This window comes from Notolepis coatsorum (genome assembly GCF_963971535.1).
Source record: "Notolepis coatsorum genome assembly, contig: SCAFFOLD_818, whole genome shotgun sequence".
In the NCBI taxonomy this organism is placed as follows: domain Eukaryota; kingdom Metazoa; phylum Chordata; class Actinopteri; order Aulopiformes; family Paralepididae; genus Notolepis; species Notolepis coatsorum.
In genome coordinates, this window is record NW_028171518.1 from 29,297 (window position 1) to 93,000 (window position 63,704).

The 63,704-nt window shown below is 45.6% G+C and overlaps 1 pseudogene across 1 annotated transcript; it reads left to right on the forward strand.

Moving 5' to 3' along the window:
* The first annotated feature begins 24,824 nt into the window (after nt 1-24,824).
* On the forward strand, nt 24,825-60,116 carry LOC311248246 (dynein regulatory complex protein 11-like; annotated as a pseudogene). The gene is made up of 14 exons: nt 24,825-24,977; nt 27,423-27,634; nt 28,229-28,426; nt 33,896-34,223; nt 36,921-37,043; nt 37,577-37,765; nt 38,019-38,090; nt 45,330-45,520; nt 53,318-53,402; nt 53,593-53,712; nt 54,404-54,479; nt 56,331-56,437; nt 59,873-59,931; nt 60,107-60,116. The product of its transcript is annotated as a dynein regulatory complex protein 11-like (transcript).
* The last annotated feature ends 3,588 nt before the right edge of the window (nt 60,117-63,704 follow it).

Below are 63,704 nucleotides of genomic sequence, written 5' to 3' on the forward strand. Positions count from 1 at the left end.
AGCGTGAGCCTCCCACGCGTTACTCCTCGCCACTGAGAGATCGAGCTGCGCAGGTGAAAAGATGCGACTGCTGTTACCTCAAGTACCGGATGGGACTTGTGCTATGTATGACTTAGTCCACATTGCAGCCGGCTTGTGGGAGGCAAGAAACAGCGTTCGTGACAGGGGAGGGTTGAATTGGGATGGGAGAAAATATAGAAAAATGGGAGAAAAAGTGGATAAAAAAATATATATATATATCACAAGTATTAAAAAAAAGATTTTTTTTTCTTCTTTTACTCAAAAATTTCTGGGAGCCATATGCTGTCACCAGAAGAGCCATATATGGCTCGCGAGCCATAGGTTCCCAACCCCTGCACTAGATGTTAAAGGTGCTATATATAACATTCAGCCACTAGATGTTAAAGCTGCTATATATAACATTCAGCCACTAGATGTTAAAGCTGCTATATATAACATTCAGCCACTAGATGTTAAAGCTGCTATATATAACATTCAGCCACTAGATGTTAAAGCTGCTATAGATAACATTCAGCCACTAGATGTTAAAGCTGCTATATATAACATTCAGCCACTAGATGTTAAAGGTGCTATAGATAACATTCAGCCACTAGATATTAAAGGTGCTGTAGATAACATTCAGCCACTAGATGTTAAAGGTGCTGTAGATAACATTCAGCCACTAGATGTTAAAGGTGCTATAGATAACATTCAGACACTAGATGTTAAAGGTGCTATAGATAACATTCAGCCACTAGATGTTAAAGGTGCTATAGATAACATTCAGCCACTAGATGTTAAAGGTGCTATAGATAACATTCAGACACTAGATGTTAAAGGTGCTATAGATAACATTCAGCCACTAGATGTTAAAGGTGCTATAGATAACATTCAGCCACTAGATGTTAAAGGTGCTATAGATAACATTCAGCCACTAGATATTAAAGGTGCTATAGATAACATTCAGCCACTAGATATTAAAGGTGCTATATATAACATTCAGCCACTAGATGTTAAAGGTGCTATATATAACATTCAGCCACTAGATGTTAAAGGTGCTATAGATAACATTCAGCCACTAGATGTTAAAGGTGCTATAGATAACATTCAGCCACTAGATGTTAAAGGTGCTATATATAACATTCAGCCACTAGATGTTAAAGCTGCTATATATAACATTCAGCCACTAGATGTTAAAGGTGCTATAGATAACATTCATCCACTAGATGTTAAAGGTGCTATATATAACATTCAGCCACTAGATGTTAAAGCTGCTATATATAACATTCAGCCACTAGATATTAAAGGTGCTATAGATAACATTCAGCCACTAGATATTAAAGGTGCTATATATAACATTCAGCCACTAGATGTTAAAGGTGCTATAGATAACATTCAGCCACTAGATGTTAAAGGTGCTGTAGATAACATTCAGCCACTAGATGTTAAAGGTGCTATAGATAACATTCAGCCACTAGATGTTAAAGGTGCTATATAGATAACATTCAGCCACTAGATGTTAAATGTGCTATAGATAACATTCAGCCACTAGATGTTAAAGGTGCTATAGATAACATTCAGCCACTAGATGTTAAAGGTGCTATATAGATAACATTCAGCCACTAGATGTTAAAGGTGCTATAGATAACATTCAGCCACTAGATGGTGCTATAGATAACATTCAGCCACTAGATATTAAAGGTGCTATAGATAACATTCAGCCACTAGATGTTAAAGGTGCTATAGATAACATTCAGCCACTAGATGTTAAAGGTGCTATAGATAACATTCAGCCACTAGATGTTAAAGGTGCTATAGATAACATTCAGCCACTAGATGTTAAAGGTGCTATAGATAACATTCAGCCACTAGATGTTAAAGGTGCTATATATAACATTCAGCCACTAGATGTTAAAGCTGCTATATATAACATTCAGCCACTAGATATTAAAGGTGCTATAGATAACATTCAGCCACTAGATATTAAAGGTGCTATATAGAACATTCAGCCACTAGATGTTAAAGGTGCTATAGATAACATTCAGCCACTAGATGTTAAAGGTGCTGTAGATAACATTCAGCCACTAGATGTTAAAGGTGCTATAGATAACATTCAGCCACTAGATGTTAAAGGTGCTATATAGATAACATTCAGCCACTAGATGTTAAAGGTGCTATAGATAACATTCAGCCACTAGATGTTAAAGGTGCTATAGATAACATTCAGCCACTAGATGTTAAAGGTGCTATATAGATAACATTCAGCCACTAGATGTTAAAGGTGCTATAGTTAACATTCAGCCACTAGATGGTGCTATAGATAACATTCAGCCACTAGATATTAAAGGTGCTATAGATAACATTCAGCCACTAGATGTTAAAGGTGCTATAGATAACATTCAGCCACTAGATGTTAAAGGTGCTATAGATAACATTCAGCCACTATATGTTAAAGGTGCTATAGATAACATTCAGCCACTAGATGTTAAAGGTGCTATAGATAACATTCAGCCACTAGATGTTAAAGGTGCTATAGATAACATTCAGCCACTAGATGTTAAAGGTGCTATAGATAACATTCAGCCACTAGATATTAAAGGTGCTGTAGATAACATTCAGCCACTAGATGTTAAAGGTGCTGTAGATAACATTCAGCCACTAGATGTTAAAGGTGCTATAGATAACATTCAGCCACTAGATATTAAAGGTGCTATATAGATAACATTCAGACACTAGATGTTAAAGGTGCTATATATAACATTCAGCCACTAGATGTTAAAGGTGCTATAGATAACATTCAGCCACTAGATGTTAAAGCTGCTATATATAACATTCAGCCACTAGATGTTAAAGGTGCTATAGATAACATTCAGCCACTAGATGTTAAAGGTGCTATAGATAACATTCAGCCACTAGATGTTAAAGGTGCTATATAGATAACATTCAGCCACTAGATGTTAAAGGTGCTATAGATAACATTCAGCCACTAGATGTTAAAGGTGCTATAGATAACATTCAGCCACTAGATGTTAAAGGTGCTATAGATAACATTCAGACACTAGATGTTAAAGGTGCTATAGATAACATTCAGCCACTAGATGTTAAAGGTGCTATAGATAACATTCAGCCACTAGATATTAAAGGTGCTGTAGATAACATTCAGCCACTAGATGTTAAAGGTGCTATAGATAACATTCAGCCACTAGATGTTAAAGGTGCTATAGATAACATTCAGACACTAGATGTTAAAGGTGCTATAGATAACATTCAGCCACTAGATGTTAAAGGTGCTATAGATAACATTCAGCCACTAGATATTAAAGGTGCTGTAGATAACATTCAGCCACTAGATGTTAAAGGTGCTGTAGATAACATTCAGCCACTAGATGTTAAAGGTGCTATAGATAACATTCAGCCACTAGATGTTAAAGGTGCTATAGATAACATTCAGCCACTAGATGTTAAAGGTGCTATATAGATAACATTCAGCCACTAGATGTTAAAGGTGCTATAGATAACATTCAGCCACTAGATGTTAAAGCTGCTATATATAACATTCAGCCACTAGATGTTAAAGGTGCTATAGATAACATTCAGCCACTAGATGTTAAAGGTGCTATAGATAACATTCAGCCACTAGATGTTAAAGGTGCTATATAGATAACATTCAGCCACTAGATGTTAAAGGTGCTATAGATAACATTCAGCCACTAGATGTTAAAGGTGCTATAGATAACATTCAGCCACTAGATGTTAAAGGTGCTATAGATAACATTCAGACACTAGATGTTAAAGGTGCTATAGATAACATTCAGCCACTAGATGTTAAAGGTGCTATAGATAACAGTCAGCCACTAGATATTAAAGGTGCTATAGATAACAGTCAGCCACTAGATATTAAAGGTGCTATATATAACATTCAGCCACTAGATGTTAAAGGTGCTATAGACAACATTCAGCCACTAGATGTTAAAGGTGCTATAGATAACATTCAGCCACTAGATGTTAAAGGTGCTATAGATAACATTCAGGCACTAGATGTTAAAGGTGCTATATATAACATTCAGCCACTAGATGTTAAAGGTGCTATAGATAACATTCAGCCACTAGATGGTGCTATAGATAACATTCAGCCACTAGATATTAAAGGTGCTATAGATAACATTCAGCCACTAGATGTTAAAGGTGCTATATATAACATTCAGCCACTAGATGTTAAAGGTGCTATATATAACATTCAGCCACTAGATGTTAAAGGTGCTATAGATAACATTCAGCCACTAGATGTTAAAGGTGCTATAGATAACATTCAGCCACTAGATGTTAAAGGTGCTATAGATAACATTCAGCCACTAGATGTTAAAGGTGCTATATATAACATTCAGCCACTAGATGTTAAAGGTGCTATAGACAACATTCAGCCACTAGATGTTAAAGGTGCTATAGATAACATTCAGCCACTAGATGTTAAAGGTGCTGTAGATAACATTCAGCCACTAGATGTTAAAGGTGCTATAGATAACATTCAGCCACTAGATGTTAAAGGTGCTATATATAACATTCAGCCACTAGATATTAAAGGTGCTATATATAACATTCAGCCACTAGATGTTAAAGGTGCTATAGATAACATTCATCCACTAGATGTTAAAGGTGCTATATATAACATTCAGCCACTAGATGTTAAAGCTGCTATATATAACATTCAGCCACTAGATATTAAAGGTGCTATAGATAACATTCAGCCACTAGATATTAAAGGTGTTATATATAACATTCAGCCACTAGATGTTAAAGGTGCTATAGATAACATTCAGCCACTAGATGTTAAAGGTGCTGTAGATAACATCCAGCCACTAGATGTTAAAGGTGCTATAGATAACATTCAGCCACTAGATGTTAAAGGTGCTATATAGATAACATTCAGCCACTAGATGTTAAAGGTGCTATAGATAACATTCAGCCACTAGATGTTAAAGGTGCTATAGATAACATTCAGCCACTAGATGTTAAAGGTGCTATATAGATAACATTCAGCCACTAGATGTTAAAGGTGCTATAGATAACATTCAGCCACTAGATGGTGCTATAGATAACATTCAGCCACTAGATATTAAAGGTGCTATAGATAACATTCAGCCACTAGATGTTAAAGGTGCTATAGATAACATTCAGCCACTAGATGTTAAAGGTGCTATAGATAACATTCAGCCACTAGATGTTAAAGCTGCTATATATAACATTCAGCCACTAGATATTAAAGGTGCTATAGATAACATTCAGCCACTAGATATTAAAGGTGCTATATATAACATTCAGCCACTAGATGTTAAAGGTGCTATAGATAACATTCAGCCACTAGATGTTAAAGGTGCTGTAGATAACATTCAGCCACTAGATGTTAAAGGTGCTATAGATAACATTCAGCCACTAGATGTTAAAGGTGCTATATAGATAACATTCAGCCACTAGATGTTAAAGGTGCTATAGATAACATTCAGCCACTAGATGTTAAAGGTGCTATAGATAACATTCAGCCACTAGATGTTAAAGGTGCTATATAGATAACATTCAGCCACTAGATGTTAAAGGTGCTATAGATAACATTCAGCCACTAGATGGTGCTATAGATAACATTCAGCCACTAGATATTAAAGGTGCTATAGATAACATTCAGCCACTAGATGTTAAAGGTGCTATAGATAACATTCAGCCACTAGATGTTAAAGGTGCTATAGATAACATTCAGCCACTAGATGTTAAAGCTGCTATATATAACATTCAGCCACTAGATGTTAAAGGTGCTATAGATAACATTCAGCCACTAGATGTTAAAGGTGCTATAGATAACATTCAGCCACTAGATGTTAAAGGTGCTATATAGATAACATTCAGCCACTAGATGTTAAAGGTGCTATAGATAACATTCATCCACTAGATGTTAAAGGTGCTATAGATAACATTCAGCCACTAGATGTTAAAGGTGCTATAGATAACATTCAGACACTAGATGTTAAAGGTGCTATAGATAACATTCAGCCACTAGATGTTAAAGGTGCTATAGATAACATTCAGCCACTAGATATTAAAGGTGCTATAGATAACATTCAGCCACTAGATATTAAAGTTGCTATATATAACATTAAGCCACTAGATGTTAAAGGTGCTATAGACAACATTCAGCCACTAGATGTTAAAGGTGCTATAGATAACATTCAGCCACTAGATGTTAAAGGTGCTATAGATAACATTCAGGCACTAGATGTTAAAGGTGCTATATATAACATTCAGCCACTAGATGTTAAAGGTGCTATAGATAACATTCAGCCACTAGATGGTGCTATAGATAACATTCAGCCACTAGATATTAAAGGTGCTATAGATAACATTCAGCCACTAGATGTTAAAGGTGCTATATATAACATTCAGCCACTAGATGTTAAAGGTGCTATAGATAACATTCAGCCACTAGATGTTAAAGGTGCTATAGATAACATTCAGCCACTAGATGTTAAAGGTGCTATAGATAACATTCAGCCACTAGATGTTAAAGGTGCTATAGATAACATTCAGCCACTAGATGTTAAAGGTGCTATATAGATAACATTCAGCCACTAGATGTTAAAGGTGCTATATATAACATTCAGCCACTAGATGTTAAAGGTGCTATAGACAACATTCAGCCACTAGATGTTAAAGGTGCTATAGATAACATTCAGCCACTAGATGTTAAAGGTGCTGTAGATAACATTCAGCCACTAGATGTTAAAGGTGCTATAGATAACATTCAGCCACTAGATGTTAAAGGTGCTGTAGATAACATTCAGCCACTAGATATTAAAGGTGCTATATAGATAACATTCAGCCACTAGATGGTAAAGGTGCTATAGATAACATTCAGCCACTAGATATTAAAGGTGCTATATATAACATTCAGCCACTAGATGTTAAAGGTGCTATAGATAACATTCAGCCACTAGATGTTAAAGGTGCTATAGATAACATTCAGCCACTAGATGTTAAAGGTGCTACTGTATATAGATAACATTCAGCCACTAGATGTTAAAGGTGCTATAGATAACATTCAGCCACTAGATGTTAAAGGTGCTATATAGATAACATTCAGCCACTAGATGTTAAAGGTGCTATATATAACATTCAGCCACTAGATATTAAAGGTGCTATATATAACATTCAGCCACTAGATGTTAAAGGTGCTATATAGATAACATTCAGCCACTAGATGTTAAAGGTGCTATATATAACATTCAGCCACTAGATGTTAAAGGTGCTATATATAACATTCAGCCACTAGATATTAAATGTGCTATATATAACATTCAGCCACTAGATATTAAAGGTGCTATATAGATAACATTCAGCCACTAGATGTTAAAGGTGCTATAGATAACATTCAGCCACTAGATCAGGGGTCCCCAAACTTTGTCCTGTGAGGGCCACATAACTGTTCCCTTCTCTGGTGGGGGCCGGGGTCAGTTTGTAACAGAAAAGGTGTGACGATCGCAGGGGTGCCTAAACGTAAACATTTATTGTTTTCCAGAAAGCCACACATAACCAAATATTAATAACCCTTTCCGGGATCTTCACATAAAAAAAAAGTCAGGAAATAAATAATAACACTACACATTAACTGCCACGGATTTTCAGCATCTTATACCATTCTCTGCCAGCACTGTAAGTCTATGGAGATGTTCACCTTCTTTGCAGGGCTATAACTTTTTAAATTGTATTGCTAAATTGACATTACTATGGCCCATTCAACATCGATTATCTATCGTTTAGGATGTAGGAACGTTTTACTTTTTCATTCACACATTCATACAAAAATACCGTCTAGAATATAAACATGTTTTTATCGTTTTCTGCAGTAATTCCTAGAACGTGAGATATAGGCATAAATGCATATATACATTATCAAATGCCGTTTGTTGCCGATCGACGCTATATTAAAAATTTCAACTGTACATGGTCCTAAACGTTATGACTGATCATGCACGGGTGAACGGAGGGGGGGGGGGTCGTTTATAATTCCGTGATCGTCGTTAAATGATTTATGTAGTATGGGTGATATATAGATCGGAGCAGTTTGCATCGATAATAATAAACAAAAACGCTGAAAGTCACGGCAGCCTCCTCTTACCATTGGGCGATGATACTGGAGCAAACAGATCCCAGTTATTCGATGGGGATCGAGGCGATCCATTTCCGGTTTGTATAATACTAATACACGCCCAAATCATGTCGATTATTGAGTTATGGCAGCGATCCATATCCACGGTGTGTGGCTAGAGTCCTGCGATGATATGCGAGTGGCCGGACGGATTTGGGAGACGCACCGATATCCAACCGGCATTTCCGGTTTGGCAACTCGCCGATCATACACCAGGTGGCAGTATTGAAGCGTTGCAGAGTTGTGCCGAGTCCCACAGCATCAGACAAGGCTCCGTGAGTGAAATATGAATACCATGGCGAAAATATGAAATATGATCAAAATAACGTTGTACGCCGTGGATTGGCAAAATTCGCATGAACTTGAAATACGTTGTACAACGTGAATGGCGCACAAAGTGTTAATGAAATAAATAACACTATTTATGAAATAAATATACAGTACCTACAGGCCACATAGCTCTAGCTCTGTACTATTTAAAAGCACAGTGATTGATTGATTGATTGAATTGATTGATTGAAAACTTTATTAACAGATTGCAGAATGGGTACAATACAGTACAGCTCAATACACACAATTGTTAAGGGGATGCAGACCAGAGAAAGACTTTCGTTTTGTTTACATCAGGGTCCCCCATTTTCAATTCATCAGGACATATATGACACACACGACATACAGATAGACAGTACTGCTACATCTATACATTTATGACATACCAGATTTACAAATACAGTACTGTTTGTGATACAAAAAGAGTCTAAAAAGAGAGTATATACATTTGATATAGAAACTGTACATTGGAGGAGGTTGGGTAGGTGGGGTGGGGGGGGGACTGTACATTGGAGGTGGTTGGGTAGGTGGGGTGGGGTTGGGTAGACAGGGTGGGGGAAACTGTACAACTGTACAGGACACACTCAAAGGTTATCGCACCTCAGAGATGGCAGTGGACATGTATGACAGGACAAAGGCCCTATGTAAGGGCCTTGGGATTGAGGAACATACTACGAGCCAAAGGAGGAAGCAGAAAAGGATGGACTAGTATGTAGTTGAGTCATCTTGTGGCACAAGCTCAGACCTCAGCTCAGGAGATCAGCTGAGACAGAGACTGTTCTATCCAGTCCTCGACAGCATGCTGCAAGAGCTTGAGAGCAGGTTCTCATGAGTTGGAGAACAACTTATGAGAGGCATACAGGCATGTTATCCAGCCTCAGACCAGTTTCTCTCAGTGGAATTGCTGCAACCCCTCGCCACCCATTACAATATCCAACTACTGCCAGAGAAGATCACAGTTGCAAAGTGTTTCATGGCCAGGACAGGCAGAGATGCAATTCCTAGAACGTGAGATATAGGCATAAATGCATATATACATTATCAAATGCCGTTTGTTGCCGATCGACGCTATATAAAAAATTTCAACTGTACATGGTCCTAAACGTTATGACTGATCATGCACGGGTGAACGGAGGGGGGGGGGGGGGGGGGTCGTTTATAATTCCGTGATCGTCGTTAAATGATTTATGTAGTATGGGTGATATATAGATCGGAGCAGTTTGCATCGATAATAATAGACAAAAACGCTGAAAGTCACGGCAGCCTCCTCTTACCGTTGGGCGATGATACTGGAGCAAACAGATCCCAGTTATTCGATGGGGATCGAGGCGATCCATTTCCGGTTTGTATAAGTCCACTACTATCCAAAGTGTATTTTCCTTCCTGGATGATAACAATAATAATAATAATAATAATGCATTTGATTTATAATGCGCCTTTCAGGACACTAAAAAAAAATCCACAAATCGGTGAATGAAGAAATTATAGGATCAAATGAAAACTACTACTTACTAAAAATGGATGTTTAAAAGTACTAAAAACCAACAAAAAATATCAAACACTAACAAACATTCAGCACAGACAATGGGGATGCTGCCATCTAAATTGGGCCGGGCCAAATAAATAATACTTTTATTCTGCACATTTATAAAAGCTCTGTGGATGTATTATTAAAGAAATTATAATAAAAGAAGATAACTTTACATTTATCTATAGCACCTTTAAATTATAAATTCATTAATCAATAATTATTTGGGGGGAAAAGCAATACTTTTATTCTGCACCTTTCAAAAAGCCCAGGTTCAGTTATTTTTTACTCTACATAAAGATGTTATCTATAGCACCTTTAATTTCTTCCATATCACCCGTTCCTTTAGCACACGCGTTATACTCCCTTCTGAGACACAGACTTTGCTTTGGATACAATGAGTCACTGGATTACTATTATCCTCAACTCTCATCCAGAGCGGTTCCCTCCTGCTCTGGATTAGGACAGATTACAGGACCCTCCAGATTGGGATTACCGTAGTTGTTGTGAAGGATCAGATTAAACCGAATATATATATTTATTTATGGATATATATTGAATAGTATTTGTATATCGTTTGATATCCCTTGTATATTCCTTGTACATATACACGGAATATCCCTTTAGTCTACTATAGCCCATAATAGTTCATTCTCTTATTGGACAAGGAACTGGCGCCAGGAGACAAGCCCCTTGGAGCCAAGTTCAATGGTACCGACGAAACATGTCTCTACTAGCCCCGGCTCTGCGCAGGAATACGGCTACCGAAAAGAGAGTGGCACTATTTGTTCACCGTGCATATAAATATGGCGCAAGTAAATGTAGAAGTCCTCTTACCCCTTAGTCCTTTACCCTTCTACCCAACTAAGTAACAGAACGTGAAGCCTCACCCCACGATACCGCGTGCGGTGTAGTATGGCCTGTTTGGCCTTAGAATAGCATTGAGACCTCGTGCGAATTAATAGCTGAATTGTCAGAGTTTGGCACCGTATTTCTATTAAGTAATAATAGTCTATCGTGTATGGTGCATCGTGCGGTTAGAGTTCTAAAGTGAGCAGCATCCCCGTCGCTTCCTCGTGTTATCTAGAGTCTTAACCAGGTTGGGCAGACCACACGTGGTGCTTTCATCCGAGGAGTTCTAGGCGAGGACCGAGTGGACCTGTACATTGGATTACCTACCCGACGACTGCTGAGCCCTATGCGGCATGGAATATATATTTGCTTTGGTACTTTGATTTGTGGAGCGGATAATCGCCAACACCGGTGAGTGTTGGATTTACCCCGAGAGGAGTCAAGGTGAGACGGCGCTCAGACCAGACTGAGGTCGCCTCGCTTCTTCTTCACTGTGGAGCTACAGCTACAGCTACAGCCTACAAGAGAGCCAAGGTGTATTCATCTGTGGATCAAGATTCTACTGCACTGTCTTCTGTACCTGAAGTCTCCAGACGGGATACTGCCGACGGCTCTCCTACCCCCCCTACCGGCTTACAACCGGGAGGACCCCTACAGTATATCCAGCTATAATCATTAAGTGTGCCATCGTTATAATTCCCTAAGAGCCAGGTTGTATACTTGCTTCCTGCGTAACCAGAGATTGGACATTCAGTGTTGATTTGCCTACGAGTACTCATTTGCCTTACAAGTGCATTCAAATCATAAACGTAATAGTGAATGTTATATGTACCCTTTGCTATATATTAAATATTTGATTATTACCTTTGTGTGGACCCGATTTCATTGTGGGAAAGTGTTCATCATATTTAGATATCGTGTACTGTATGGCCAGTAGTTAAAGTACATAAAGCGGTAGTGGTTTAATGATACCATACTTATCAATACAGTCAGGGAATTGTACCCCTCAGTTACAGTAGTAATACATCTAGGCTCTTCCTCTTTATGGGGGGGGGGGGGGGGGGGGTGACATACTAAAGAAGCTACTCACCAAGGTAAAACAACCTGACATCACATTACTCCCCAGTGTGATCTCTCACAGTGTGCTTTTCTTTTATATTGTGATATTGATATATAATCCTATTCTATAATCCTATAGGACTCTCTGAGTCCTGCATTATTATATTGCACCTGATTGGATAAATAACACGCTGGTGCTCTAGTGCGACATCTAGTGGCTGAACGTTATCTATAGCACCTTTAACATCTAGTGGCTGAATGTTATTTATAGCACCTTTAACATCTAGTGGATGAATGTTATCTATAGCACATTTAACATCTAGTGGCTGAATGTTATCTATAGCACATTTAACATCTAGTGGCTGAATGTTATCTATAGCACCATCTAGTGGCTGAATGTTATCTATAGCACCTTTAACATCTAGTGGCTGAATGTTACCTATAGCACCTTTAACATCTAGTGGTTGAATGTTATCTATAGCACCTTTAACATCTAGTGGCTGAATGTTATCTATAGCACCTTTAACATCTAGTGGCTGAATGTTATCTATAGCACATTTAACATCTAGTGGCTGAATGTTATCTATAGCACCATCTAGTGGCTGAATGTTATCTATAGCACCTTTAACAGCTAGTGGCTGAATGTTATCTATAGCACCTTTAACATCTAGTGGCTGAATGTTATCTATAGCACCTTTAACATCTAGTGGCTGAATGTTATCTATAGCACCATCTAGTGGCTGAATGTTATCTATAGCACCTTTAACAGCTAGTGGCTGAATGTTATCTATAGCACCTTTAACATCTAGTGGATGAATGTTATCTATAGCACCTTTAACATCTAGTGGCTGAATGTTATCTATAGCACCTTTAACATCTAGTGGCTGAATGTTATCTATAGCACCTTTAACATCTAGTGGCTGTATGTTATCTATAGCACCTTTAACATCTAGTGGCTGAATGTTATCTATATAGCACCTTTAACATCTAGTGGCTGAATGTTATCTATATAGCACCTTTAACATCTAGTGGCTGAATGTTGTCTATAGCACCTTTAACATCTAGTGGCTGAATGTTATCTATATAGCACCTTTAACATCTAGTGGCTGAATGTTATCTATAGCACCTTTAACATCTAGTGGCTGAATGTTATCTATAGCACCTTTAACATCTAGTGGCTGAATGTTATCTATAGCACCTTTAACATCTAGTGGCTGAATGTTATCTATAGCACCTTTAACATCTAGTGCTTTGCTATCGCTTTGCTGTCGCAGCCCCTGAACTGTGGAACAGCATCCCCACCTCCATTAGGCTCCTCGCCCCTCGATAGATGCCTTCAAATCGAGGCTCAAAACCCACTTCTACCTACTAGCCTTTCCCGTTCACTGACTCATGCCCTGTTTTCCTATGTGTTTGCCTGTGTGCCCTCCCATACAACGGAGTGTGATTGTTGTCTATATGTATCTTGTGTATCTACCCTCTGTACAGCACTTTGGTTGACACGCGTCATGTGAAATGTGCTATATAATGGCTATATTATATAGTGGCTGAATGTTATCTAGATTTTTTTCATGGCCCCCATTTCAACACCTTTCTCATAGCACTGACATAACACAGAGTGGGGGGGAGAGAGTGGGGGGATGCTGGAGGTCAGGGGAGAGTGGGGGGTGGGGGCAGGGGAAAGAGGGGGGAGACAGGGGGGGCTACTTCAAGACAGACCTTTCACACAGCTGGGCTTGTTGACGCTGGATTTGGACCCCAGACCCAACTGGCCCCAGTTATTGCTCCCGAACATGAAGAGCTTCCCGTTTTCTGTGGGAAAGAAAATACAGCTTAATGTTCCTATTGACTTCCAGTGTGGAAGCAGCACCTTAATGTTCCTATTGACTTCCAGTGTGGAAGCAGCACCTTAATGTTCCTATTGACTTCCAGTGTGGAAGCAGCACCTTAATGTTCCTATCGACTTCCAGTGTGGAAGCAGCACCTTAATGTTCCTATCGACTTCCAGTGTGGAAGCAGCACCTTAATGTTCCTATTGACTTCCAGTGTGGAAGCAGCACCTTAATGTTCCTATTGACTTCCAGTGTGGAAGCAGCACCTTAATTTTCCTATTGACTTCCAGTGTGGAAGCAGCACCTTAATGTTCCTATTGACTTCCAGTGTGGAAGCAGCACCTTAATGTTCCTATTGACTTCCAGTGTGGAAGCAGCACCTTAATGTTCCTATTGACTTCCAGTGTGGAAGCAGCACCTTAATGTTCCTATTGACTTCCAGTGTGGAAGCAGCACCTTAATGTTCCTATTGACTTCCAGTGTGGAAGCAGCACCTTAATGTTCCTATTGACTTCCAGTGTGGAAGCAGCACCTTAATGTTCCTATTGACTTCCACTGTGGAAGCAGCACCTTAATGTTCCTATTGACTTCCAGTGTGGAAGCAGCACCTTAATGTTCCTATTGACTTCCAGTGTGGAAGCAGCACCTTAATGTTCCTATTGACTTCCAGTGTGGAAGCAGCACCTTAATGTTCCTATTGACTTCCAGTGTGGAAGCAGCACCTTAATGTTCCTATTGACTTCCACTGTGGAAGCCCTGGATGTAGGCCACAGTAACGTTTTAGGCCCAATCATCATCATCATCATCATCATCATCATCACCATCATCATCATCATCATCACCATCATCATCATCATCATCACCATCATCATCATCATCATCATCATCATCATCATCACCATCATCATCATCATCATCACCATCATCATCATCACCATCATCATCATCACCATCATCATCATCATCATCATCACCATCATCATCAGCACCATCATCATCATCAACCTTTATTTATTCTCCAGATTACAATCGAGGTCAGAGGTCACCCTCATTTTCAATGTCGTCGAGACTTTACAGACATTTCAATGCACACATTTCTACAATATAACAATAATAAATATTAATAATCTATATAGTTCAAGTCAAGTGTCCCTTTGTTGATCCCCTTGGGGAAATTCAAGTGTCATAGCAGCGTGGGGGAGGGGGAGGTAAAAGGGAGGGGAGGTGATTGATTGATTGATTGAAAACTTTATTAACAGATTGCAGAATGTGTACAGTACAGTACAGCTCAATACATACAATTGTTAAGGGGATGCAGACCAGAGAAAGACTTTCGTCTTGTTTACATCAGGGTCCCCCATTTTCAATTCATCATAACATTTATGACACACATGACATACAGATAGACAGTACTGCTACATCTATACATTTTATGACATACCAGATTTACAAATACAGTACTGTTTGTGATACGAAAAGAGTCCAGAAAAGAGAGTATATACATTTGACGTAGAAACTGTACATTGGAGGAGGTTGGGTAGGTGGGGGGGGGGGGGGGGGGGGGGGGGGGACGTGTTTAGTCCCTTGTTTGAGCCGAATCTGGGTTTAACATGATTTGTGGAGCTCCCTCTGGTGTTGTGATCGTGGTATTCACTGACCTTTGGGAAGTATTTTGACATGTACATGGGTACCTTGGTCGCGTAGTGTATCTTGTAGACCAGGCCCATTGCAAGTTGCTGTACTCTGTCGTCTACTCTAAGCCATCCTAGGTTGTCAAAGTGGGCAGGGGTGAGGTGGGTTCTAGGAGTAAGGTCAAGCAGTAGTCTGACCAGTTTGTTTTGAGATGTTTGTAATTTTGTTTTTAGCGCCTTTGAGGTGCTTTGGAACCATGAGGTGCAAGCATAGTCGTAGTACCCTTGAATGAGTGCTCCTGCCAGAGTCTTCAGGGTATTCTTGTTTACCAGGGAGGAGATCCGGTACAAGAATCAAGTTCGTTGGTTGACTTTTTTTATTACATTGGATGCCATTTTGTCACAGGAAAGATTTGCCTCTAGGATGGAACCCAGGTAGGTAATTTCATCTTTCCTTGTGACAATATTGTCTCCCACTGTAACTGAGAAGCCGTCGGTCTTGCTGAGTTTGTTATTTGATCCAAAGAGAATGGACTCTGTTTTGCCCAGGTGTAATGATAGTTTGTTATCAGCGAGCCATATGCAGATTTTGCCTAGTTCTGAGCTGAGGGTTTTTTCAACCTGTAACTTGTTCTTGTCAGAGACCAGCAGGGCTGAGTCGTCCGCAAACAGGAACAAGTTGCAGTCACAAGCTGACGACATGTATTTGCATAAATTAGGAACAGTAGCGGTCCTAGTATGCTTCCTTGTGGAACACCACAGCTCACTGTGAGGGGGGGGGGGATAGGGTACCGTTTACCTCCACCATCTGTTCTCTCCCCTCCAGCTAGGATTGCATCCAGCTCACTGATGAACTATCAAAACCAATTGCTTTTAGCTTGTCAATCAGAATGGAGTGAGGGTGTCATAGCAGCATGGGGGGGGGGTACAGTGATCCAAATGTAAACAAATAAGAAATAATAATGAAGACATGTTTTCATTCTCCATTTGATTGACTGAGCTCTTGATACAAGGAACAACATATGAGTTTTTAAGTGTATTTGTTGCATTTCGTGGCTGTAAAAAGTTTTGTTTACGTTGGTAATGTTTGTAAACACTAGAGTGAAAACTAGTATATTTTAATTTACAAAGAGTGAAGAAAGTATTCTCCATCTACACATAGAATGTAATCATGCAAGGCGGTTAGGTGGCCGAGCGGAGATTGCGTTCGTCACCAACCCCGGAGCTGTGAGCTGAATTCGCCTGTTCGAATCCAGCTCACAGCTCCGGGGTTGTCACCAGCTTGGCTGGCCGTCTGCACTAATACAATTGGCTGTATTAGAGGGTGGGAGAAGCTGGCGGGGTGGGTCCGGGTCGTTGTAAACAGCGACTCCTACAGTTCGGTCGGGGCGCCTGCTAAGCGCGGATAGGACTTGAGGGGGATAGTGTGGTCCTCCCACACGCTACGCCCTCTCAATGAGAATCTGCGCTGCCAGGTGAAAAGAAGCGGTGATTGGCTGGACGTGTGTCGGAGGAAGCACGTGGTAGCCTCCACTCTCCCAGATGATCTGACTGTGGGGGGTAAGTGCGCAGCGACCAGGAAGGGACTGGGAATTGGCATACGACTAACATTGGGATGGGAGAAAATCGGCGGAAAATGGAGGGGGAAAAAGACAAAAAAAATATAAAAAATAATGTAATCATGCGCCACAATGAAATAGTCAAAGACCACAGATTGGGGCTAATAATTACTAGAAGTAGGTTTTAGTGCCTCAAGTTTCAAGTTCACGTTTTGGTTTATTTGTCACATATAAGGTGCATTACAGTGAAATGCTTGGTTCTGTATGAGCCCCTGCGATTGTGCTACATACAGTAAAACGTTTAAAGAATAAAGACCAAACACTATACACACATATACAATATACAAAACTAAAGTACAAACTAAAGTACAAAATGTCTCAAGACGTGTCTCTTACCTGTAATTAATGCTGTGTGTTCGTCCCCGCAGGCAATTTGCAGGGGGACGTCATTTTTAAGCCAAAATTTACTAGGGATGTTATCAGCAAATTTGCTCTTTCCAAACGTGAACACCGCTCCCAATTCTGTGAGATAAGAGATCAAAAAAAATAACATATTCTGTGTTTCGGTTGCATTCGTTAGTTAATTGTGTTTTAGAATGAAAGTCAGGGTAACATTCTATCCAGTTTAAAACCATTTAAACACTATTTATTATTATTTGTATAACTTTTAATCACAAACAAACTTTAGCAACCGACACAAATCTGTCAAGTAGACCAAGTATGTTTAAAGGTGACATGCATTATAAATGCATTTTTCAGTCTCTAGCAGTCTAGATACTATATCTATATCTGTATATCTCTTACCTACTCTTACTACTTACACTGCTGACCAGTATGACTTACTACCATAGTGTCTTTATACCTGTATCACTGTACATATTAATACTATATCTATATCTGTACATATCTCTTACCTACTCTTACTAGTTACACTGCTGACCAGTATGACTTACTACCATAGTGTCTTTATACCTGTATCACTGTACATATTAATACTATATCTATATCTGTACATATCTCTTACCTACTCTTACTAGTTACACTGCTGACCAGTATGACTTACTACCATAGTGTCTTTATACCTGTATCACTGTACATATTAATACTATATCTATATCTGTACATATCTCTTACCTACTCTTACTAGTTACACTGCTGACCAGTATGACTTACTACCATAGTGTCTTTATACCTGTATCACTGTACATATTAATACTATATCTATATCTGTACATATCTCTTACCTACTCTTACTAGTTACACTGCTGACCAGTATGACTTACTACCATAGTGTCTTTATACCTGTATCACTGTACATATTAATACTATATCTATATCTGTACATATCTCTTACCTACTCTTACTAGTTATACTGCTGACCAGTATGACTTACTACCATAGTGTCTTTATACCTGTATCACTGTACATATTAATACTATATCTATATCTGTACATATCTCTTACCTACTCTTACTAGTTATACTGCTGACCAGTATGACTTACTACCATAGTGTCTTTATACCTGTATCACTGTACATATTAATACTATATCTATATATGTCAATATCTCTTACCTACTCTTACTAGTTAATTACACTGCTGGCCAGTATGACTTACTACCATAGTGTCTACAAGATACACTACACCACTAAGGTACCCATGTACATGTCAAAATACTTCCCAAAGGTCAGTGAATACCACAATCACAACACCAGAGGGAGCTCCACAAATCATGTTAAACCCAGATTCGGCTCAAACAAGGGACTAAACACGTTTAGCAATTATGCCAGATCAATGTGGAACGCCCTACCCAAAGCTGTAAAGGAATGTGAATCACTACCCACTTTCAAAACCACTCTCAAAGAGCACCTACGGGAGACTGCAATTCTAAACTGGCCCCTGTAAATGTCCTAACTCAACCCCCTCCAATGTACAGTAAATGACCTAACCCAAGAATACACGAGGCCCCCTTCTTGGAACAAAGTATGTTTTCGTCAATATTCCACTGTACAGTCTTGCTTGTTGTACAGTTGTACAGTTTCCCCCACGACCCCCCCCCCCACCCACCCCGCCTACCGCCCCCCCCCCCCGACCCCACCCTCCCAACCTCCTCCAATGTACAGTTTCTAAGTCAAATGCATATACTCTCTTTTTTACTCTTTTTGTATCACAAACAGTACTGTATTTGTAAATCTGGTATGTCATAAATGTATAGATGTAGCAGTACTGTCTATCTGTATGTCATGTATGTCATAAATGTTATGATGAATTGAAAATGGGGGACCCTGATGTAAACAAGACGAAAGTCTTTCTCTGGTCTGCATCCCCTTAACAATTGTATGTATTGAGCTGTACTGTACTGTACACATTCTGCAATCTGTTAATAAAGTGTTCAATCAATCGATCAATCAGTCTTTATCTGCATCACTGTACATATTAATACTATATATCTATAGACTTACTACCAGAGTGTCTTTATACCTGTATCACTGTACATATTAATACTAACGTTACAACTGTACATACCTCTGATTAGCACTAGTATTACTCCGTGGTACTAATGTATATAATGTTACACCCAGTTGAATCACCTGTACATTGCACATTGCTGTTGCACTTTACTGTTAATACATTTGCACTCTTATTTTGAATAAGTTGAATGCCAACTTATTTTCGTTGTACTGTACTTGTACTAATAATGCATGTGAATGAATGAATGAATGAAAACTTTATTTAACAGATTGCAGAATGGGTACAATACAGTACGGCTCAATACATACAATTGTTAAGGGGATGCAGACCTGAGAAAGACGTTTGTCTTGTTTCCATCAGGGTCCCCCGTGATGGATGAATGTGATCGAATGTGATTTGAATCGAATGATCACAGCGACACACTGCTGCAGCGCGCACGCTGTTTGTTTACACACAACACAACACGTTTTCAATCGGTGTCGTCAGGAGAGAGATTCTCTACATTATGATGATTAATATTGTCTTATTATTATTACCGGGTATCTTCTCGTCCTCGGTCTCCGCGTCCATCTCTCTCTGTGTGTGTGTGTAAGCGGCTTTGTAGTGTCGTGTAGTGTTGTGTAGTCGGTGTGTAGTGTAGTGTGTAGTGTAGTGTGTAGTCAAGCAGCTTGTTTTGGTCTGAGACACAACCCGGAAGTAAACAACATTATTCTCCAAGGCTACAGAGCTACTCACCACGTGATCATTAACCCCTTCACTGCCGCGCGGCACAAGGTTTGATTGATTGATTGATTGATTGATTGATTGATTGATTGATTGAACATTTTATTAACAGATTGCAGAATGGGTACAGTACAGTACAGCTCAATACACACAATTGTTAAGGGGATGCAGACCAGATAAAGACTTTCGTCTTGTTTACATCAGGGTCCCCCATTTTCAATTAATCATAACATACACGACATGAATGAATGAATGAATGAAAACTTTATTTAACAGATTGCAGAATGGGTACTGTGACGGGTGGCATTAATGAGAAAGGAGGAGGGGCCTCAATGAGCCAGGTTCCGTTATAGGGGGCTACCTGCGGGAGGAACGTTAGTTGGACGTTTTTTTTTGAATGTGCAAGAATGCGGAAGCGGATGAAGGGGAGTGAGCGGTGGTGGAAGGCGAGCGAGGCAGCGTATGGAGAGCAGGGAGAGTGGAGTCCTCGTGAATGGCCCCGGCCGGTGGAAGACTGTCCAGGGTTTTGGGTGAATCGAGATGGGAGCGAGTGGAATGAGGGCTTGCGTCAGGAGGGACGCGAGTCACCGGGTGCGAGCCCAGTGTCCCCTCGGGGTGTGACGTGTGGAGAGGGAGGTGAGGTGACGGAGGCTTCAGCCAAGGAAAGGGAGACGGATAGTGACAGTATGGAGTGTAGTGAGGGAGAGGGGAGCGGGGGAGAAGGGTGGACGAAGGTGGGGAAGAAGAGTAGGGTAAGTGAGGGGAAGGGGAGTAAGAGGAAGAAGGGGAGGGGAGATAGCTTGAGTGGGTCAGAGGATGAGGGCAGAGGGAAGGATTTTGTAGAAGGGTTGAATGTAGTGGTGCGGTTTGAGGGAGGAGGCGGGGTTAGGGAAATGGAGCCGAGACAGCTGTCAGGAATCATTAAGGCGCAGGTAGGAGAGGTAAGGTATGCAAGGACGTTAGGGGATGGGAACTTGTTTATAGGATGTGTAAGTGTAGTGCAGGTAGAGAAGGCTAGGGAAATGAAGAGCGTTGGAAAAGTGAAGGTCTGTGGAGTGGGGATAGTAGGGGAGAAGAGGGATGGTGGTTGCAAGGGGGTGATTAGTGGAATTCCAATTAGGGTTAGTGAAGGGCAGCTGTTAGGAGAGTTGAGGAGTGACGAACGTAATGGGAAAGTTAAGAGTATAGAGAGGATGAAGAGAGGGGCAGAGAAGGTGGTGACAGGGACGGTAGTCGTGCAGTTTGAGGGTGAGGTTAGGCCGAGAGTGGTATTTGTAGGGTTTATGGCGTATAGGGTTAGGGAGTTTGTGCCGAATCCGTTGAGGTGTTACAGGTGTCAGGAGTTTGGTCATATAGCTAAGTTGTGTAGGAAGGGGCAGAGATGTGGTAGATGTAGTGGGGAGCATGAGTATGGGGAGTGTGACCAGGGAGTGGAGCCGAGGTGTTGTAGTTGTGGTGGGAAGCATAGTGTAGCGTATTGGGGTTGTGAGGCGATGAAGCGAGAGGTAGTGGTCCAGCGGGTGAGAAGGGAAGGTAGAATTTCATATGCGGAGGCAGCTAGGAAGGTAGGACAGGGACAGCAGGGCAAGGGAGAGGGGTTTAGAGAAGGGCAGTTGGCAGTGAGGATAGTGCAGGAGGGTCAGGGACAGCAAGAGAGGGCACAGGGTTTTAGGAAAGGGCAGCTGACAGTAGAGGAGGTACAGGAGGAGGAGAGGAGGGTGTGGAGGGGGAAGTTGGATTTAGTGGCCTTTGTGGCAGGGGTAGTGAATACGACGGCGACGGTTAGCAGTAGGACAGAGAGGACTAGGTTGATAGTTTTAGCAGCAGTGGGGCACTTGGGTATGGAGGGGTTGACGGTGGAGGATGTTATAAGGGAGTTGAAGAGGGTGGCTGATCTGGTGGAGTTAGAGAAGGGGGGTGTGAGTGAGCGGGTGGTTCGGAGCCAGGCTACGGGGGGTGATGAAGCATGTATCGTGGAGGGGGACTCAGTCAGGGGGAAGCAGCGTTCGCTGCAATTCAGGGTGGTGGGCGCAGGAGGGGCAGTATGGGAGGTGAAGGGGGCCAGGAGATGGCGGTGTTGTGCAGTTGCGATCGTGTCAAACTAAAGGAAGTGGCGGTAATGCACTCTGTAGGTGCCAACTGCCAATAAATCAGACAAAGAAGAAGAAGAAGAAGAAGGAACGTTAGTTGGAATTGTTTGTTGCGGCCGGTGCAGTGAGGTAGGTGCACACCTCACTCCGGAATGCAGGAACAAGCATTACACGCTAAGATCACTTGCCTGGTTCCCAGCGGGATTGAAAGTAGTCGGTAGGATTATAGGACTTGATTGATTGATTGAAAAGTTTATTAACAGATTGCAGAATGGGTACAGTACAGTACAGCTCAATACATACAATTGTTAAGGGGATGCAGACCAGAGAAAGACTTTCGTCTTGTTTACATCAGGGTCCCCCATTTTCAATTCATCATAACATATATGACATACATGACATACAGATAGACAGTACTGCTACATCTATACATTTATGACATATCAGATTTGCAAATACAGTACTGTTTGTGATACAAAAGTGTCCAGAAAAGGAGTGTATATACATTTGGCATAGAAACTGTACATTGGAGGAGGTTGGTTGGGTGGGGTGGGGTTGGGTGGGTTGGGTGAGGGCTGTACATTGGAGGTGGGGGGGGGGGGGGGGTTGGGAAGGGGACACACACATTTTACACTGTACATTGGAATATTGACAAAGCCTTACTTGGTCATTTACTGTACAACTAGGTTAGGACATTTGTAGGGGCCAGTTTCGAATTGCAGTCTCACGTAGGTGTTTTTTGAGAGTGTTTTTGAAGGTGGGTAGTGATTCACATTCCTTTACAGCTTTAGGCAGGGCGTTCTACATTGATGTGGCATAATTGCGAAACGTGTTTAGTCCCTTGTTTGAGCCGAATCTGGGTTTTACATGATTTGTGGAGCTCCCTCTGGTGTTGTGATCGTGGTATTCACTGACCTTTGGGAAGTATTTTGACATGTACATGGGTACCTTGGTCGCGTAGTGTATCTTGTAGACCAGGCCCATTGCAAGTTGCTGTACTCTGTCGTCTACTCTAAGCCATCCTAGGTTGTCAAAGTGGGCAGGGGTGAGGTGGGTTCTAGGAGTCAGGTCAAGTAGTAGTCTGACTAGCTTGTTTTGAGATGTTTGTAATTTGTTTTTTAGTGCCTTTGAGGTGCTTTGGTACCATGAGGTGCAAGCATAGTCGTAGTACCCTTGAATGAGTGCTCCTGCTAGAGTCTTCAGGGTATTCTTGTTTACCAGAGAGGAGATCCGGTACAAGAATCGCGTTCGTTGGTTGACTTTTTTTATTACATTGGATGCCATTTTGTCACAGGAAAGATTAGCCTCTAGGATGGAACCCAGGTAGGTAATTTCATCTTTCCTTGTGATAATATTGTCACCCACTGTAACCGAGAAGCCGTCGGTCTTGCTGAGTTTGTTATTTGAACCGAAGAGAATGGACTCTGTTTTGCCCATGTGTAATGATAGTTTGTTGTCGGCGAGCCATATGCAGATTTTGCCTAGTTCCGAGCTGAGGGCTTTTTCAACCTGTAACTTGTTCTTGTCAGAGACCAGCAGGGCTGAGTCGTCCGCGAACAGGAACAAGTTGCAGTCACAAGCTGACGACATGTCATTTGCATAAATTAGGAATAGTAGCGGTCTTAGTATGCTTCCTTGTGGACCACCGACGAACCAGAGCACCAGTGGTCCAGCTGCTCTTGCCGTGAAACACTTTTAGTATATATTGTTTGGTAGTTTAATATAATGTCTAATCCGCCCGGGCCAATGGGCCGGTAGATGGGCAAAAAGAATTGGGTCTTGCCCTTGGGCCGGATTAGTTTTCTTTACATGTATGTTTGTTTGTTTATTTGTGTGTCCGTTTCCCCCCCACCATAACACCAACCCATGTACAAGGTACCTCTCTCAGACGTGAACACGGGCAGGCTTAGTGTGCCATTATCATATGGATGCCGTGATTATGCACAGTTTGCACAAGTTGAATCACAGAGTGGTAGGATATCTGTTTACTTCATTGTGAGAAGTTTGACATCCCTTTTTATACAGTTCTTGACGTGGTATTTATTGATGTGTGATAAAGTTTCCTTCATTGTGTGAAGTGCTATTTATTAACAATCGATATCGTATGAAGTGCTATTTATTGACAATTGATCGTATGACATGCTATTTATTGACAATTGATATTACTCTCCTTCATTGTGTGAAGTGTCACCAGGTTGCTGTGAATAAAACCCTGCCCGGTCAAGACTGATTGGGGTTCCTGAGCATGAGGTTGAAGTGGGCTTATAATAATGTTGTCCACTCCTTTTTATGTAATAAATATTATGGTTAAATGAACCTACACTCTTGTGTCTTTCTTAAAGCTAGGAACTTAGCGGGTGTAACATTTGGCGTAGTCAGTAGTCCTAGCTAAGTAAGCATTTATCTTTTCATGGGGGAAGCGGATTACATGTTTTTTTCCTTATTTTTGAGCACGTGAAACGGCAAGAGCAGCGGTGGGCCAGGGCCACGCAGCAGAGAGGATCCAGGGCCATTGTGGTCTTCTCATCAGTTCTCATAGGCCATGGAGCCAGACGCGATGGCGCAGCGCATACAGGAGTTGGAGCAGGAGTTGCAGAGACTGCAGCCAGACGTTCAACCAGGAGCTTCGAGCAGCACTGGGGACAATGTGGAGCCAGCTGCAGAGGCTCAAGGGGGAACACGGTTGGTGTACATCCAGCAGAGTGAAAAGGTACCCAAATTCTCGGGCAATCTGGATAACGCAGACTCGCCTACCCTGGAAGAATGGATTGAACTGATTGAGAACCATATCCAGTTAAAATCGTCTGAAAAAGAAAAAGCTAATTGTGTGTATAACCATTTAGAAGGGGCGGCCCGGGTAGAGGTTAAATATCTTCCCAAACAAGAGAGAGAGACTGTTGGTGGAATAATTCAGATATTGAGAGAAGTGTATGGATGTTCACACTCTCTAATCTCTCTTCAGCGCAGGTTTTTTAACCGCAAACAACGTGAGGGGGAGTCATTGTTGGACTATTCCCATGCCCTTATGTCCCAAATGGATCAGATTGTTCAAACAGACGCACAGGCTAAGCCTAAGTCCCAAAGAGACCTGCGTGACCAATTTTGTGAGGGGGTCAAGGACCATGGTTTGAGTATAAGATTACGAGACAAAATTTGTGTGAACCCTAATTGGAAAATTAGGGATGTACGGAGGGAGGCTGTTGAGTGGACAGCGCAGTGTGAAAAACGGTCATTTAAAAAGGATAATCACTCCCCTCCATTTTCGAATGAAGTCCAGGCACAAGTGTCCTGCGAGCCAATTGAAAATAAATCAAGTTATTCTGAACTGAAAGCCCTCATTGAGGCTCAACAGAGACAATTGGATGTGCTAATGAAAGCATTGCAGCCCTTCAAACAGGAAGGTGGGGCTCAACCTCCATCTAGATTTAGAAGAGCTCCTGCTCCTGATGGAAAGCCTATCTGTTTTCGGTGTGATCAAAGGGGCCATATAGCACGTTACTGCACTGCAGCTCTCCCAAAAACATCCCAGCCCAAAAAGGGACCAGGCCAAGCAGAGGGACGAGAGCCCACTACTACCGAGCAAAGTCATATAAACCCTGAGACTAAGCTTGATTCAGGACGAAATCCATCTGTTATGTCGACACTTGTGAGTGAATGTCCAGTAGTGGAGGTTAAGATGGGGGAAATTGTGGTTCCATCATTATTGGATACTGGGTCCATGGTCACAACGATGACTGAGAGTTTTTTTTAAGAACATTTTGGTCACCTCACCGATGCTCAGTTACGTGAGTGTGCATGGTTAGATCTTCGGGCAGGAAATGGTCTAGAGCTGCCATACCTGGGTTATTTGGAGTTGGACATCACGATTTTGGGAAAATGTATCACGGGCAGGGGTGTCCTGGTAGTCAGAGATACAGATGACCCTCAAATGCAGCATAAAAAAAGGTTAACCCCGGGAGTACTGGGTATGAATGTAATCAAAGGGTTTTATCAGGAGTTGTTTGTACAGTCTGGCTCTAGTCTTTTTGAGGATCCTAGAGTGACAGAGGCCCCGGAATGGAGACGAGCCCTTAGACACTGCCAAGTGGAGGAGACCATGGCCAATTCCCCTGAGCCCTTCAGAGTCAGAGTGAGAGGTAAGCGGCCATTTTGTGTAGCTGCCGGTACATTAATAATGGTCCCTGTAACATGTCCTAAGGTCCATTCACAGCAGCACATGGAATTATTGGTGGAGCCATTACGGCCAGGTGAGGGGGTACTTCCAGAAGGGCTGTTGGTTTCACCTGCCCTAGTGACAGCTGAAGCAGGGATAACATATGTACCAATCACTAATGTGGGCTACTCTGATGTTTGGCTAACCCCACGCAGGGTCATCGCTACGGTGAGCATGGTAACTATAGTATCAGAACCAGCTCCTCAGGTTGAGTTTCGCAGGGATGTGATTAACAATGAGTGCACAGCATCTGTGTCCCTTCCAGGAACTGAAGCTGGGGGGGGGGCTGACTGGGTTTTGCCTAATTCTTTTGAGGGATTAGATGCATCTGAGCAACAACAAGCGGCAGCTTTGATTAATAAATATAACAGTCTGTTTGCAAAAAGTGAAGCTGATTTGGGCTGTACCAATCTGATTCAGCATGAGATCCCCCTGCTAGATGATGCTCCTGTACGGCAGCCGTACCGTCGCATCATCCCGTCTCAATATGATATGGTGAGGGCCCACATAAAACAACTGCTGGACAGCCAGATCATCAGAGAGAGTTGTAGCCCTTATGCATCACCCATTGTCATGGTACAGAAGAAAGACGGCGGAAACCGAATGTGTGTAGACTATCGTCGCCTCAATGCTAAGACTAGGAAAGATGCGTTCCCTTTGCCACGGATTGAGGAGTCATTAGATGGACTGGTGGGAGCTAAATGGTTTTCAACTCTGGACTTAGCCAGTGGCTACAACCAAGTGGAGGTTGTGGAAAAGGATAGGGCAAAGACGGCATTCTGTACTCCATTCGGTCTATTCGAATTTAATAGGATGTCATTTGGATTGTGCAATGCTCCTAGCACTTTTCAACGCCTTATGGAGCGCATGTTCGGAGATTGCCGTTATCAGTCTGTTTTACTGTACCTTGATGATGTGATTGTGTTCTCTTCCTCTGTTCAGCAGCACATAGAGAGGCTGGAGGAAGTTTTCTCTCGGCTACAGAAGCAGGGGCTCAAGGTAAAGGGTTCTAAATGCCATTTCTTTCAGAGGCAAGTGAAATATCTGGGCCATGTAGTTTCGGCTGAGGGAGTGGCAACAGACCCGGACAAGGTAGCAATTGTGAAGGAGTGGCGGACCCCCACTAATCTGGCCGAGCTCAAATCTTTCCTGGGGTTTGCTAGTTACTATCGGCGCTTTATAGCTGGGTTTGCAAAGATGGCTGCTCCTTTAAATCATGCAGCAGCACAATTGTCCCCAGGCATAAAAAAGGGTAAGACTCCCAGGAAGCCACTGGCCCCGGTCTGGACACCAGAGTGTGAAGAGAATTTTGGCCAGATAAAGACGGCGCTGATCTCTGCACCAGTGTTGGCCTATGCAGATTTTCATAGGCCATTTGTGTTACAGATTGATGCTAGTCATGCGGGGTTGGGGGCAGTACTTTGCCAGGAACATGGAGGGAAGCTCAGGCCTGTCGCTTATGCTAGTAGGGCACTTAAACCTACAGAAAAGAACATGCAGAACTATAGCTCTATGAAACTAGAGTTTCTTGCTCTTAAGTGGGCAGTGTCGGAGAAATTCAGAGGGTATCTGTTAGGGGGTTCCTGCACTGTATATACAGATAACAACCCACTTACCCACCTAGACACAGCTAAACTTGGTGCAGTAGAGCAACGATGGGCAGGCGAGCTGGCTCCATTTAACCTTACTTTAAAATATCGTCCTGGGACTAGGAATGGTAATGCGGATGCCTTGTCTCGCCGGTACAGGGAGCCCAGTACGACTGAGGCCTCGGAGGAGGAAGATGTCTGGGAGGAAGGGCTCTTTGGCATCCAGTCTGACATTTCTGTGCTTCCAGGTTGTTCCAAGGAGAGCCTAGCCGTGTTGCAAGAACAAGATCCAGTTATTGGACCACTGTTGGCCTGTTGGAGAAAAGCCAGGCCACCCGATGCAAAGGAGAGGGAGAGGTTTGGCCAGGGTACCAAGGAGCTTGCACGCCAATGGGGGCGCCTGAGAGAGGAAGGGACAGTGCTGTATCGACAGTGTAAATCTCCTGATGGTGGTAAGGAGATCTATCAGCTTGTACTACCACAGTGTTTACATAAAGATGTGCTCACTCAGCTGCATGATAATCATGGGCATCAGGGGGTGGAGCGGACGTTGCAGCTTGCGCGTTCGCGGTGTTACTGGCCAAATATGTACAGGGATGTCGAGAAATGGTGTCTGCAGTGTGGGAGATGTGTGTTGGCTAAAGCTGTACAGCCAAAAATTAAACCAGTTATGGGCAGTCTACAGGCCTCTAGGCCAGTGGTTCCCAACCTTTTTTGAGTACTGTACCACCAAAGCATTTCAAGCCAACCAAAAGTACCACCTACTACGCAATCAATCGTGGTGATGCCCAGGATGTATAATTAATAAATTAATAGTCTATATATTGTGGCAGACCGGCTGTGTGTGTGTGTGTGTGTGTGTGTGTGTGCGTGTGTGTGTGTGTGTAGCTAAGGTGAAACCTGGGAGTGGAAGAAGGAGAGAAGTGATGAGGAGAGATAGAGAAGAGGAGATTTTTGTCTTTGTGACCCAATGCGACAATTAATGTGACACTTTTTTTTTTTTGATCCACTTTTTCTCCCATTTTTCTATATTTTCTCCCATCCCAATTTCGTATCATCCAATTCAACCCTCCCCTGTCACGAACGCTGTTTCTTGCCTCCCACAAGCCGGCTGCAGTGAGGACTAAGTCATACATAGCACAAGTCCCCTCCGGTACTTGAGGTAACAGCAGTCGCATCTTTTCACCTGCGCAGCTCGATCTCTCAGTGTTCGAGGAGTAACGCGTGGGAGGCTCACGCTGCCCCCGACACTTCCTGATTCTACTGCGCAGGCGCACCAACCGACTTGTAGGAGTCGCTTGTTCACAACGTTCGATCCCCACCCTTCAGTTTTTCCCTCCCCGTAATACGGCCAATGTGTATTACTGCGGACGACCAGCCAAACTGAAAAACAGTGTGGAGAGCTGGATTCGAACACGCGAATCCTAGCGTCTCCACACTGGTGGCGAGTGCCTTAGACCACTACACCACCTAGCCGCCCTAATTAATGTGACACTTAAATCATATATTCAATCATAACTAATCATATAAATTATAATAGCCATTGTTTAAAGACTAAAAAAAAGTTAGTAACTCACCAATTAATGTGACACTTGAGCCTGTCATACAAGCTAAGAACAGTTGTGTCTTTACCTTGAAGAGAGAGATTCAGCTGGTTGAGTTTGCTGAAAATGTCAGAGAGGTTTCCCAGCCGAGCTACCCAGTCTGTGTCGTCGAACATCGCCACAAGGGGGTGTGTGTGCTCAGACAGAAATGCCCTCACTTCATTGCGCAGCTCGAACAGCTGCTCGCTGTAACGTCTTCCCTCGGGATAACCGTCGGTGTGAAGCAGGAGCTGTTTATGTTCTGAGTCTGACCCACCGTCTTCACAAAGTGACTGAAACAGTCTATGATTCAAAGGCCTGGACTGTATGAAGTTGATCACTTTTACGGCATCATTCAAAACATAATTTAACTCTGGACGCCGTCTGTGCACACATGAGCAGTATTTCCAATCCAGCTTGTGTTGAGAGAAAAAATTGTCAATAACGTTAAAAACGTCCAGTCCAGTAGTTCTCCCCGTGAGTTTCTTGCAAAACAGAATGTGCTCGTTCATCTCCAAAGTGTCTTTGTAACGCACAAACGCAATCAGTTGTGCTTCCCCACTGACATCCGTCTATTCATCCAACTGCAAAGCGAACATAATTTATATGCTTTACATTGTTTCTGGATGAACCATCTCGACTCAGCCATTGATCCATAATGATTTTTATCTCAATAAACACCAGCGCTTCAATGAATACCTGACAGCTGACAGACAGTCCGGCGCCGGCGGGCGGGAAGCTGAACTCAGCGCCAATAATAATATAATTATAGCCAGCAAATGATTACTTAATTTGAATGCCCCCAATTTTGGTTACATTATTACAGATTATGCATTATTCATTATGTGGGTACAGTTTTCCTGTACAATTTCTAATAATTTTTTTATTTTTTTTTTACTTTTCAAAATCTTTTCACGTACCACCTGGGGACCACCCACGTACCACTAGTGGTACGCGTACCACCGGTTGGGAAACACTGCTCTAGGCCACATGAAATCCTGGCTATAGATTTCACCATGTTGGAACTAGCTTCAAATGGAAGAGAAAATGTGCTGGTCTTAACAGATGTGTTTTCCAAATACACCCAGGCCATTCCCACTAAAGATCAGCGGGCCAGTACCGTAGCTGATGTTCTGGTTAAACAGTGGTTTAATTTGTTTGGTCCTCCTGAACGTATCCATTCAGATCAAGGAAGAAACTTTGAGAGTGGGTTGGTCAGGCAGTTATGCAAGGTCTACAAGATTCGCAAGTCTCGTACTACCCCTTACCACCCTCAGGGAAATGGTCAGTGTGAAAGATATAATCGCACATTACATGATTTGTTGCGCGCACTGCCCCCAGACCAGAAGAGATATTGGCCGCGGCACCTTCCTCAGTTAACCTATGCCTAGAACACCACCGTGCATCAGTCCACTGGCATGACTCCCTACTTTTTAATGTTTGGCCGGGAGCCCCGACTCCCTGTGGATTTTTTGCTAGGGGAGGGGTTAGAGGAGGCAGAGCAGGGTCTAGAGGACTGGGTAAAGGAGCACCAGGAGTCACTGGAGGGAGCGTATAGCCATGTACGACAGCGCCTGGCTACAAGGAGAGAGTACAGAGATAAGAAACAGGAAGAGCAAGTGAGAGATCCATTTATAGGGGAGGGAGACCTTGTATATGTCCGTAACCATGGGGTGAAGGGTCGTAACAAGATTCAGGATGTCTGGGAACCGACCCCTTACCGGGTGGTACAGTGCCCCGCAGAACGTGGTGTAGTCTACTCCATCACCCCTGCAGTTCAGGATGGTCCGGTACGGCATGTCCACCGGACTGAGATGAGAGGTATGCCCATAGGTGGGTTGAGGCCTGATACAGGCCATGATTTGGGGGAAGAGCAGGAGGAGCAGGGGGATGGAGGAGACAATGGGGTGGAGGATACAGATGTTACATTGACCGAAGGACGGCCGTTGGAGTCATATAGTGAGGGGTCAATGTCAGAATCCGAGCTTGGTCCAGAGGATGATGTGTTGGAAGGAGGGGATGGTGACTTGGAGACATATTTCCCAGTGGTGGTGGAAGGCCTCAGGAAGTCTAATAGGAGTACTGCAGGCAAACACGATAATCCGTTTAGACTCCCTAAATCTGCAGTTTAAGGTTTTCCCCAAGTAGTAGATTGTATTGGTATATCGTCGGGACGCCGATACATTTGGAGGGGGTGTATGTGACGGGTGGCATTAATGAGAAAGGAGGAGGGGCCTCAATGAGCCAGGTTCCGTTATAGGGGGCTACCTGCGGGAGGAACGTTAGTTGGAATTGTTTGTTGCGGCCGGTGCAGTGAGGTAGGTGCACACCTCACTCCGGAATGCAGGAACAAGCATTACACGCTAAGATCACTTGCCTGGTTCCCAGCGGGATTGAAAGTAGTCGGTAGGATTATAGGACCACCGACGAACCAGAGCACCAGTGGTCCAGCTGCTCTTGCCGTGAAACACTTTTAGTATATATTGTTTGGTAGTTTAATATAATGTCTAATCCGCCCGGGCCAATGGGCCGGTAGATGGGCAAAAAGAATTGGGTCTTGCCCTAGGGCCGGATTAGTTTTCTTTACATGTATGTTTGTTTGTTTATTTGTGTGTCCGTTTCCCCCCCACCATAACACCAACCCATGTACAAGGTACCTCTCTCAGACGTGAACACGGGCAGGCTTAGTGTGCCATTATCATATGGATGCCGTGATTATGCACAGTTTGCACAAGTTGAATCAGGATGGTAGGATATCTGTTTACTTCATTGTGAGAAGTTTGACATCCCTTTTTATACAGTTCTTGACGTGGTATTTATTGATGTGTGATAAAGTTTCCTTCATTTTGTGAAGTGCTATTTATTAACAATCGATATCGTATGAAGTGCTATTTATTGACAATTGATCGTATGACATGCTATTTATTGACAATTGATATTACTCTCCTTCATTGTGTGAAGTGTCACCAGGTTGCTGTGAATAAAACCCTGCCCGGTCAAGACTGATTGGGGTTCCTGAGCATGAGGTTGAAGTGGGCTTATAATAATGTTGTCCACTCCTTTTATGTAATAAATATTATGGTTAAATTAACCTACACTCTTGTGTCTTTCTTAAAGCTAAGAACTTAGCGGGTGTAACATATATATTTAGATTCTAGTGTTTATTGTAACCATATTTATTGTAATGTATAATATAACTGATATTCAGGTCATATTACAGACCCTCATCTGCACCTTTGATCACACTGCCTACTTGCTCATATGCTTATATTCAGAGTTAATTATATTGTTTACACTGCCTATTTTTACCTTTCTACTGTACTATAATATTTATTGCCTGTATTTATGTCTTACTATTACCATGCCGGGCAGCGTGTCTTTTACCAACAAACTTGCAGTTCCGTGTTCGGGTTCTGCGATCTGATTGGCCACTGACGTACGCTCTCTCTACGCCCAAACAGCGCGTTACGCTAGTTCTGCCTCTAACCTCTAACAGCCTGCAGCCTGCTAGCATTATCGATTTCATATCAATCGAAATAACGTATTGTTTTCATCTCTCTATATTAACATGATTCCATCAACACAACATAAATGTTCAAAACACGACAAGACAGTTTGCATCACTTCCCACGGTTCTCTGCACTTATTCTACCGGTAGTGCGGTAGTTGTTGCCACGGTATTGGGTCTTTGGGTGACCAGACCACCGCCCCGCGAGACTTATTTCCTGTGCGCCTAAAATTCTACCTGGTCTCGTCCCATGGGGCTCGCAGGACGGTGGTCTGGGGCTCGCGGGACGTGGTCTGGGGCTCGCGGGGCGGTGGTCTGGGGCTCGCAGGACGGTCCACACACCGCTATCAGTGTTCTTCTTCCCCGCCAATGAAGTATTCACCCAAAGACCCAATACCGTGGCAACAACTACCGCACTACCGGTAGAATAAGTGCAGAGAACCGTGCGAAGTGATGCAAACTGTCTTGTCGTGTTTTGAACATTTATGTTATGAAATCGATAATGCTAGCAGGCTGCAGGCTGTTAGAGGTTAGAGGCAGAACTAGCGTAACGCGCTGTTTGGGCGTAGAGAGAGCGTACGTCAGTGGCCAATCAGATCGCAGAACCCGAGCGCGGAACTGCAAGTTTGTTGCCCATACCTGTACCCCCCCCCCCGCCCCCATACTGCTATAATGCCTAAATTCCCCCAAGGGGATCAGTAAAGGAATATCTGATCTCATCTTATCTCTTTCCAGTGCGTACAACAAGCAATGGGCAGAAGCCCAAGTGGAGCTGAGCAGTCTGCTGACTCAGGAGCTCCCTGTCGAGCCCCCTCGTCCAGAAAAGGACCGGGTGGTGTTCGTCCAGCGCGTGGCCACCCTCTACGTACGTTACATTCAAATCTTCCGGCAGCTGGAGGAGGCCTACGACCAGGTGGTCCACCCCCAGAAGAGACGCGTGATCCGGGGGGTCCTGGAGGGCGTGATGGGGAGAGTGCTGGAGCTCAAGCACGAGATGGTGGAGAAAGAGTTCTCGGAGTACCACTACCTGGATGATGTGGTCCAGGATCTGAAACTCACACCTGTGAGTCTCAGCAGTCAATAATAATAATACACTTTATTTGTATAGCACCTTTCATACAAGAAGTGCTTCACAGCAGTAAAAAAAAGACATAGGCAAAAATGTGCACAAAATTGGCAGATCAAGAGCAATGCATGTGTGACCCGTGTGATCTCGCTCTGCATTGTGTTTCGATTCGACCCCTGTTAAGGGATCGCCCTGAGTGGGAGTTGAACCCCGGCCTCGCGCGCCGCGGGCGGCATCACAGACCACCGTACCAAGAGGTGAATTCACGTTTTTTTTTTTTTTTTTTTTTGTCTTTTCCCCCTCCATTTTCCTCCGATTTTCTCCCATCCCAATGTTAGTCGTATGCCAATTCCCAGTCCCTTCCTGGTCGCTGCGCACTTACCCCCCACAGTCAGATCATCTGGGAGAGTGGAGGCTACCACGTGCTTCCTCCGACACACGTCCAGCCAATCACCGCTTCTTTTCACCTGGCAGCGCGGATTCTCATTGAGAGGGCATAGCGTGTGGGAGGACCACACTATCCCCCTCAAGTCCAATCCGCGCTTAGCAGGCGCCCCGACCGAACTGTAGGAGTCGCTGTTTACAACGACCCGGACCCACCCCGCCAGCTTCTCCCACCCTCTAATACAGCCAATTGTATTGGTGCAGACGGCCAGCCAAGCTGGTGACAACCCCGGAGCTGTGAGCTGGATTCGAACAGGCGAATCCAGCTCACAGCTCCGGGGTTGTCACCAGCTTGGCTGGCCGTCTGCACTAATACAATTGGCTGTATTAGAGGGTGGGAGAAGCTGGCGGGGTGGGTCCGGGTCGTTGTAAACAGCGACTCCTACAATCTCCGCTCGGCCACCTAACCGCCTGAGGTGAATTCACTTCTAAGTACTGGGTCTGGATGCCTCTGGGGAGTGAGTTTACTTGCAGTACCGCTTAACGTCCACAGCCACTTCACTATACAAGTCCCTCGTGACTGTGGATAGACATGCGGTACCTCCGTTACACATGAAGTGCAGACATAAAACAAGTATACAATGAGCATAAAATAGACAGCAGCAAAATAGACAAATTCAAGGTAAGGCATAGAACATTAAATCACATAGTTTTTCACATTAGGATCTAACATCTTAATAGGCCTCTTTGTTTATGGTTTAATTATCACTGATAGGCCTACTCATAATATAGACAATTACATTAAAAAAAAATTTAATTATGTTTTTGGTAGATTTTTATTTGTTTGTACTACCGGGCAGTCCGGTAGAGGGAGAGAGAGAGGAAGAACGGGAGACAGAGCGGGGGGAAGACATTCGGCAAAGGACGCCGGGTCCGGGATTTGAACCCCAGTCAGCCGCTTTGCGATGCAGTGCGTTACATGGGTCGCCACTTGGGTGCACAACAATTAACATTTTTAATAAAAGAGTAAAATATAATAGACAAGAGTAAAATAGTGCAGTGCAATAAAATAGTTAGTAAAATAGAATAGACAGAATAAAATAATGCAATAGTGCAGTGCCCACGCTTTACAGAACAGTTTAAACAATTACAATTACTGTTTAAACAGTTTAAAACCCAGTCTTTCATAGTTTAAAACCTGATCTACTTACAGTATTTCCTCCTGTTTGATACCCACACAGTTTAAAACCTGACAGTCTTTCTTGCTTGATACCCACACAGCCCAAAACCTGACAGTCTTTCCTCCTGTTTGATACCAGATAGTCTCCTGTTTGATACCCACACAGTTTAACAATCAACATAAATATTTAATTTAATTTAAACCTTTATTTAAACTCGAAAGGCAACTGAGGTTTCCCTCATTTACAGTCACGTCGAGTGTACATACAGAAATAAGCAAAGAAAAGGGCATATAAAATCACACAGCACATAAAATCATAACAATAAGACAACACGGCGAGTAAGGATAAAAGTAGTAAGGATAACAAATCTATTAAAACACATACAACTTGATTGACAAAGGTTGGAGATCAAGGTTTTAAACTCTGCACCAGAGGGGAGAATCTCAAGCTTTAAGGACTGTTGGAGTTCATTCCATGAGCTAGGGGCATCATAGCAAAATGCATATTTACCCTGTTTACGAGCAAACTGGACCTTAAGGACCAGCCAGTCACTAGAATGGGATCCATAGGTACCAACATTCCATTCCAATAATGATTTTGTATAAGGAGGTAGCTTACCAAAAATGGCCTTAAAAATGAACAAATACCAGTGTTTTTTTGCGCCTCTCCATCAGAGAGGACCAACCAACCTTCTTATAAAGGACACAGGGATGAGTGTTGTATCTATCATTATCTGTATGTCATGTATGTCATATATGTTATGATGAATTGAAAATGGGGGACCCTGATGTAAACAAGACGAAAGCCTTTCTCTGGTCTGCATCCCCTTAACAATTGTATTGTACCCATTCTGCAATCTGTTAATACAATTTTAAATCAATCAATCAATTAGTGATGAATCTGAGGGCAGAATAATATACAGAGTCCAGGGATTTAAATATCATAAAGGTGCTGTCTTGGGGGCAGAAGTGACCAGCAGTCCCCGTTCACTTAACATACTTCATAACCAGGCAGGGACTGTAAAGGTTGGCTCATGGTAATGCCCTTCCCCAAAAAAGAAGGAATGCTATATAGATTCTTCAATCGCCACGAAACCATGAGAGCTGTTGTCTTTGATTTCCCCTTATAGGCAGACATAGAGATCCCTATCCCTCGCTATTTCATCAGTGAACGCAGCGAAATGCTACAGGAGCGAAGGGCGATGTTAAAGGACATCCTCAACAGGATGGAAGGTACTCCAGAGAGACCCCAAGTGAGTTCTACACTGGCTACAGTTCAGTCGAGGGAAAAAACAACATACTGTACTTGATCATGTTATTTACTATTTACTTGGTCATTCATTCAAAAATAAGATTACAGTATTTTTACAGTATAATCTACATCAGGGGTTCTCAAATTTCTTTTTATACCACACCCCCATTTTATTTAGGATTCTTTTTGGCGACCCCACACTTAAGGTATCGTGTCATTTCAATGTGGAATTAAGGAATATCAAAATAAAAGCACATGTTGTTGACTTTGATCATGCATATTTATTAGACAATTATATTACAGCACTATGTTATCAATACAAATTTATAAAACGAGGCATATTTAGCCAAAATATGTTGCCAGAACATACAAAAATATATAAAAAAATGTATTTCTTGTATTAAAGAAAATTACTTGCCAATGCGCTGTCACCTACCCACGACCCCACTTTGGGTCGCGACCCGTAGTTTGAGAACCACTGATCTACATATTACTACAGTATCAGTTTACCACTTCTTCTATTGTCCCTGTCAGTCTGTAGCATTAACAATGGACCTGGAGGAGGCGGTTAGGATCATCCAGGTAGCAGAGAGAGCTCGCCAGGGGCGCACCAGGGCCATGTTCATGAAGGAGATCCACAGGGGAAAGGAGAGGCAGAGCTGGGACCGTGACAGGGATCTGGGGGCAGCTGCTATTGACTCGGCTGTGGTCTGCATCCAGAAGGTACTGTGTGCACCGTGCTCATCAGGGGGGGTAGTGTAGCTACATCACTATGTACATTACCCCTCCCTCCCCCCCTCCCCCCCTCCCTCCCTCCCTCCCTCCCTCCCTCCCTCCCTCCCTCCCTCCCTCCCTCCCTCCCTCCCTCCCTCGCTAGATACAGATAATCACATGGTTTCATAGACATGAGCTCTGAGATGTACAACTTCTCATTGTACGAGATACAAATGATGACAAATGAAGACTTCATTCTCAGGTGTGGAAAGGCTACATACAGAGGAAGAGGACCTTAAAGGAACGTGAGGAAGAGCTGATATTTCTGGGCATGGTGAGTTAAACAGACGTGACGCTGGTTGTCTCTGGTGAGTTAAACAGACGTGACACTGGTTGTCTCTGGTGAGTTAAACAGACGTGACACTGGTTGTCTCTGGTGAGTTAAACAGACGTGACACTGGTTGTGTCTGGTGAGTTAAACAGACGTGACACTGGTTGTGTCTGGTGAGTTAAACAGACGTGACACTGGTTGTGTCTGGTGAGTTAAACAGACGTGACACTGGTTGTGTCTGGTGAGTTAAACAGACGTGACACTGGTTGTCTCTGGTGAGTTAAACAGACGTGACACTGGTTGTGTCTGGTGAGTTAAACAGACGTGACACTGGTTGTGTCTGGTGAGTTAAACAGACGTGACACTGGTTGTGTCTGGTGAGTTAAACAGACGTGACACTGGTTGTCTCTGGTGAGTTAAACAGACGTGACACTGGTTGTCTCTGGTGAGTTAAACAGACGTGACACTGGTTGTGTCTGGTGAGTTAAACAGACGTGACACTGGTTGTCTCTGGTGAGTTAAACAGACATGACACTGGTTGTCTCTAGTGAGTTAAACAGACGTGACACTGGTTGTGTCTGGTGAGTTAAACAGACGTGACACTGGTTGTCTCTGGTGAGTTAAACAGACGTGACACTGGTTGTCTCTGGTGAGTTAAACAGACGTGACACTGGTTGTCTCTGGTGAGTTAAACAGACGTGACACTGGTTGTGTCTGGTGAGTTAAACAGACGTGACACTGGTTGTGTCTGGTGAGTTAAACAGACGTGACACTGGTTGTGTCTGGTGAGTTAAACAGACGTGACACTGGTTGTGTCTGGTGAGTTAAACAGACGTGACACTGGTTGTCTCTGGTGAGTTAAACAGACGTGACACTGGTTGTGTCTGGTGAGTTAAACAGACATAACACTGGTTGTCTCTGGTGAGTTAAACAGACATGACACTGGTTGTGTCTGGTGAGTTAAACAGACGTGACACTGGTTGTGTCTGGTGAGTTAAACAGACGTGACACTGGTTGTCTCTGGTGAGTTAAACAGACATGACACTGGTTGTGTCTGGTGAGTTAAACAGACGTGACACTGGTTGTCTCTGGTGAGTTAAACAGACGTGACACTGGTTGTCTCTGGTGAGTTAAACAGACGTGACGCTGGTTGTGTCTGGTGAGTTAAACAGACGTGACGCTGGTTGTGTCTGGTGAGTTAAACAGACGTGACACTGGTTGTGTCTGGTGAGTTAAACAGACGTGACGCTGGTTGTGTCTGGTGAGTTAAACAGACGTGACACTGGTTGTCTCTGGTGAGTTAAACAGACGTGACACTGGTTGTGTCTGGTGAGTTAAACAGACGTGACACTGGTTGTGTCTGGTGAGTTAAACAGACATGACACTGGTTGTGTCTGGTGAGTTAAACAGACGTGACGCTGGTTGTGTCTGGTGAGTTAAACAGACGTGACACTGGTTGTCTCTGGTGAGTTAAACAGACGTGATACTGGTTGTGTCTGGTGAGTTAAACAGACGTGACACTGGTTGTGTCTGGTGAGTTAAACAGACATGACACTGGTTGTGTCTGGTGAGTTAAACAGACGTGACACTGGTTGTCTCTGGTGAGTTAAACAGACGTGACACTGGTTGTGTCTGGTGAGTTAAACAGACACAACACTGGTTGTCTCTGGTGAGTTAAACAGACATGACACTGGTTGTCTCTGGTGAGTTAAACAGACGTGACACTGGTTGTCTCTGGTGAGTTAAACAGACATGACACTGGTTGTGTCTGGTGAGTTAAACAGACGTGACGCTGGTTGTGTCTGGTGAGTTAAACAGACGTGACACTGGTTGTGTCTGGTGAGTTAAACAGACGTGACACTGGTTGTCTCTGGTGAGTTAAACAGACGTGACACTGGTTGTGTCTGGTGAGTTAAACAGACGTGACGCTGGTTGTCTCTGGTGAGTTAAACAGACGTGACACTGGTTGTCTCTGGTGAGTTAAACAGACGTGACACTGGTTGTCTCTGGTGAGTTAAACAGACGTGACGCTGGTTGTGTCTGGTGAGTTAAACAGACGTGACACTGGTTGTCTCTGGTGAGTTAAACAGACGTGACGCTGGTTGTGTCTGGTGAGTTAAACAGACGTGACGCTGGTTGTCTCTGGTGAGTTAAACAGACATGACGCTGGTTGTCTCTGGTGAGTTAAACAGACGTGACACTGGTTGTCTCTGGTGAGTTAAACAGACATGACACTGGTTGTCTCTGGTGAGTTAAACAGACGTGACACTAGTTGTGTCTGGTGAGTTAAACAGACGTGACACTGGTTGTCTCTGGTGAGTTAAACAGACGTGACACTGGTTGTCTCTGGTGAGTTAAACAGACATGACACTGGTTGTCTCTGGTGAGTTAAACAGACGTGACACTAGTTGTGTCTGGTGAGTTAAACAGACGTGACACTGGTTGTCTCTGGTGAGTTAAACAGACATGACACTGGTTGTCTCTGGTGAGTTAAACAGACATTACACTGGTTGTGTCTGGTGAGTTAAACAGACGTGACACTGGTTGTGTCTGGTGAGTTAAACAGACGTGACGCTGGTTGTCTCTGGTGAGTTAAACAGACGTGACGCTGGTTGTGTCTGGTGAGTTAAACAGACATGACACTGGTTGTCTCTGGTGAGTTAAACAGACGTGACACTGGTTGTGTCTGGTGAGTTAAACAGACGTGACGCTGGTTGTCTCTGGTGAGTTAAACAGACATGACACTGGTTGTCTCTGGTGAGTTAAACAGACGTGACACTGGTTGTCTCTGGTGAGTTAAACAGACATGACACTGGTTGTGTCTGGTGAGTTAAACAGACGTGACACTGGTTGTCTCTGGTGAGTTAAACAGACGTGACACTGGTTGTGTCTGGTGAGTTAAACAGACGTGACGCTGGTTGTCTCTGGTGAGTTAAACAGACATGACACTGGTTGTCTCTGGTGAGTTAAACAGACGTGACACTGGTTGTGTCTGGTGAGTTAAACAGACGTGACACTGGTTGTGTCTGGTGAGTTAAACAGACGTGACACTGGTTGTGTCTGGTGAGTTAAACAGACGTGACACTGGTTGTGTCTGGTGAGTTAAACAGACGTGACACTGGTTGTCTCTGGTGAGTTAAACAGACGTGACACTGGTTGTGTCTGGTGAGTTAAACAGACGTGACGCTGGTTGTCTCTGGTGAGTTAAACAGACGTGACGCTGGTTGTCTCTGGTGAGTTAAACAGACGTGACACTGGTTGTGTCTGGTGAGTTAAACAGACGTGACACTGGTTGTCTCTGGTGAGTTAAACAGACGTGACACTGGTTGTCTCTGGTGAGTTAAACAGACGTGACACTGGTTGTCTCTGGTGAGTTAAACAGACGTGACACTGGTTGTGTCTGGTGAGTTAAACAGACATGACACTGGTTGTGTCTGGTGAGTTAAACAGACGTGACGCTGGTTGTGTCTGGTGAGTTAAACAGACGTGACACTGGTTGTCTCTGGTGAGTTAAACAGACATGACACTGGTTGTGTCTGGTGAGTTAAACAGACATGACACTGGTTGTCTCTGGTGAGTTAAACAGACGTGACACTGGTTGTGTCTGGTGAGTTAAACAGACATGACACTGGTTGTGTCTGGTGAGTTAAACAGACGTGACGCTGGTTGTGTCTGGTGAGTTAAACAGACGTGACACTGGTTGTGTCTGGTGAGTTAAACAGACATGACACTGGTTGTGTCTGGTGAGTTAAACAGACACGACACTGGTAGTCTCTGGTGAGTTAAACAGACGTGGCACTGGTTGTCTCTGGTGAGTTAAACAGACATGACACTGGTTGTGTCTGGTGAGTTAAACAGACACGACACTGGTAGTCTCTGGTGAGTTAAACAGACATGACACTGGTTGTCTCTGGTGAGTTAAACAGACGTGACACTGGTTGTCTCTGGTGAGTTAAACAGACATGACAATGGTTGTCTCTGGTGAGTTAAACAGACATGACACTGGTTGTGTCTGGTGAGTTAAACAGACGTGACACTGGTTGTCTCTGGTGAGTTAAACAGACGTGACACTGGTTGTGTCTGGTGAGTTAAACAGACGTGACGCTGGTTGTCTCTGGTGAGTTAAACAGACATGACACTGGTTGTCTCTGGTGAGTTAAACAGACGTGACACTGGTTGTCTCTGGTGAGTTAAACAGACATGACACTGGTTGTGTCTGGTGAGTTAAACAGACGTGACACTGGTTGTCTCTGGTGAGTTAAACAGACGTGACACTGGTTGTGTCTGGTGAGTTAAACAGACGTGACGCTGGTTGTCTCTGGTGAGTTAAACAGACATGACACTGGTTGTCTCTGGTGAGTTAAACAGACGTGACACTGGTTGTGTCTGGTGAGTTAAACAGACGTGACACTGGTTGTGTCTGGTGAGTTAAACAGACGTGACACTGGTTGTGTCTGGTGAGTTAAACAGACGTGACACTGGTTGTGTCTGGTGAGTTAAACAGACGTGACACTGGTTGTCTCTGGTGAGTTAAACAGACGTGACACTGGTTGTGTCTGGTGAGTTAAACAGACATGACACTGGTTGTCTCTGGTGAGTTAAACAGACGTGACGCTGGTTGTCTCTGGTGAGTTAAACAGACGTGACACTGGTTGTGTCTGGTGAGTTAAACAGACGTGACACTGGTTGTCTCTGGTGAGTTAAACAGACGTGACACTGGTTGTCTCTGGTGAGTTAAACAGACGTGACACTGGTTGTCTCTGGTGAGTTAAACAGACGTGACACTGGTTGTCTCTGGTGAGTTAAACAGACGTGACACTGGTTGTGTCTGGTGAGTTAAACAGACATGACACTGGTTGTGTCTGGTGAGTTAAACAGACGTGACGCTGGTTGTGTCTGGTGAGTTAAACAGACGTGACACTGGTTGTCTCTGGTGAGTTAAACAGACATGACACTGGTTGTGTCTGGTGAGTTAAACAGACATGACACTGGTTGTCTCTGGTGAGTTAAACAGACGTGACACTGGTTGTGTCTGGTGAGTTAAACAGACATGACACTGGTTGTGTCTGGTGAGTTAAACAGACGTGACGCTGGTTGTGTCTGGTGAGTTAAACAGACGTGACACTGGTTGTGTCTGGTGAGTTAAACAGACATGACACTGGTTGTGTCTGGTGAGTTAAACAGACACGACACTGGTAGTCTCTGGTGAGTTAAACAGACGTGACACTGGTTGTCTCTGGTGAGTTAAACAGACATGACACTGGTTGTGTCTGGTGAGTTAAACAGACACGACACTGGTAGTCTCTGGTGAGTTAAACAGACATGACACTGGTTGTCTCTGGTGAGTTAAACAGACGTGACACTGGTTGTCTCTGGTGAGTTAAACAGACATGACAATGGTTGTCTCTGGTGAGTTAAACAGACATGACACTGGTTGTGTCTGGTGAGTTAAACAGACGTGACACTGGTTGTCTCTGGTGAGTTAAACAGACGTGACACTGGTTGTGTCTGGTGAGTTAAACAGACGTGACACTGGTTGTGTCTGGTGAGTTAAACAGACGTGACGCTGGTTGTGTCTGGTGAGTTAAACAGACGTGACACTGGTTGTGTCTGGTGAGTTAAACAGACGTGACACTGGTTGTCTCTGGTGAGTTAAACAGACGTGACACTGGTTGTCTCTGGTGAGTTAAACAGACGTGACGCTGGTTGTGTCTGGTGAGTTAAACAGACGTGACACTGGTTGTCTCTGGTGAGTTAAACAGACGTGACGCTGGTTGTGTCTGGTGAGTTAAACAGACGTGACGCTGGTTGTCTCTGGTGAGTTAAACAGACATGACGCTGGTTGTCTCTGGTGAGTTAAACAGACGTGACACTGGTTGTCTCTGGTGAGTTAAACAGACATGACACTGGTTGTCTCTGGTGAGTTAAACAGACGTGACACTAGTTGTGTCTGGTGAGTTAAACAGACGTGACACTGGTTGTCTCTGGTGAGTTAAACAGACATGACACTGGTTGTGTCTGGTGAGTTAAACAGACGTGACACTGGTTGTGTCTGGTGAGTTAAACAGACGTGACACTGGTTGTCTCTGGTGAGTTAAACAGACGTGACGCTGGTTGTGTCTGGTGAGTTAAACAGACATGACACTGGTTGTCTCTGGTGAGTTAAACAGACGTGACACTGGTTGTGTCTGGTGAGTTAAACAGACGTGACGCTGGTTGTCTCTGGTGAGTTAAACAGACATGACACTGGTTGTCTCTGGTGAGTTAAACAGACGTGACACTGGTTGTCTCTGGTGAGTTAAACAGACATGACACTGGTTGTGTCTGGTGAGTTAAACAGACGTGACACTGGTTGTCTCTGGTGAGTTAAACAGACGTGACACTGGTTGTGTCTGGTGAGTTAAACAGACGTGCCGCTGGTTGTCTCTGGTGAGTTAAACAGACATGACACTGGTTGTCTCTGGTGAGTTAAACAGACATGACACTGGTTGTGTCTGGTGAGTTAAACAGACGTGACACTGGTTGTCTCTGGTGAGTTAAACAGACGTGACACTGGTTGTCTCTGGTGAGTTAAACAGACGTGACACTGGTTGTGTCTGGTGAGTTAAACAGACGTGACACTGGTTGTGTCTGGTGAGTTAAACAGACATGACGCTGGTTGTGTCTGGTGAGTTAAACAGACGTGACACTGGTTGTCTCTGGTGAGTTAAACAGACATGACACTGGTTGTCTCTGGTGAGTTAAACAGACGTGACACTGGTTGTGTCTGGTGAGTTAAACAGACGTGACACTGGTTGTGTCTGGTGAGTTAAACAGACACGACACTGGTTGTCTCTGGGCGTGGTCAACGTAGACTCACAAAGTTCTTTAAAAAACATAAATGTATGTTTTTGCATAGTATAGTTACATATAGCATAAATGTATATTGTATAGCATATTGTATAGTAGTGTATATAGGACTCATTACCTTTCATTCGTAAGCTTAGCATTGTATAGTATTTTATATTAGTACCTTTTATCATGTCTATTTATTATCTATTTTATTTGTATTTCTTTGCACAATCAAGGCGGGCATGGCCACCTTCATTTCACTACATGTCTCGTGTATGTATGTGACGAATAAATCTCTTAAATAAATCTCTTGAAGTTCCATCAACACGCAGTCTTGCACTCTCCATCATTTGTATACATTGTTAGACAGACACTGTATCCTAGAGACGCTGTATGAATGTCTTCTCTCAGGCTTTGGACCCAAAGCAGCAGCAGCCCGCCCCTGCCACCACCTCCGCCCAGGCTACCAAAGCTCGCAGACGGAGTAAACAGGGAGAGAACGAGGAGGAATACCAGGAGTCCATGGTGGCCATCACCAGAAACCTGCGAGATGTGGAGGGGCCGGACATGAAGGAGACCATGCAAGAGCAGATCCGGTAGTGGTTCTTTGCATGTCGGTAAGATCGTACAGAGAGGTTAACAGAGGCCGACCAGTGACCGAAAGGTTTCTGGTTTGAATCCCAGGCACTGGCAGAATGATGAGTCAGTGACTGAAGGGTGGCTGGTGACCACAGTCTGCCTACGTGCCCTTGAGCAAAAGGCTCCAGGGGAACTGCAACTGTGGGGCGACCCCCTGTGTGCTCTGACATCTCGTGAAATACACAAGTGTAAGTTACCATGTGTATCTAGGAGGGATATATGCAGAATAAATACACTGCAATTGCCTTATGGACATTGACAATAAAAAAAAAATGTAGTCCAAGTTCAAGTTCAAGTTTCTTTAATAGTTGTCATACAGAATACTTTTATACAAAATGCTTCTTTCTGTTACGCTCCAGAGACTGTGCTAGACAAAAGATAAGTATGAAATAAAATAGTATAGCATGTAAAAATAGAAGTAAAAAATAGAAGTCACGTACGTAGACACAGTGTTCAGTATATACATGCAGAATAGAAGTAACTGAGTTACCATACAATATACAATATACTATGCAATATACTAATATACAATATACTATATAGTGCAAAGCAGAAATGGGATGAGGTACAATTTAGGTACAATTTACAGTAAGGTGTACTGAGGTATGGGTTGTAGTGCAAAACCTTTACCAATAAATATAAAGTGTGTTTAGGTGTTCTAAAGTGTGGAGAGTGGGTGCTGCAGTGTGTTGTTTGTTTAAAGTGAGTGTGTGCGTGTGGATGTTGTTATGGTTTGACACCGACCCCAAACGCTAACGACACAAAGAGAGTTGTTTCAGAGTTGCCAAAAACTAGGGCTTGTTTTATTTCACAAAATAGCAGCAAGAACTTGGTTGAAAACAAACAAAGACTGGGATACAAGCATTAGAAGAATGTTGCTGCTCTGCAGCTTCTCCCGGGAAGGTTAGTCTGAGGAATCTGACAGTGACGTCAGAGCCGCTCTGCAGAATCCTCTCGGCAGCTCTCCGAGGTGGTAACGGGACAGAGAGAGAGAGAGAGAGAGAGCGGGTTAGCTCAGAGTACAGTTGGGAACAGAACAGGTGACAGGAGAAGTGACTTGTCCCAAAACAGGTAATCCAAGTGACTGAATCTTCGGTGTAAATACACACTGTGAGCAATGTCCCAACAACAATCCAAGTGATAGAATCTTCGGTGCGAATACACACAGTGAGCGATGTCCCAATAATAATCCAAGTGATAATATCTTCGGTGTGAATACACACAGTGAGCAAAGTTCAAGCAAATATTATCCCAAATGAACAATCCAAAAAGCAGGCACAGGGTGAGTGACAGACCGAACAAAAAGCAGGATCTCTTCAGTGTCTACACACACGAAAAACGATAGGGACAAAAGACTGTCTTGCAAAACTCACCCAGGCGCTGTGCGTAAAGAGAGCAGGATCAAACAGGGCGAGCGCGTCGTTACGGGGAACGGGTTGTCCAAGCGGAATACTTCTTGAGTGTCCTGGGAGGCAAAGCACAGGGAAAACAGCAGGCAAGGAAGGAACGGCAAATGCTGATAATATATCAAAACGATCCAACAACACTTGATGGGGAATCGGGGTATATATAATCAAAAGGAATGCTTAATGACAAGCTGTGACAGCTGCGGGATGAGATTGACAAGCGTGTGGTTGGGGAAGCACCAATCAAACGGCGTCTACAGGAAGAAGCGTGTGAAGAGGAGAATGCAATTAATTAACTGAAAACTTAAAGGAACAGAGCAAGTAGGCTTAAAGGAACAGAGCGAGTAGGTGAGCAGCGGACAAAACCTCACAGTACCCCCCCCTCCACGGGAGCCACCCGGCGACCAGGCCGACCTGGCTCGTCCGGATGGGCACGATGGAAGTCCGTGATCAGGCCGGGATCCACGATGAGCTGTCGGGAGACCCAGCTCCGCTCCTCCGGGCCGTAACCCTCCCAGTCCACCAGGTACTGGAACCCCCGACCCCGCCGTCGAACGCCCATCAACCGGCGGACCTGCCACTGGGGGTGACCATCCACCATCTCGGGAGGCGGAGGATCAGGAGCTGGAGGCATCAGGGGACTGAGGGAGACAGGCTTAACCCGGGAGACATGGAAAACGGGGTGAATGTGCATGGACGCAGGATGTTTCAGACGCAGAGCCGCCGGACTGAGTACCTTCAGAACCTCGAAAGGTCCGACGAAACGGGGGTTAAGCTTCTTGGCCGAGGACCGAAGCGGGAGGTCCTTCGCGGAAAGCCACACCCTCTGCCCAGGGTGGTAAGTCGGCGCAGGAACCCGGCGCCGGTCGGCCCCACGACAGGCGCGCTCAGATGTCCGGAGCAGCGCGGTCCTGGTGATCTCCCAGACCCGTCGGCAGCGGTCGAGGTGGACCTGCACGGAGGGAACTGCCACCTCCGTCTCCTGTGCGGGGAAAAGAGGGGGTTGGTAGCCCAGGGAAACCTCAAATGGTGAGAGGCCGGTGGCGGAACTGACCATGGAGTTGATGGAGTACTCGACCCAGGGAAGGAAACGGCTCCAGGAAGCTGGTCTCTCGGCTGCCACACACACCGAAGAGCAGACTCCACGCTCTGGTTCATCCTCTCCGTTTGTCCGTTAGTCTGGGGATGATAACCAGAGGAAAGACTGACCGTCGCCCCCAATTCCTTGCAAAAAGCCCGCCATACCTGGGAGGTGAACTGGGGCCCCCGGTCAGAGACGATGTCCTGGGGAAAACCATGAAGGCGGAACACGTGGTGAGTCAGGAGGTCCGCCGTCTCGGCCGCCGAGGGAAGCTTGGAAAGGGCCACGAGGTGAACCCCCTTGCTGAATCGATCCACCACGGTCAGAAGGCAAGTGTTTCCCTGGGAGGAGGGAAGACCTGTGACGAAGTCTAGCGCCACATGTGACCAAGGACGGCTCGGAACGGGAAGTGGCTGTAACAGCCCGGAGGGTGCCTGGTGCGAGGCCTTGCTGCGGGCACAGACCGCGCAGGCCAATACGAACTCCTTGGCGTCGTTCCGCATGGTGGGCCACCAGAAACGACGAGCCAGGAAGGAGAACGTGCGATGAACGCCCGGGTGGCAGGCGAACCGGCTGGTATGGCCCCACAGCAGCACCCGGGACCGGACAGAGTCGGGGACGAAGAGACGATGAATCGGAACGTTGCTTGGAGCACGCTGGAAGCGTAGGGCACGTCTAACCACCCCCTCGATGCCCAAGGTGATGGCTCCAACCACCCTGGCCTCCGGGAGGATGGGAGTCGGGTCCTCAGAGGGTGGAGCCCCCTTGGAGTGTAACCGGGACAGGGAGTCGGCCTTCGTGTTGCGGGAACCAGGACGAAAAGTCAGCGAGAAGTCGAACCGACTGAGGAAGCTGGCCCATCTCGCCTGCCGACCGTTGAGGCGCTTGGAAGCGCGGATGAACGTCAGGTTCTTGTGGTCCGTCCAGATGGTAAATGGCTCCTCGGCCCCCTCAAGCCAATGACGCCACTCCTCCAAAGCAGCCACGACCGCCAGCAGCTCCCGATTGCCGGTGTTGTAGTTCCTCTCGGCAGGGAGGAACCGACGCGAGTAGAAGGCGCAAGGATGTACCTTCTGGTCCGTTGCCGAACGCTGGGATAAGACAGCCCCCAGTCCAGTATCCGAGGCGTCCACCTCAACGATGAACTGTCTCTTGGGGTCAGGGTGGAGCAAGATCGGGGCGGAAGTGAACCTCTTCTTGAGGGAGCGGAACGCAGCACATGCCGCTGGGGACCAGTCGAACGGCAGGGCGGGAGAGGTCAGTCTGGTAAGTGGCTCCGCCACTTGACTGTAGTTCCGGATGAACCTTCGGTAGAAGTTGGCGAACCCGAGGAAACTCTGTAACTCCTTCCGAGTGGTGGGTTCAGGCCATTCCTCCACAGCTTGGATCTTGCGAGGATCCGCTCGGGTCAAGCCCTTCTCCACGATGAAGCCCAGGTAGTCGACGGAGTCGGAGTGGAAACGGCACTTCTCCGCCTTGACGAAGAGCCGATTGTGGAGGAGGCGCTCCAGCACACGGCGGACATGCTGGATGTGCTCCTCGAGGGTCTTGGAGAAGATGAGGATGTCGTCCAGGTACACCACCACAAACACCTCCAGCATGTCACGAAGGACGTCGTTCATGAGCGCCTGGAATACCGCCGGGGCGTTGGTGAGGCCGAACGGCATCACCAGGTACTCGTAGTGGCCCCTGGGGGTCTTGAAGGCGGTCTTCCATTCATCGCCCTCACGGATACGGACAAGATGGTAGGCACTCCGGAGGTCCAGCTTGGTAAAGACGGTAGCCTGGGTGAGAGGTTCGAAGGTGGAGTTCATGAGAGGAAGAGGGTACTTGTTCTTGATGGTGATCTCGTTGAGCTGGCGATAGTCGATGCAGGGTCGAAGGTCCCCGTCCTTCTTCCCAACAAAGAAGAAACCGGCCGCCACCGGGGAGGAGGAAGGCCGAATGAGTCCTGCTTCCAAGGACTCAGAGATGTACTGATCCATCGCCTTCTTCTCCGGAACGGTCAGACTGTAGAGGCGGCTGCCGGGAAGGGGAGCCCCTTGGCGGAGGTCGATGGCGCAGTCGTAAGGACGGTGGGGTGGAAGGGCCTGAGCCCTGGACTTACTGAAAACCTCCAAGAGGTCGTGGTACTCGGGGGGTATGGATGAAGAGTCCGGAGGCGACTCACCAGCGGGCCTCCGGGGCGGGGGACAGGACGCCGCCTGTAGACACTGGGCGTGACAGGAGGAGCTCCAGCCCTTGATGGTACCGGAGGACCAGGCGATGTGGGGCTCGTGCAGCGCGAGCCAGGGCCTACCCAGGACCACCGGGACAAGAGGGGATCGGGTGATAAGGAACTGGATTCTCTCAACGTGGTTCCCAGCGATGGTCAGCACGACTGGGCAGGTGCGTTGAGAGATGTCGGCCAGGCGGTGTTGGTCCAATGCGAAGATCTCCAAAGGCCTCACTAGGTCCTCAAGTGGAATGTTGGCCCGGGTAGCAAACTCGAAGTCGAGGAAACTCTCGTCTGCCCCAGAGTCGATGAGTGCCTCCACCGTGGCCCGTTGGTCCGCCCAGGCCAGGGTGACGCTCATCAGATGGCCAGGTGGTGCGCGGCTCTGGGAATGAGAAAAACGGCTCACCAGGATTTCCCGGGGTCTCGGCGAGCCTGGTCTTTTGGCCGGGTGGGGCAGTTGGCGATTCGGTGTCCCTCCCGACCGCAGTAGAGGCAGAGACCGGACCTGTACCTCGCCTCACGTTCAGCCTGGCTCAGATGAGAGCGTCCCAGCTGCATGGGTTCCTCCTCGCGAACCGAACGGGAGGGTAAGCTACCACCAGTCGTGTTGAGGGCAGGGCGACCAGCAGTAACGTCATGAGTACGGGGGGTCCGGAGTCCCTCAGGAGGTACCTGTCGGGTCCTCTCACGCCTTCTCTCCTGGAGGTGTCCGTCGATGCGAATGGCGAGGCTGAACAGGTCCTCGAGGGAGTCAGGCTCCTCCCGGGTCGCGAGCTGGTCCCTGACTGCGTCACTGAGCCCCCTCATGAAGGTTAGGCGAAGTGCTGGGTCGTTCCAACCACTCTCCACCGGCGCCAGTCGAAACTCCAGGACGTAGTATGTTACCCCGCCGCTCCCCTGTCGGAAGGTACCCAACCGGGCTCCAGGGTCCAGACCACGGGCTGGATGGTGGAACACCCTGCGGAGCTCAGCCACGAAGTCTGGATAGGAGAAACAAAAATCTGCATCCATTGCCCAGGAGGAAGTGACCCACTGGGCTGCCCGGCCTGAGAGCAAGTTTGTCATATAGGCCACTCGGGCTCCTTCTGAAGTGAATCGACTGGGTTGATGACGGAAAACCAACTCACATTGCATGATGAATGTGGCACACTCCTCGGGATTGCCGTCGAACAGCCGTGGGACGGAGAGACGGGGTTCCCGAGGTGCGGGATCGGGAAGCGCAGGGCCTGCTGGGGCTGCGGGGGATGCTCCTGCCAATGCTCCTGAAGGAAGTGGGGGTACAAGTAAAGCGTTAACGGTGTCGCTCAGCGTGTGAAGATGAAGGAGTATACTTGACTGTTGTCCTGCCAGAGCGGCCAGGGACCCTTGAATAGGCTGGACCTGTTCCCTGAGTTCATGCACCGCAGCCGCAGCCCTCTCTAGTTGGTGACTGTGATCCTTGGTCAACTCGATCTGACCAGCTAGTGCTGTTCTGACTCTCTCTGTGTCGGCTGGGGTCGTCATATTGGTTGGATCGTAATGTTATGGTTTGACACCGACCCCAAACGCTAACGACACAAAGAGAGTTGTTTCAGAGTTGCCAAAAACTAGGGCTTGTTTTATTTCACAAAATAGCAGCAAGAACTTGGTTGAAAACAAACAAAGACTGGGATACAAGCATTAGAAGAATGTTGCTGCTCTGCAGCTTCTCCCGGGAAGGTTCGTCTGAGGAATCTGACAGTGACGTCAGAGCCGCTCTGCAGAATCCTCTCGGCAGCTCTCCGAGGTGGTAACGGGACAGAGAGAGAGAGAGAGAGAGCGGGTTAGCTCAGAGTACAGTTGGGAACAGAACAGGTGACAGGAGAAGTGACTTGTCCCAAAACAGGTAATCCAAGTGACTGAATCTTCGGTGTAAATACACACTGTGAGCAATGTCCCAACAACAATCCAAGTGATAGAATCTTCGGTGCGAATACACACAGTGAGCGATGTCCCAATAATAATCCAAGTGATAATATCTTCGGTGTGAATACACACAGTGAGCAAAGTTCAAGCAAATATTATCCCAAATGAACAATCCAAAAAGCAGGCACAGGGTGAGTGACAGACCGAACAAAAAGCAGGATCTCTTCAGTGTCTACACACACGAAAAACGATAGGGACAAAAGACTGTCTTGCAAAACTCACCCAGGCGCTGTGCGTAAAGAGAGCAGGATCAAACAGGGCGAGCGCGTCGTTACGGGGAACGGGTTGTCCAAGCGGAATACTTCTTGAGTGTCCTGGGAGGCAAAGCACAGGGAAAACAGCAGGCAAGGAAGGAACGGCAAATGCTGATAATATATCAAAACGATCCAACAACACTTGATGGGGAATCGGGGTATATATAATCAAAAGGAATGCTTAATGACAAGCTGTGACAGCTGCGGGATGAGATTGACAAGCGTGTGGTTGGGGAAGCACCAATTAAACGGCGTCTACAGGAAGAAGCGTGTGAAGAGGAGAATGCAATTAATTAACTGAAAACTTAAAGGAACAGAGCGAGTAGGCTTAAAGGAACAGAGCGAGTAGGTGAGCAGCGGACAAAACCTCACAGATGTGTGTGTTGTGAGTGCATTTGATGGTTGTTGCATAGTGTTATTGTTCGTTGAGCAACCTGATGGCCTGGGGATAGAAGCTTCTTCTGAGTCTTTCTGTGCTTGCCATGAGACTCCGGTATCGCTTGCCTGACCGCAGCAGTTCAAAAAGGCAGTTGTTTGGGTGGCTGGAGTCCTTGATAATTCTCTTAGCCTTACCCCTGCACCGCTTGTTGTAAATGTTCTGGAGAGTGGGGAGCCCCCCTCCAATTGTGCGTTCGGCTGAACGTGCCACTCTCTGTAGTCTGTAGTCTGCTAGTCCTCTTTTTACACAGAGCATTTCCCCAATCAGGGTGATTTTGATTAAAATATGTTGATGGTCCAATCCAATCCATCCAATCCAACTTAATTTATAAAGCGCTTTAACAGCCACAGGGGCACAAAGTGCTGATACGTTGATGGTTATATAATGTATCATTCTTTCCTGCACGTTTGACTTCTAGTGATGCAACAGGATCTTTTCCAGACTACCCAGAGCAAGAGGCCGGAGGCTCCACTCTTCTCTTCGCAGAGAAAACCCCCCAGGAGGTACAGTACAGCATCTATCTCCCATCACACAGTCAAACTATAGTTCACAGCCTGCTTGTACAGTAGTTCAAATCTGTATTACATTATCATCGCAGACATCTTGGTAGGCAAAGATGTATAAAAAATAATCAGTCAATCAAATCGACAGGTGATCATTAAATGACAGTGATGCAACTATGCTTTGTTTCAGTTAATGGAGGAATTAGCTGCAAAGGAGGAGGAGGAGGACGTCAACAACAAACCAAAGGGCAAAGAAGAGAAGAAGGAACAAGGAAAGAAAGGAAAGGACAAAGGGAAGGGAGGAGAAGAGGTGGGTTGTTCTGGAATTGTGTTGTTTTCAATCATGTTTGTATTATGTATTATGTTGTATTATGAATTCTGAACAATATAAAGATCTAAAGCATTTATAAGGCTGATTACTATGACCACACAAATCCACTGTTTATAAAGTTATGAAATGTAATGATTTGGTTTATTATACATTTAATTTTTTTCCCAATACAGGAAAGCAAATATGATTTGAGAGACGTTTGTAAGTTTACTGTTCAAAAAGCTAAGAAAGGGATTACAAGGAGATGTATTTCTATTGTTGAGGTTAACTTGTGGAACAATGCTGATATACATTTAAGAATTAGTCATTTGCTTTTGCTTATCCAAAAAATGGTTTGTATAGATATTATTGAAGGTTACAAATCTGAACAAGTTGTATTTTGTAAATTTTTTGGTTTCCGTTTTGGAGGCTTAAGAATACAGGACAGGCATGTATAAGTGTTATGCTTCAGCCTGTACCTTTTCTGTCACTGCCAAAATCAAAGACTGTTGACAGTCTGCATATTGCATATTGTATTGTGTGTGATGACTGAATACAAAAACGACTAATACTACTATTACTAAATAAGAGGATTTAGCTCAATCGAATCAACCATAATGTGATCAGGTAGAGATTGCAATGCAGTGCGTGTTTAGATGGATCGGCGTAACCTTCTACTGAACCACAGGGGGAGGAGGAGGCAGGGTTGAAGATGCTGCCCTCTGCTCTCCTGTCTGATTTGGAAGTGGGACACAAGACCTTTGTGGGTAAGCTCCATAAAAAACCTCATACTATAGCTCTACAAACAAGGTACGCACTCCTATCTTTTAAAGCGTGACATTGCTACAACGGGACCCGTCTAATGGCTGGCGCCCAATGTGTTAAAGGTTAAGAGTTACAGTAGAATGGTTCCCCCTATCTGACGATGCTTAAAGGTTAGGAGTTAGAATGGTCCCCCCTATCTGACGATGCTTAAAGGTTAGGAGTTACAGTAGAATGGTTCCCCGTATCTCACAATGCTTAAAGGTGTGGTAACATTGACTGTGTATTTCATAATCCATATGTGTGTATAATTAGAAAACCACAATGCAAAAGTCTGGTGTGCCATAAGGAGTGATACTAGCGTGACAGGAAACAGGTAAAACTGTTTGAGCCCCTATGAAACCCCTGCTGTGTTGAACTGTATTCAGGAGACAGTCAACAAACCCCCACACAAACAGATGTACTTAACTACTTAGAACAGAAGGAACAGTCACTCAACCCCCACTCAAGCAATGGCTAATCTATAGAACAAACAACACCTTTCCACAGGGACAGTTGCACCAAAAAGCAGAAGGCTAAATGAAACAATTATAGATTAGAGACAAAACGCACTGTTACATCATCACTGAAAACTGCAAATATCTGTAATAATGGTTAAATACAAATAATGCCTTAAGTACATATGACTAGAATGATTAGATCTTCCCACGCACAGAGTGGGAACCTCAAGTTGACTTTATGTTAATGTACCTCACACCCCCGTAGGAGTCAAGAGGACAGCTGGTCTGAACGAGGGCAGACCAGCACAAACAAGATTATATTAATTAAACTGACTTATTTGATAAAAGGATTTAAATGTCATTTAGAATGTCACCTGAGTATGCAATTTGGTATCAAAAGGTAAACAAAAGAGTAAAACTGTGATAATACTGGAAGAGTGTAATTCATATACACTGGAAATACTTTGTAAAAGTTTATGGGAATTACCCCTCTGTCCAACTGAGAAGACCACAGCCCAAAGGAGGGGGCGGACGGCCCCCAGAAGACAAACCTGATTGGAACCCAAGAAACAGAAGAAAGCCTGTTTTTAGAATCAAGAACCAATTGGAACAGAACGCCATATATATATATATATATATATATATATATATATATATATATATATATATATATATATATATATATATATATAATATAACTGATTGGCTATGAATCAAGTCAACTTGTGACATCATTTTGAGTATAAAAAGGAAAACTCATTGTTAAGCATCCAGAGAATGCTGTTGTCTTGCATGTGAGTAAATCATGGAAAAACCACTGTTGTTTAGTTTAGTGTAACATGTACAGATCCCTATCTGTTGACCAGGTTTACTCATGTGAAATGCTCAGTAGATTCTCTCTTCATTTGATAAACATGACTACTGTTTTATGTACAGACTGGGTTTGATGTGCAAACCTTATCAATAATTTTGTACAACATGTTTTGATGTACTATGAAATGATCCCTGTATGTAAACAACAACATTTAATTTCACTCTGAGCCCAGAGGCAAATAAATCATGAGTTTTAACTATAGCTCTATTGTCTGGCTGCACAGTTTATTTCTCTACTGGCTATATTTGAAGTCAGATGAGAGGAACCATTCTCCTTCTCTCCCTCTAGTTGGCAACCTCAATGCACTGTAAATAACCTTAGAAATGTATAGAATATACGACAAAGGTTAGGATTTACCGTAGAATGGTTCCCCCTATCTGACGGTGCTTAAAGGTTAGGGTTAGGGTTAGAATGGGCATCGGCAGTGAAGAGTTTGTGTCGCTGCCTCCCTGACCTCAACTGAACGTGTCTTTTATCATCAGATGTGTGGCAGAACCGTGAGGAGTCGAGCAACTACAGCCAGAGGCATGAAGCCGAGCTGGTCAAGGAGGAAAAAAGGAAAGAGATTGAGGCAGAGATCCGCGTGCAGGTAATGCTGCCCTTGTGGATACACGGACTACAGGATAACAGCACAGTGGCTCAGGAGGTAGAGCGGTCTAGAGACAGTGGCTCAGGAGGTAGAGCTGGTCTAGAGACAGTGGCTCAGGAGGTAGAGCGGTCTAGAGACAGTGGCTCAGGAGGTAGAGCTGGTCTAGATACAGTGGCTCAGGAGGTAGAGCGGTCTAGAGACAGTGGCTCAGGAGGTAGAGCGGTCTAGAGACAGTGTCTCAGGAGGTAGAGCGGTCTAGAGACAGTGGCTCAGGAGGTAGAGCGGTCTAGAGACAGTGTCTCAGGAGGTAGAGCGGTCTAGAGACAGTGTCTCAGGAGGTAGAGCTGGTCTAGAGACAGTGGCTCAGGAGGTAGAGCTGGTCTAGAGACAGTGGCTCAGGAGGTAGAGCGGTCTAGAGACAGTGGCTCAGGAGGTAGAGCGGTCTAGATACAGTGGCTCAGGAGGTAGAGCGGTCTAGATACAGTGGCTCAGGAGGTAGAGCGGTCTAGAGACAGTGGCTCAGGAGGTAGAGCGGTCTAGAGACAGTGGCTCAGGAGGTAGAGCGGTCTAGAGACAGTGGCTCAGGAGGTAGAGCTGGTCTAGAGACAGTGTCTCAGGAGGTAGAGCGGTCTAGAGACAGTGGCTCAGGAGGTAGAGCGGTCTAGAGACAGTGGCTCAGGAGGTAGAGTGGTCTAGAGACAGTGGCTCAGGAGGTAGAGCGGTCTAGAGACAGTGGCTCAGGAGGTAGAGCGGTCTAGAGACAGTGGCTCAGGAGGTAGAGCGGTCTAGAGACAGTGGCTCAGGAGGTAGAGCGGTCTAGAGACAGTGGCTCAGGAGGTAGAGCTGGTCTAGATACAGTGGCTCAGGAGGTAGAGCGGTCTAGAGACAGTGGCTCAGGAGGTAGAGCTGGTCTAGAGACAGTGGCTCAGGAGGTAGAGCGGTCTAGAGACAGTGGCTCAGGAGGTAGAGCTGGTCTAGAGACAGTGTCTCAGGAGATAGAGCTGGTCTAGAGACAGTGTCTCAGGAGGTAGAGCTGGTCTAGAGACAGTGGCTCAGGATGTAGAGCGGTCTAGAGACAGTGTCTCAGGAGGTAGAGCTGGTCTAGAGACAGTGGCTCAAGAGGTAGAGCTGGTCTAGAGACAGTGGCTCAGGAGGTAGAGCGGTCTAGAGACAGTGGCTCAGGAGGTAGAGCGGTCTAGAGACAGTGTCTCAGGAGGTAGAGCGGTCTAGAGACAGTGGCTCAGGAGGTAGAGCGGTCTAGAGACAGTGGCTCAGGAGGTAGAGCGGTCTAGAGACAGTGGCTCAGGAGGTAGAGCTGGTCTAGAGACAGTGGCTCAGGAGGTAGAGCGGTCTAGAGACAGTGGCTCAGGAGGTAGAGTGGTCTAGAGACAGTGGCTCAGGAGGTAGAGCTGGTCTAGAGACAGTGTCTCAGGAGGTAGAGCTGGTCTAGAGACAGTGGCTCAGGAGGTAGAGCTGGTCTAGAGACAGTGGCTCAGGAGGTAGAGCTGGTCTAGAGACAGTGGCTCAGGAGGTAGAGTGGTCTAGATACAGTGGCTCAGGAGGTAGAGCGGTCTAGAGACAGTGTCTCAGGAGGTAGAGCTGGTCTAGAGACAGTGGCTCAGGAGGTAGAGCGGTCTAGAGACAGTGGCTCAGGAGGTAGAGCTGGTCTAGAGACAGTGGCTCAGGAGGTAGAGCTGGTCTAGAGACAGTGGCTCAGGATGTAGAGTGGTCTAGAGACAGTGTCTCAGGAGGTAGAGCTGGTCTAGAGACAGTGGCTCAGGAGGTAGAGCGGTCTAGAGACAGTGGCTCAGGAGGTAGAGCGGTCTAGAGACAGTGGCTCAGGAGGTAGAGCTGGTCTAGAGACAGTGGCTCAGGAGGTAGAGCTGGTCTAGAGACAGTGGCTCAGGAGGTAGAGCTGGTCTAGAGACAGTGGCTCAGGAGGTAGAGCGGTCTAGAGACAGTGGCTCAGGAGGTAGAGCTGGTCTAGATACAGTGTCTCAGGAGGTAGAGCGGTCTAGATACAGTGTCTCAGGAGGTAGAGCGGTCTAGAGACAGTGGCTCAGGAGGTAGAGCGGTCTAGAGACAGTGTCTCAGGAGGTAGAGCGGTCTAGAGACAGTGGCTCAGGAGGTAGAGCGGTCTAGAGACAGTGGCTCAGGAGGTAGAGCGGTCTAGAGACAGTGTCTCAGGAGGTAGAGCGGTCTAGAGACAGTGTCTCAGGAGGTAGAGCGGTCTAGAGACAGTGTCTCAGGAGGTAGAGCGGTCTAGATACAGTGTCTCAGGAGGTAGAGCGGTCTAGAGACAGTGGCTCAGGAGGTAGAGCGGTCTAGAGACAGTGTCTCAGGAGGTAGAGCGGTCTAGAGACAGTGGCTCAGGAGGTAGAGCGGTCTAGAGACAGTGGCTCAGGAGGTAGAGCGGTCTAGAGACAGTGGCTCAGGAGGTAGAGCGGTCTAGAGACAGTGGCTCAGGAGGTAGAGTGGTCTAGAGACAGTGGCTCAGGAGGTAGAGCGGTCTAGAGACAGTGTCTCAGGAGGTAGAGCTGGTCTAGAGACAGTGGCTCAGGAGGTAGAGCTGGTCTAGAGACAGTGGCTCAGGAGGTAGAGCTGGTCTAGAGACAGTGGCTCAGGAGGTAGAGCTGGTCTAGAGACAGTGTCTCAGGAGGTAGAGCGGTCTAGAGACAGTGTCTCAGGAGGTAGAGCGGTCTAGAGACAGTGGCTCAGGAGGTAGAGCGGTCTAGAGACAGTGTCTCAGGAGGTAGAGCTGGTCTAGAGACAGTGTCTCAGGAGGTAGAGCTGGTCTAGAGACAGTGGCTCAGGAGGTAGAGCTGGTCTAGAGACAGTGTCTCAGGAGGTAGAGCTGGTCTAGAGACAGTGGCTCAGGAGGTAGAGCGGTCTAGAGACAGTGGCTCAGGAGGTAGAGTGGTCTAGAGACAGTGTCTCGGGAGGTAGAGCGGTCGTCTGGTAATCTGAAGGTTCCCGGTTCGATTCCCGCTCCTCCCGGGCAGCGTGTCGAAGTGGCCTTGAGCAAGACCCTTAACCCCTAATTGCTCCCGATGAGCAGGTTGGCACCTTGCATGGTCGCCTCTGCCGTTGGTGTGTGAATGTGTCAGTGAATGGGTGAATGTGAGGAACAAAATTGTAAAGTGCTTTGGAGAAAATAGATATACAGTATAAATGCACTTTACCATTTAATCATAAAAAATTCTGGGCTTTATGCATGTAATCACCAACTCCTGTGATTACATTTTGTATTTGTACATTGAAGACTTGGGAATAAGAATTGCTACTGTCAAGTAAAGCGTGATTTACTTCGCTTTATTCTGGTTTAATGAAACAGCGGTTTAAAACCGAGAGAATAAGCAGTTGTTAGAATGATATCAAATAGAGTAATTAGAACATCAGGCAGTGGTGTTCACTGGTTCGCTCTGTTTCCATCAGGTGGATGAGTTGATGAGACAGGAGCTCGCTAACCTGAAGCTAGTTGTGGATAAAGTCACGTCTGGCAAACCCAAAGGAAGCAAGGTATATTATTATGAACACATTAGAGGTTTGACGTCTTATATATATATATATAACGCTCCAGATCTTTATTCCTGTTGGTTTATTTTGTGATGTATAGTAATGATGTATTCCAGACCCAGTACTTAGAAGTGAATTCACCTCTTGGTACAGTGGTCTGTGATGCCGCCCACGGCGCGCGAGGCCGGGGTTCAACTCCCACTCAGGGCGATCCCTTAACAGGGGTCGAATCGAAACACAATGCAGAGCGAGATCACACGGGTCACACATGCATTGCTCTTGATCTGCCAATTTTGTGCACATTTTTGCCTATGTCTTTGTTTTACTGCTGTGAAGCACTTCTTGTATGAAAGGTGCTATACAAATAAAGTGTATTATTATTATTATTGACTGCTGAGACTCACAGGTGTGAGTTTCAGATCCTGGACCACATCATCCAGGTAGTGGTACTCCGAGAACTCTTTCTCCACCATCTCGTGCTTGAGCTCCAGCACTCTCCCCATCACGCCCTCCAGGACCCCCCGGATCACGCGTCTCTTCTGGGGGTGGACCACCTGGTCGTAGGCCTCCTCCAGCTGCCGGAAGATTTGAATGTAACGTACGTAGAGGGTGGCCACGCGCTGGACGAACACCACCCGGTCCTTTTCTGGACGAGGGGGCTCGACAGGGAGCTCCTGAGTCAGCAGACTGCTCAGCTCCACTTGGGCTTCTGCCCATTGCTTGTTGTACGCACTGGAAAGAGATAAGATGAGATCAGATATTCCTTTACTGATCCCCTTGGGGGAATTTAGGCATTATAGCAGTATGGGGGCGGGGGGGGGGGTACAGGTATGGGCATGCCCAACAGCGTGTAGTCTTTTACCGCGGGATGGTGGTCTGGGGCTCGCAGGACGGTGGCCTGGGGCTGGCAGGACGGTGGTCTGGGGCTCGCAGGACGTGGCCTGGGGCTCGCAGGACGGTGGTCTGGGGCTCGCAGGGCGGTGGTCTGGGGCTGGCAGGACGGTGGTCTGGGGCTGGCAGGGCGGTGGTCTGGGGCTGGCAGGACGGTGGTCTGGGGCTCGCAGGACGGTGGTCTGGGGCTCGCAGGACGGTGGTCTGGGGCTCGCAGGACGGTGGTCTGGGGCTTGCAGGACGGTGGCCTGGGGCTCGCAGGACGGTGGTCTGGGGCTCGCAGGACGGTGGTCTGGGGCTCACGCGGCGGTGGTCTGGGGCTCGCAGGACGGTGGCCTGGGGCTCGCAGGACGGTGGTCTGGGGCTCGCAGGACGGTGGTCTGGGGCTCGCAGGACGGTGGCCTGGGGCTCGCAGGATGGTGGTCTGGGGCTCGCAGGACGGTGGTCTGGGGCTCGCGGGACGGTGGTCTGGGGCTGGCAGGACGGTGGTCTGGGGCTCGCAGGACGGTGGTCTGGGGCTCGCAGGACGGTGGTCTGGGGCTCGCAGGACGGTGGTCTGGGGCTCGCAGGACGGTGGTCTGGGGCTCGCAGGACGGTGGCCTGGGGCTCGCAGGACGTGGCCTGGGGCTCGCAGGACGGTGGTCTGGGGCTCGCAGGACGGTGGCCTGGGGCTCGCAGGACGGTGGTCTGGGGCTCGCAGGACGGTGGTCTGGGGCTCGCAGGACGGTGGCCTGGGGCTCGCAGGACGGTGGTCTGGGGCTCGCAGGACGTGGTCTGGGGCTCGCTGGACGGTGGTCTGGGGCTCGCAGGACGGTGGTCTGGGGCTCGCAGGACGGTGGTCTGGGGCTCGCAGGACGGTGGTCTGGGGCTCGCAGGACGGTGGTCTGGGGCTCGCGTGGCGGTGGTCTGGGGCTCGCAGGACGTGGTCTGGGGCTCGCAGGACGGTGGTCTGGGGCTCGCTGGACGGTGGCCTGGGGCTCGCAGGACGGTGGCCTGGGGCTCGCAGGACGGTGGCCTGGGGCTCGCAGGGCGGTGGTCTGGGGCTCGCAGGACGGTGGTCTGGGGCTCGCAGGACGGTGGCCTGGGGCTCGCAGGGCGGTGGTCTGGGGCTCGCAGGACGGTGGTCTGGGGCTGGCAGGACGGTGGTCTGGGGCTCGCAGGACGGTGGTCTGGGGCTCGCAGGACGGTGGTCTGGGGCTTGCAGGACGGTGGTCTGGGGCTCGCAGGACGGTGGTCTGGGGCTCATGGGGCGGTGGTCTGGGGCTCACGGGGCGGTGGTCTGGGGCTCGCAGGACGGTCCACACACCGCTATCAGTGTTCTTCTTCCCCGCCAATGAAGTATTCACCCAAAGACCCAATACCGTGGCAACAACTACCGCACTACCGGTAGAATAAGTGCAGAGAACCGTGGGAAGTGATGCAAACTGTCTTGTCGTGTTTTGAACATTTATGTTGTGTTGATGGAATCATGTTAATATAGAGAGATGAAAACAATACGTTATTTCGATTGATATGAAATCGATAATGCTAGCAGGCTGCAGGCTGTTAGAGGTTAGAGGCAGAACTAGCGTAACGCGCTGTTTGGGCGTAGAGAGAGCATATGTCAGTGGCCAATCAGATCGCAGAACCCGAACACGGAACTGCAAGTTTGTTGGTAAAAGACACGCTGCCCGGCATGGTAATAGTAAGACATAAATACAGGCAATAAATATTATAGTACAGTAGAAAGGTACAAATAGGCAGTGTAAACAATATAATTAACTCTGAATATAAGCATATGAGCAAGTAGGCAGTGTGATCAAAGGTGCAGATGAGGGTCTGTAATATGACCTGAATATCAGTTATATTATACATTACAATAAATATGGTTACAATAAACACTAGAATCTAAATATATACTATGAGTAAGTACAGTATACAGTATACAGTATACACAGGTGCAGTATACACAAGGTATACCCTAACCAATTATGATGAATTGAAAATGGGGGACCCTGATGGAAACAAGACGAAAGTCTTTCTCTGGTCTGCATCCCCTTAACAATTGTGTGTATCGAGCTGTACTGTACTGTACCCATTCTGCAATCTGTTAATAAACTTTTCAATCAATCAATCAATCAATCAACCAACATGATATACACACTATGTTGACGGTAACGTTACCTGTGCGACATATCCCTGCAACCATAGGAAGCAAATACCGGTCATTTGCTTTCAGAGTTTCATAACTAATGTTAGCTAAACTAACTGACTGGTTTATTAGCGTTGGTTTATTAAATTATGCTCCAACGTCTCTGACGTTACTCATGAGTTTGGTCCGTCTCCATAGTAACAGTGATTAGCGATCAGACCGGTAGTGACTAGATCCCATATTCGGGAAGGACGTTTGTACATGTATTTTTATTTTGTATGTGGTGGGGGCGGTTGTTAGAGTTATGGTAAAGGGTGGGTTTATAACATATGATAAATTACGGCTTTACAGCTTGGTAAAAAAAAATATTCCCATCGAAACGTCCTTCCGGCTATGAGATCTAGATGACTTTGTATGATGCGGTCAAAGAAAAAACAGATTGATTGATTGATTGATTGATTGATTGATTGATTGATTGATTGAAAACGTTATTAACAGATTGCAGAATGGGTACAATACAGTACAGCTCAATACACACAATTGTTAAGGGGATGCAGACCAGAGAAAGACTTTCGTCTTGTTTACATCAGGGTCCCCCATTTTCAATTCATCTGGACATATATGACATACATGACATACAGATAGTCAGTACTGCTACATCTATACATTTATGACATACCAGATTTGCAAATACAGTACTGTTTGTGATACAGAAGGAGTCAGGAAAGG